Source organism: Cibotium barometz, chromosome 9 (genome assembly GCF_041138505.1).
Source record: "Cibotium barometz isolate CiBa-2024 chromosome 9, ASM4113850v1, whole genome shotgun sequence".
Classification (NCBI taxonomy): Eukaryota; Viridiplantae; Streptophyta; class Polypodiopsida; order Cyatheales; family Cibotiaceae; genus Cibotium; species Cibotium barometz.
In genome coordinates this window covers 14,912,214-14,984,302 of record NC_141054.1, presented here as the reverse complement: position 1 = coordinate 14,984,302, position 72,089 = coordinate 14,912,214, and the positions used below count along the sequence as shown (strand labels likewise).

The 72,089-nt window shown below is 39.5% G+C and overlaps 1 protein-coding gene across 1 annotated transcript; it reads left to right on the top strand.

Moving 5' to 3' along the window:
* Nucleotides 1–42,900: 42,900 nt before the first annotated feature.
* Nucleotides 42,901–51,125, top strand: LOC147635290 (uncharacterized). Its single transcript, XM_086802248.1, has 3 exons — nt 42,901–43,017; nt 47,736–47,951; nt 50,297–51,125. Exons 1-3 carry the CDS (start codon nt 42,901–42,903, stop codon nt 51,020–51,022), a joined length of 1,059 nt encoding a protein of 352 aa, XP_086658374.1. The 3' UTR covers nt 51,023–51,125.
* The last annotated feature ends 20,964 nt before the right edge of the window (nt 51,126–72,089 follow it).

Below are 72,089 nucleotides of genomic sequence, written 5' to 3'. Positions count from 1 at the left end.
GGGATGTTCACACCAGAGACTTCCATGCTAACAGTAATGAGTGTCATGAAAAGGCACTATAAAAGTTACAATTATTATGAGAAAAGATGGCCATGACCAAGCTTAACTACTTACTTTAAGTTTTGGTGCCCAAGTGTGAATAAGGGCTGATGTATATAAGATATAATCCCCCTTTTGTGCTAATTGAGCTCTTGTCTTCTCCTTTGCTAGAGAAACTTGCTTGCTCTTGTCTTGTATATAAGATGATATAATCCTACGCTGATTGATCTCTTGTCTCCTCTTTGCTTGTGCTCTTGTGTACGTGGGAGATGCTCACCAAGGGAGCTTGGTGGAGGGATCTTTTCTTGGTTGTCCTCCCTCTCTACTTGAACAATCTCTCTAACTATTGCCACCACCATCTCCGCCCAGGCTCCTCTTTACTCTCTCTCTACCCTTATCTTGGCTCTCTCTCTCTCTACCCTTCTCTTGGCTCTCTCTCTCTCTCTCTATCCCTCTCTCTCTCTATCCTTCTCTTTGCTAACTCTCACTCTATCTTTCTCTTAGCTCTCCTTCTCTCTCTCTATCTTTCTCTTTGCTAACTCTTCAGTCCTTCTCTTTCCTCACTCTCACCTCCCTCTCTCTCTTCACCCTTCTCTTTTCTCTCACTCCCTCTCTCTCTCTCTCTCTCTCTATCCTTCTCTTTACTCTCTCTCTCTATCCTCCCCCCTCTCTCTCTATATCCTTCTCTTAGCTCTCGCTCTCTCTCTCTCTCTCTCTCTCTATCCTTCTCTTACCTCCTATCCTCCTTCCCTCTCTCGCTCTCTATATCCTCCTCTCTCTCTCTCTCTATCCATCTCTTTCCTCATTCTCTCTATCCTTCTGTTTACTCTCTCTCTCTCTCTCTCTCTCTCTCTCTCTCTCTCTCTCTCTCTCTCTCTCTATCCTCCCTCTCTCTCTCTCTCTCTCTCTCTCTCTCTCTCTCTTTACTAGCTCTCGCTCTATCCTTCTCTTGGCTCTCCTTCTCTCTCTCTCCATCCCTCCCTCCCTCCCTCCCTCCCTCTCTCTCTCTCTCTCTCTCTCTCTCTCTCTCTCTCTCTCTCTCTCTCACACACACACACACACACACACTCTTTTAGTCCTTTTTTTGCTCACTCTCTCTATCCTCCCTCTCTCTCTCCCTCTCTAACCTTCTTGCTCACGCTTTCAGTCTCTTTCTTTGTTCACTCTTTTTATCCTCCCTCTCTCTCTTTCTCTCTCACTCTCTCTTTCTCTCTCACTCACTCTTTCTGTCCTTCTCTTTGATCACTCCCTCTCTATTTCCTTGTCATTTCTCAACATGGCATACTTAAATCATATTTTGCGTACATATCCTCGAGTCTACAAACGCTTCACTACGTTTTTCATGCACCCAATACAGAAAATGTCGATTCTTTATTGGTTTGTACGACATGTTGTACATAAACATCGTTGCAGGGGAATGATGTCTTATTGGCAAAACCCCAACATGCGTTGCTCTCACCCTCTTTCTCTCTTTTTTAATATGAAAAATAAGATCATGACACAATCATAAACAATTGCTAAACCTAGTCATCACTTGAATATTCACATATAAATATGTTCACTGCACTACAATGAAATCTTCATCAAGACACCCTCCACTACATCCTCTTCAAGATCAATACAAACAATGTTCATGCCTAATTTTTGTGCTACCATAGCACAATCTCCACATCTAGCATAAAGCTCTACTAACACTTGCCCTTGCTTTACATGACACCTTAACAGACTATCCCAAAAGTCATATCCACGTTGAGATCCACCATCAAAGAAAAAATCTCTCTTAATTCCACTAATAAATGTAAGGCCCTTATTTTGGAGCACAAAAATGTTGACTCCATACCTCACGATGCTGTCCCGTCTAGGTGTTTTCCCCAGTTCATCATGTTGCAAGGATCAATGATATAATCAGGTTGCTCCAGCAGTGTCAGTTTAGTTAGATGGTTGGGTACAATCGGTACCGAGGAAGTTGCTGCTATTGGCTTACTATTGTCAGCGCAGAGCAGAGAACCTATAAAGTGATGTCCTTGCTTAAAGAGGGCAGTCTAAGGACTAGGGAGAATCTGCATTTCAATTGAAGGTTTACATTTCAATTGAAGGTTTTGAGTCAGCAGATTCGGTATCAAAATTTTGAGGCAAAATTTAGTTTGGTCCAGACAGTAGAGTGGTAGGAGGGAGGTCAGCTGAGGATCCATGAGGGTCCTGGGGATGTGAATGTGAAGTCAGCTTCTGATGGAGGACAACTGAGGAACTTGGAGCATAGGTTTCTATGTGGGGACAAGAGGAAGGATTTTGGAGACAGAATCCGAGCTGTTTGAATCAGCTGGGAGTTGTTTTGGCTAGTTGATGTCTGCTGAGGTCAAGAGAGGCTTCTAAGCGATAGATCAGAGGTGCTAAAGGTGAGAGGTGACGTGGGAGGAAATCTGGAGGAGGCACCTACACCAGATAAGGAGGATGGGAGGGTATTGAGGAGTCCCTTCTTGAGTCAACTGGAGGGCTGGGGACAACAACTAGGTTGATTGGTGCCCCTAGAGCAGGGACTTTAACATCCCCTAGTTCTGATCCCATAGTGTTCTTTTCTTGTGTGCTTGTTGGTGTTGTATAGAGGCCATCACTAAGAGACCACACAAATTCCTCAAAAGAGTCACAGGAAAGGAAGCCTACAGCTACCTGGATGGATTCACTGGATACAATCAAGTATTGATTGATCCCAAAGATAAACACAAAACAACCTTTGCTAAATGAATGGGAAACTTATGCATGTCATGCCTTTTGGGTTGACTAATGCCCCTGGCACCTTCTAGCATCTGATTTGCACGGTCTACAAGGTGTATCTTTGAAAATTCCTTGAGGTTGTTATGGACTATGACCTCTGTGTCAATTCCACGTGGAAAGCACACCTCGAATGTTTATGGAAGGTGCTAGAAAGATGTAGGCTCTATCATATTTCCTTGAATCCTCTCAAATGCCAATTTTGGGTTAGGAATGGAGTTATCCTAGGCCATATTGTCTCCAAACAAGGAATCTCCAATGATGATAACAAGGTGTAGCTCATCCTTGACCTGTTGCACCTTGTTATTAAGGGAGTCCAACGATTCATGGGACACTTTGGGTATTATTGGCGTTTCATTTTCATTTATGCCAATATAGCTCACCCCCTTTATGGACTCCTGATCCTCTTTGAGTGGACACAGAAATGCCAACAGGCATATACCACCCTAAATAAAGCCTTGGCAAGTGCTCCTATTTTGAGGTCCCCCAATTGGGACATCATATTTCATGTCCACATTGATGCCTCCTCCTTTGCAATTGGGTGTATGCTGGCCCACACCCAATGAACATAAGATGGATTTTCCCATCAACTTTGCCAGTTGTTGCTGTCAACTCAATGAGGCAGAACGAAATTATACCACCACTGAGAGGGAAGGGTTAGCTATGGTTTACACGCTCAAGAAGTTTTGCCATTACCTTCTAGTGACCAAATTTATCTTCTTTGTAGATCATGAAGCTTTTCTCTACCAAGTAAACAAACCCTACACAGTCGGAAGAATCACCCACCAATGGTTACTGATCTTTCTTAAGTTTGACTTCATTGTGGGAGTGCAAAAGGACTCACAACATGTCTTGGCTGACCATATGTCATGCATTCCCAACCGCGAGGCGCCGGTGGTGGGAGTCGATGTCGATTTACCAAATGTTGCCTTATTCCAACTATGCTTAATTTCGGAATGGGGAGAGGAGGTTACACACTTCGTAGCCAATGGCCTACCAGTTGACCCACTCCTCAACAAAGACCGTACACAATGCCTCATTAAATAGGCACCCCCTCTACCAATTGATTGCAGGCCAACTCTATAGGTAGGGGAAAGACAAAATTATAAGATGACAATGTGTCCGAGAAGAAGAATATGTCTTCCTTTTAGAACAGGCTAACTTTGCCTGTGCTGGGGGGCAGGGGGCACTTCGCAGCAGCAAATATCACTGCACGCAAAGTCCTCATAGCAAGGCTATGGTGGCCCACCTCAATGGCCAACGAGCAACAACACTTTAAGGATAACATGTCCCTTAACCCCGTTGTGTCCTTACAACAATTTGAAAATGGGGCATTGATTTCATTGGACACATTAGTCCTGCAGCTTGATATAGTATGCCCCTGAACCTTCTTGTGTCCTCGTTTGCAACCGTTTGAAAAATGGGGCATTGATTTCATTGGACCCATTAGTCCCATGGCATTGATTTCATTGGACCCATTAGTCCCGTGGCATTGATTTCATTGGACCCATTAGTCTCATGGCTTGATACACTCAAGCTTGATACATCATTGCAGCTAATGGACTATTGTACAAAATGGGTCGAAGCAAGGGCTACCCGTCCTCGCAAGGTTGATGCACGATCTACTATATGAGTCATTGATGATCACTTGCTTAGGATGCCCCCTCAAGATCATGAGTGACAATGGCACGCATTTCATTAATGAGGTAATACAATTCCTCTTACAAGAATTCCTCGTCACTCACACAGGAAATATTCCCCATACTACCCCCAAGCCAATGGCCAAGCAAAGAACGCACTAATAAAGTTCTCTATACCATTTTAACCAAAATAGTGGAAGCCAGCACAACGATTGGGAACAAAAGTTGCCTATGGCACTCTAGGCCTATCGAACATCCTACAAGGTTGCCACCAATGCAACACCCTTCAGTTTGACCTATGGTATTGAAGCATTATGCCTATGGAGTTCTTGATCCCGAGTTTGCAAATTGTAGTAAAGGAAAAACTCACGGGCACAATGTCCTCGACTGTCGCCTATTCGAGCTTGAAAAGCTTTATGAAACATGCCTCCTCGTGCTGTCTATAGTATGATTGTTGTGAAAAACTGAGGCATAAACAGTGGGGCTTGATGACTAGCTTAAGGACAAACAAATGAATGAGGGTGACCCCGCAAGGTGTAGTGCACATAGAGACACTCGATGGCGTCAAGATGGTGAGATATTTAAATGGTAGAAAATTGAAATGATACTATGGCCCATTAACTGAAACCACCCTCAGGGCCATTCATGACAAAAAACAACAAAAAACCGAACAAAAACCGAACAAAAAGAGATGAAACAAGCAACCCAACAAGAGGCTAAAGAGTGGCAAGCCAAACTTTGGGGGAAAAATATTATGGTCAATATGGCCCAAGTTGTAGACCTGAAAGAAAAAGACCAGCAAGTGAAACCTGCTCGATTATGGTTAGGAATGAGTACCCCGACAAGCTTCACCCAAAAATTGGCTCTTGTCAATCTAGGGGCTAATTACAACTTAATGTCTTATGACACATGGCTTTTCCTTGGGAGGACCCCATTAAAAGAAACCCCTACCACGGTGACAACAGTGGCCTCTCAAGAAGTTCAATATTTAGGCACAATCACAACCTTATTCCACATTGGAAATAATCTCTTGGAAATGAAGTTTTATGTAATTCTTGTAGGAACTATGCGTGACGAAATTCTTCTCGGATGGGGATGGATGGGACACAACCACTGCAACATCGACTAGGACGCAAGGACTACCATCCTACAACTGGCCTCTGGCCAAGTTACAGTCCTAATGACAGACGAAGAACCCGTTCCCTCCGATCACTCATGCTGCCCTGATGACCCCCCTCCTCCCCTCACCACCACTATTATTCCGCCCGCTACCGATCAACACTGATCCATACCGCTCAAAAAGAGGTCCCTCCCAACTCTGGACACCCAGTTTCCTTGTGTATCCTCCCCACCACCCAACTCTGCAGCCCCCAACTTAAAACTCTCCAATGCCACCACCGCTTGACCCCCCCCAAAACTAACAACACTAACCCTACTAACAAATCTAACCGATGCACATAGGGCACATACTCTTGCTAGTGGATACCTAAGAAGCTTCTCATGGCCCAAGGGTATTATGAAGGTACCACTACTCTGTGGATCCCCCTGCCGATCCACTCTCCATACTCATACACTGGCAACATCAGCTCCTTTTCCCTCTCAAAGGCAACCCATTTGGCAACCCCAAGACCACAGTGATCACCAACCCAAATGCTCCCCAAGGCCAAACCATCCTCGCCCACACCCTAAGCCTTGCCCAATAACAAATTACAAGTGGATCCCCAAACCTCTACTTCAAGCTCAAAATTACTATCAAGGTAATCACCAAATTTGGGTCCCTAAATCACCAAGGTACCAACTTCCTACTCTTGTCATTTTGCAATTACCAATGGAAGCCCAAAGTGGCCTCCACCCCACTACTATTGCACAAGAAAAAGGGAAACAAAAACTTCATGAAGCACCCTTACCCCTCCAACCACCAAAGCCCATGGTCCCTAACTATGATATACTTTTGACTTCGACTGCTCCCCCACCCCTCATTATCTGGCTACCTTAGAGTACCCAACACAGCCCTTGGTCTCTCCACCCTTAGCTACTCCCTCCTTGAAAGCCTCTAAACTCCCAAGGGATAAGCCAACCTTGCTAGAATCCAATTGGAATCGTCTTCTCACTTTGGAGAACTGTGCATGGAGTCAATACAAAACCCACAATGGGGTGCTAGCTACATAGCCCAGGGGTACAAAACCTGTTTGCACAGTGCCCAAAAAAAAACCAACTGCCACCACAGCCGTACCACAAAGAAGCCATGGCTATACCATTCTACATCCACTGTGCCACGGTCGTACCATTTCATAACTCAAATGCCATGGCCGTACCATTGTCTACCTAGGAGGTTTCCAGGGACATACCAATCTAAAGCCCTGGCCGTAGCATTCTCACCCATCGAAAGCGTACACCCGTTCCATCCACTGTGCCACTTCCATGCCAATTCCAAAGCCACGGCCATACCAAATCTAATGCCATAGCCATACCACTGAAGCGTATACCCATACCCTGGAGATGCCACAACATCCGCACACCAAACCACGACCGTGTTCTCCCTACAAACCTATAAAAAGGGGTCCACCACTTCATTTTCCTTACTCTTTGCTCTCTTCCTAGTCAAACTCTTACAATTTTTTTTTTCTTGAGCTTACACCTTCCTGCCTCTTTTATCCTCCACCCAATGGCCAAACACTCTGACTCCTCCCTCCTAGAGGTCCTCACCCACACTCCACAGAAGAAGAAGTGCCCAACTGGGGGATGCTTTAAGGAGTATGTAAAGAGAATGTGGGGGAGAGAGAGAGCTTGAGTTCCTTGTTGCAAGCAAAACACACACACACAAGAGAGTGCAATACACAAGAGAGATTTGGGTGGCTGAATTTTTCTTCTTTCTTCTTCTCTTCTCTACAACCATATAACTAAAAGATAAGAATACATACATAAAGGGAAAGTACTCTCCTACAACAACATACAAAATGGTCGGTCTATAGTGTGAACTCGACTAAAGTACTCTCCTACAACAACATACAAAATGGTCGGTCTATAGTGTGAACTCAACTATATGAGCCGGCCCTATAACCATGCCATAACTATAGTACTCCGAAGTGGCTGTCAAATAGCTTGTCATCCACTAGCAACATATTGACCATGATCTCACCAACCATGCGAGTGGCATAAGTGTGGAAGCTGTCACACCTAGGTGGGTCATCAATGTCCACCGTAGCACTAGTTGAACTCGATATCTCAAAAATTCTCCCTCGAGCTCAATTCCACACACTGAACTCCAAGTAAGCTCCTAAGGCTAGAACCTTCTCCCCACAAAGTTATAGTGTACCTCAATGTGTCTCATTCTAGCATGGTATACTGGGTTACTGGAAAACTGGATGCTACTCATGTTGTCATCACAATAAATGATAACTTTCCTATCCTCCACAGGATCACCCATATCACCAAGTAGCTTCTAAAACCAAGCTACCTCACAAGCTGTCACCATAGCAACACCACCATTGTACTCTTCCTCTGTACTCGACAAGGAAAATGTTGGCTACTTCTCTTACTGTTCCAACTCACAGCAGCACTCCCAAATGAGAACATAAAACCACTGGTATATCTCATGTCTGCAACACTACCAGCCCAATCAACATATGTGTACCCATGTAGTTGTATCTCTATACCAGTCTCATAGAAAAGTCCATGATCAACTGTGGACTTTTTGTACTTGAGAATCCGTCTAGCTGCATCCAAGTGTGGCTTCCAAGGGACCTACATAAACTAACTCACAAGTATAATAGCATAACTCAAGTTTGGCCTAGTAATGGTGGTCATGTAGATCAAGCTACCCACTATGTGCCTGTATGTAATGGGGTCCTCCAAAACCTCACATGTATCTGTGGAAAGCTTTACGTTCTGTTCCAATGGCACTGAAATAGGTTATAGCTTGTCATACCATACTTGGACAACATGTCCAAGCCATATTACCTCTGTAAAATAACAAAATGCCATGAGGTGATCTCACCACCTCTATGCCCAAGAAATACCACAGCTCACCCAAATCCTTCATCTCAAACTTTTTCTTCAAAAGCCTCCTAACATCATGTATGTCAACATCATTATTACTAGTGATAATCAAGTCATCCACCACATAGATGACTAATAGCATGATCCCTCTATTTGTCTTTTTCACATAAAGTGAAAAATCTAGATTGGATACCTGAAATCCAATGGTAACAAGATACTCCCCAATCTTGTTTGACCATGCTCTCTGGGTGCCTGCTTCAAGCCATACAAGGCTCTACGTAAATTGCACACAAATTATGGGTGTGCATCACTCTCATATCGTGGTGGTTGTATCATGTAAATTTCTTCTTGGAAATCACCATGCAAGGAATTCTTTACATCCATCTGATGTAAATGGCATCTTCCCATTTCTTATTTTTAAGTGCCTGCTTAAAACAATTGGGCTCCAATTCTTATATTGCTTTAACCATGTAAGCATAATGATGGGTTGTATATCCATCATATCTCAACCTATCAATAGAGGGTACTAACCCTCGTAGACCTGTGTCCAAGTACCTGGATCACTACTAGGTGTCCTCAAGATAGTCCTTGTTCTCCTTACACCAGGAGTAACCACAGATGGAATGCTAAGCTCCTCATCAAGGCTCTGCTCAGAGCCAATAGAATCACCATCCACATATGATTGACCTGCTGATAGATCAGGCACAAAATGTTGATATACCTTTTCCTTCCCTTTGCGTGATACATGTGTACCTACATCTGACCTCCACCTACCTAACTATGGGCTAACATTGGATCCATTGCTAGAGGACTCTCCAGGTCCACTAAGCACTTGTGATTGCTTCTCTACATGTGGTGCAACTTCTTACATCTGCATCTTCTGTTTCCTTCACTGTTGGTGCATACCAGGTCCTCATCTCCTCAACAAAGACAATATCTCTACTTACTCGCATCTCACAAGTGGTAGGGTTATAACATTTATAACCTTTCTACTCCATAGCATTACCAAATAAAGATGCATTTTTCTACCTTTGGTTCCAACTTTGTTCTCACTTCATCAGGAACATGCACATATGCAATACACCCAAACACTTTCAAGTGAGACACATCTAGTTTTATGCTTGTAAACTTATGTTCAAGTGAGACACATCTAGTTTTATGCTTGTAAACTTATGTTCAAGCATCATGAATGGCTGCAATGGGTGTCTTGTTCATAATGTACACGTCAATTGCTACTGCTTCTACCCAAAAATAATATGGCATATTCTTTTCAGCCATCAAGGCACATGCCACTTCTGCAATGTGCCTATTTTTTCTTTCTGTGTAACACCATTCTATTGTGAACTATACCTACATGTAAACTGTTTCTTGATTCCCTGCTTGCTCAAGAAATTGCTGTGAACTCATTGGAGAAATATTCTCCCCCACCATCTAGTCTCATGAATTTTATTTGCATACCTTTTTCCTTCTCGATGACCAAGGCTTTAAATCTCTGAAAGTGAGAAAACACGTCACTTTTCTCCTTCATGAAGTAAACCCACGCTTTCCTAGTGTGGTCATCAGGTGGGGAACATGCTCACATAGAACTCACAAACCCGATAGATTCCCTGGACAAGAACGCTATGTCTTCCCTACTGATTAAGACACCTACTGGCTTAAATACGTAGGGGCAGTTGAAACAAATGAACACTTTAACAAAATATGAAAAAGAATTTCCACCAATAACTCACTTCTGGTCCACACGACCACCCCAGACCAATAGAATCTGTTAACCCCCAATCGGAACCACAAAATCTTTGCCGCTCCACACGCAAAGCATGTAACAAGAAGTTAGTGCTTGTAGAGAAAGAAGCCAAAAATTTGATAGAAGAGGAAAATGCTAAAGCGGAAGAGACTAAACAAGTCCTTCATAACCTTTAAGATGGCAGCAGATAGATTTGTACAATATGACTTGGCCCAAAGGTCTCAGAATGGAGAGCCAAGGACCTCGTAGGATAGTCCAGCCAAGGTGAAGGAAGTTAACCCGGCAGGCCCGAGTGAAGACCCGAGGCCAATTTACATTGGGGATAACCTCTTGATCAAGGAAGAAACCAAACTCATCACTCTAATCACTAAATTCGAGGACTGCTTTGCCTAGAAGTACATAGATATAAAGGATGTACCTCCTGAAGTAGTCAAACACACCATTCCTATGGTTGATGGAGTGAGACTGATCAACCAAAGAGCTTACCCTATGAATCCAAAGTACTCCAAGATGGTCTAGGAAGAAATTAATCAACTTATAAATGCCAAATTCATCTATGAAATGGAGCACACAGAATGGGTATCACCCATAGTGATAGTGCCCAAAAAGAATGGAAAGGTACAAGTGTGTGTGGACCTTAAATAGGTCAATGTCGCCACTATTTGAGATCACTATCCCTTGATCTTCACAGAGCACATTGTGAGAAGAAAAAAGAACCCCTCCTAAATATGATGTGTAGATGGGAGGAAAATACATGGCATGGTGTAAGGTAGGTCCATGAAGACAAAAGCAATGTGGTGGCTAAAAGGATAAATGCAGGTGCACCGAATGAAAATAGAAATGGCATGGGTGATCCAAGTGAGACAAGCGGCGTAAATTTCTAGAAGAAAGGAGAATGGCAATGCGAGTTCAAGAAGAAGGATTGATTTCTTTAAAAGGGGGCTCCGAGAGAAGAGAGCAAGCAACTACCAGAGAGAGAAGGTGAGTAGACTACAGTAGAGCGAGTCTTCTATAGGTTTGTGTTAGTCGTCGTCGCGCGCGAAGATGCAAGCAGGAGTACCTACATTTTTTTTCAAGTTTGCAGGGAAGAGGAGCAGAAAAATGTGAGGGAATTTGATTGAATCACAGTGGGGGAAGGCTTGAAAACCATAGGATCAGCAAGGTGGCGTGTGCCCTTGAACTTTGTGTAGGACCCCTATTAGATACTTGATCCACTATAGACCTACTTAACTGAAACTGCTAAATGCCAACTTAGAGTTGTTTTCGTTGAAGTTTTAAGTCGTGGGTGGAGATGTTGCAGAGTGAAGAGAGTTTCTGAGATATATTTGTGGAGGACCCTAGAGTTTCTATGTTATCTTTTGATATTTGTGGGCCCAAGTCTGAGGGATGTTGACCATTTATTTTTGTTTCTATGAAGAATAGTGCGCATGGAGTTATTGAGATTTTGTGTTATGATGCTATACTTGTGATGTTTTGATTGAGATTTGTGAGAGAGAACGTTTGTGTGAGTGTGTCTGATGATTGGTGGACAAACTGAGTCAATTTTGACACAGTCAGAATGAGTTTAGGAGGCACAGGGTCTATTCTATGTCATTTGAGTTTTAGTATGGTCCGTTGGTGGTATATTGGCCTTGCTTTAGCTTGTCTGAGCTTGGGTGAGGTATATGTGAGTCCTAGCTGACTGATAGAGCTGTGTTAGAAGTCAACAATTAGTAGTCGAGTAGGTTTGAGATCTGAGAGTGCTTTTGTGGTAGTTGGGAATCACCTGTAGTAGTCAGTCAGGTGCCCAAAATGTTGGTTCCATGTATGGATAGTGTGTTCTAGGAGTTTGGAAGATTCTGCTCATGTAGAGGATAGGGTACTTGCATCAGTAGCATCAATTTAGTTAGGAATCACTTGTAGTAGTCAGTCAGGTGCCCAAAATGTTGGTTCCATGTATGGATAGTGTGTTCTAGGAGTTTGGAAGATTCTGCTCATGTAGAGGATAGGGTACTTGCATCAGTAGCATCAATTTAGTTAGATGGTTGGGTACAGCCAGTACCAAGGTAGCTGCTGCTACTGTGAGCTTACTATTGTCAGTATAGCAGAGAACCTATAAAGTGATATCCTTGCTTAAAGAGGGCAGTTTGAGGACTAGGGAGATATTTGGACACTTGAGGAAGGTTTACATTTTAATTGAAGGTTGAGTTAGGAGATTCACTGTCAGAATTCTGAGGTAAAATTCAGTCTAGTCCACAGTGAGCAGAGGGGTCAGAGAGGGAGGTCAACTGATGATCCAGGAGTGTCTTGGGAATGTGAATGTGAAGTCAACTGATGTTGGAGGACAACTAAGGACCCTAGAGGATAGGTTTCTACCTACTGGGGATAAGAGGAAGGATTTCAGAGATAGAATTTGGAGCTGTCTGAGTCACGTGAGAGTTTACCTGCTGTGGGAGGACATCTGGAGGAGGTAGCTACACCACATAGGGAGGATGGGAGGGTATTGAGGAGTCCCTGTGAGTCAGTTTAGATGGCTAGGGACAACAGCTAGGTTGATTGGTTCCCTTGGAGCTGGGATTTCAACATCCCCTAGTTTTGATCCCATAGTGTTCTCTTCTTGTGTGCCTGTTGGTGGTGTATAGAGGCCATCACCTCTACAGACCACACTTTGTTCTGGTGCCCCCACTAAGGATCAAAGAGTCCCTCGCCTGCCGGAAGGCACGGGTGATTCCGCTAGGAAGGGGAAAATCTTCTAACTAGGAGATTACTCTAACGAGTCAAGTCTTGACTAAATTAAACTGATATGACCGAACCTGAAGTCACATGGTCAGATCAAGAAGAGACTTGCACTTGGTCCATGGAATCACCACTTTTTTCCTCATTTTCAAGGCACAGTCGACGATCCCTTCCCACAGAACAAGGTCTTCTCAGGATTTAAACTAATTAACATAACTAATCGTATCTAGTTGTTTCTCAGGAATCCTCCGATCCAGCCATTTGGTTAGCCAACCACCCGACCACTGAATTGGTGGGATTTTGCCCGGGTACCGAGGAAAAGAGTTCCCAAGCCCCCTAGCATGATTCATGCAAAAATCAAATAGCCATACCACGTACACACCCAATATGAAACTGCCATTTATAACAAATTCGACTGGCTTTAAGACAATCCTTGAATAAAATCATAATATTTCCGATCATCATTTTCCAAAATTCCAAGTCCATTGTATTACAAAAAATGCATCCTCTGGACTCTCCGTTGAAGACCAACTAGCCAACCAACGAGATCCAGTATCAAATTCTTGTTCCCAAAAACCTTTCCTTTTTGTCCATCAGATATCTTCCTCGACGTACGCCTAGGTGTCCTAGCAACCGCGAGCCTGTGCATCGCCTCGTCAGAACCCTCTAGGATCCTCCTTAGGTGTCCTAGCATTTCACTCAGGGACCGCTTCGTCGGTCCTCGCGCCCATCGTACCGAAAGTGCACCATTTTAACTGTACACCGAGGCTGGTCACTCAAGACCTCGGCAGCCTTTGCCGCGGGCGACGTCCCTTGACGACTCCCCGCCGCCAGCTGTTCCAACGAACCTCCTCTTAGAAAAACATAAGCCAAATGCTTCCTCTAGCATTCTAGCGTAAAACAATCCTTTGAATGAAAAACAGAGTTTCCAATGCAAGTGAGATTCGAGTTTGAGATCGGTTCCAAAGACCCTTTTTTCAATAATTCCCAGTTTCATAATGAGGATCCTTGATCTCTCATGAGGGTAATCTACCTGTCATTTTATCCATTTATCCAACTAGATTCTTGGTGAGATTGGTGTCAGGGAAAAACTAGATTAGTTTCGGTAGCCTATTCTTTGGGTTTAGTAACTAGATTTGGTCACGAAGTTTTTGTCTGATTCAGTTTAAGAGAAGAACAATTAAGTTTACTATCCGACCTTACGTAGTCTAACTAAATTCATTCAGTTTAGTTCTACCAAGATTCGTTTCAACTAAACATCTAGTTTTTGGGTAAATATCCATTTAGTGATTTTACCAATTCAAATATCCAAGATATTCTTTTTCTCCTATAAATTCTCAACCTTAATTCATTAGGTAGAATTATGATGAAAATTCATCTTTTGACATTAGAATTTAATTCAAATCCATCTTTTCTCAAATATCATGGAAATTCATCTTTTAACTAATACCTATTTTTTTAATAAACTTGAAATCCTTCTTTTTCTCATTTCAATGAGTGCAATCCAATTGTCATGGGAATTCGTCTTTTCCATAAATTAAGTCTATTAAAATTCTTCTTAAAATTACATAAAAATAACCATTAATTTCTTTAAGCTAAAAATTCCACTTTTGATATGATTAGAATGACCACTAATTGGATCATTATCCAATTATGGATTGATTCATAATTTCTCTATGAAATAAATATCATAAAAGCATTAAAAAGCCATTATTTTGGCCTCCAATTAGACAAGCATAGAAATTACTTTTGGATTAGAGAAATGCTTCATGAGAAGCTTCATTTGGATTGAGAATAGGTCATAGGAATGACCTTTCTTTGGGGGGGAGAGAGAGAAATGCTTAAAAACCATTAAAATTAAGCATAAATAGAAATTTATGTGTTTCTTTATTACAATTCATAAAAGCACTTCAATAGTAATCAAAAACCATTCAAATTAAAGCTTCTCAAGCTTGAGAGAGGTTGAGAAGAGAAGCATTTGGAGTTTTAATAAGAAAAAGACAATAATCCACACTTTACCTTCTAATTTACTTGATTCTTTTTATCATAGTAGTAGAGGCCCCCAACCAATCAATTGGTTTGGTATGTTGTAGGAGTCACCAAGGAAGATTGAAGAGAGAGAGAAGCTCCAATCTCTTCAATTTTGTAGAGGTTTTTAGAGGATAATAGAAATTAAGCTTATTTTAGAGTAATTTCGGCATAGTTTAATTCACAGATAATAATACAAAGCAATGATGGTCTATTTTTAGGAGAGGGAGACCACTAACTGAGTCCAACTGAGTTCTAGAATTTTCCAGCTTCAGTTTGACTGAATTTGGACAAGATTTGGACCAGTTTGGCTCCCTTTTTGATTTGGTTTGATTTAAGAGAGAGGAGAGATAAAAATATCCTATTATTTTTGAGTTTTAAACTCATCCAAGCATGTGAAGTAGGCGACTCCTTGAAGGTCTCCCTTTTCCTTACACATGTGTCAAAAATGAATGATTACTCTAAAATATCTCATTTTTTTATTAATACTTCATAATTTTTAACTAGTAAACCTAGTACTTGGTCAACTCTTCATCTTATGTGGGCATTTACTCATTTTTGGGTATTTTCTTTTATTCTTTGGATTTATCTTGTCCCAACACTTGGATTAATCTTATTGGTTCCATAGGAACCTTAATTGGACCATAATCAATTTTTTTTCGAAAATCTGGACCCTTAGGCTAAGGTCTTCTCTGAATCAATTTTTTCAAAAATCTGGACCCTTAGGCTAAGGTCTTCTGAATCAATTTTAATTAATTCTAATTGCACCTTGGAAAATCTATTTTGATTTTCTATTTTAGGAAAATATTTTTTTGATATTTGTAGAATTTATTTATCCAAAAATATCCCAATTTTGATTTACCACTCTCTAGAAATTTTTATCTCACTAGGCAAAACAAGGAAAAATGATATTTTCTTGTATTCAAAAGCATAGAATGATTACAAGGGATTGAAGTAGAGGCTTATTTGATATTCAGGCTGAGGAGGAATCTTACATCCTCTCCCACTTAAAAAACGCGAGAGATGTCCTCATCTCGCAAAGTGGGGGTAATCCTTTGCCAACTCTTCTTCTTTCTCCCAGGTGGCGTCTTCTAGAGGGAAGAACTTCCACTTTACTAAGAATTCTCTGAGGACTCTGCTCCTGAGAATTTTCTCCCGAACATCAAGGATTTCCTCAAGTTAGAGTACCATCTGCTCTGCTGGCCTTGAGTCAGAGAGATCAATTTCTCATCATCATCAAGCACGTGACTCAGACTAGGTACATATTTCTTAAGCAAGCTGACATGGAATACATCATGTACCTTGAGATGGGGAGGCAGAAGAAGTTTGTAGGCTAGATCGCCCACTTTCTTTATGACAGCATATGGCCCACAGTATCTGCGAGAGAGAGAGCTTCTTGTACTTCCCTAAGGATAAGGAACTTCTTTTTGGTCGTACTCAAATGAAGACCATATTTGATTCTTCAAACTCTCTCTCTGATCTCTTTTTATCTGCATACTGCTTTTGCCTGTCTTGGGCTACCTTTATATCTTTACGGATTGATTGCATCTACTGGTCCATGTCATCAAGCATTTGTCTGGACATTTTGACTCTGATCAATGGGTCAGACCAAGTCAATGGTGTAAGGCAATCTTGTCCATACAAAGCTTTGAAAGGTCTCATCCCAATGCTCCGATGATAAGAAGCATTGTAAGCAAATTCGACCAGATGCAAATGACTTAACCACTTCTTGGGTTCCTTGCTGCAGTGCATGACCAAAGGATATCTTCAATTACTTGATTCACCCTTTCTGTCTGGCCATCTATTTTGGGGTGATAGGTTGTGCTGAGATCCAAGAAAGTTCCTACTGCTTCAAAGAACGCAGTCCATAATTTCGATGTGAATTTGGGATCTCGGTCACTTACTATCCTCCTAGGTAAACCATGCAATCTTCTGAAGATCTCCTTAAGGAAAACTCTCGCAACATCCACTGTAGAGTATGTTTCTTTCACTGGAATCAAATGGGCAACTTTGGTTAGCCCATCAACTACCACAAAAATGGAGTTGTAACCTGATTGCACTGAAGGTAATCCAGTGACAAAGTCCATACTGATGCATTCCCACTTCATCTGGGGAATGTCTAGAGGCTGCAGTTTCCCTGGCATCTTGACTCTCTCTGCCTTGACTCTTTGGCACATCAAGCATTTCCTTACATGATCAAGTACATCCTTTTTCAGTCATGGCCAAAAGAAGTTTTTATAAACCCTGGATGTCCAGCTATCAGGCTATCATGGGCTTCTCTCAAAATTCTTCCCTTTATTCCCTCATCATTGGGGATACATAGCCGATTATTATAATACATGCATCCTTCATCCAGTTTGTATCCAAGAACTCGACTCATTTCCTAAGGAGTCTTGCTTTCCTGCATCAAAAGGGTAGCAATAGGGGCAAAGAATTTGTCCTGCAAGATTTTCTCCTTTGCTTCATTGATCAATGAATTTGACACCAGTGTTATTGCAAGCAAGGAGGCTTTTCTGCTGAGCGCATCTGCAACAACCACATTTTCTTTCCCTGACCAATACTTTATTTCAAAATCAAATTCCTGTAGGGTTTACATCCATCTCCTTTGACACATGTTGAGATCCCTTTGGGTGAAGATCCACTTCAGGACTTTGATGATATGTCATCAAGGTGAGCCTTTGTCCCAAAAGATAATGTCTCTGCATACACTACTGAGAGTAACTCCAAGACATGGACGACATAATTCCTCTCATGTGTTCTGAGTTTTCTCGATTAATAGGCCACTGCATGACCTTCTTGCATTAGAGCACCGCCTAAGGCAAAATCACTAGCATCAGTAAACTACCTCAAAGTGTTTGGTAAAATTTGGTAATTTAAGAATAGGGTTAGTTATTAAGGCTATCTTCAGCTTGTCAAAGGCACTTTGACACATTGCATTCCACTGAAAAAGTGTACTTTTCTTGAGAAGGTTAGTTAAAGGGGATGCTATCTGAGCATATCTAGGTATAAAGATCCTATACCATCCGGTTAACCCTAGGAATCCTCTGACTTCCTTTACTGACTTGGGTTCTGGCCATTCAACTACTGCTTGGATCTTTGCGGGGTCAGGAGAAATCCCATTCTTTGACACTATGAATCCCAAGTATTCCACCTGGTCAACACAGAAGGAACACTTGCTCTTCTTTGCAAAGAGTTGGTGTTTTCTTAGGATTTTCATGACTTTGCGCACATGGTCTTCATGATCTGCAGCATTCTTTGAGTATACTAAGATATCATCAAAGAAGACAAGAACAAAATCATCCAAGTATTCTCTGAGAATATCTTGCATAAGACGATTGAATGTTGCCGGGGCATTAGTCAATCCAAACGGCATGACTGTGAACTCACAATGCCCATAGCGAGTATTGAATGCTATCTTTGGGATGTCCTACTCCTTGATTCTGATCTGGTAGTACCCAGATTTGAGATCTATCTTTGTAAACATTTGGGTACCACTTAACCGATCCAGAAGTTCATCAATCATAGGAATAGGATACTTATTCTTAATTGTTAATTGATTCAGTCCTCAGAGTCTTAACGTTCCATCTTTCTTCTTTTGAAAGAGAACAGGTGCACCCCAAGGTGAGACACTGGGTCAGACAAATCCCTGCTCTAATAGTTGTCTTAACTGTTCCTTAAGTTCTATGGCTTTAGGATTGGCATTTTGTATGCACGCTGGGCTACTGGGGCTAAGCTCCGGGGGTTAATTTGATCTCATGATCTACTTCACGAGATGCAAGCATCTCAGTCAGCTCTTCAGGAAATACATCTGCATACTCACTTAACCATTCTGGTTCTTTAGCTTTACATTTTATGTCTGATGGATTCATTTTAACAACATACACAGCTTGCCTTTTTCTAAGCCCTTTTAATAATTTGGAAGCCTTGACTAATTGTAGCACTGGGGATCCGGAAATTCCAATTCCTTGAACTTTATTCCCATGAAGGTTAAGGAAAGAGATGGTTCCTTTGTGTGACAATGAATGTCAGCCTGATTCTTTTGGAGCCAATCCATTCCAAGGATTCCGTCATATATTCCCAGGGGTAGGACTCTGAACTGGCACTTTGTTACATTCCCATTTAAACTAAACTGAATAAGGTCAGTCTCAAGGTGAGTGAAAAGAATCTTCCCACTGGCTAATTCCACTTGCATAGGTTTCCCTGATTTTTTATTTAGGACTAATTTACGTAGACATCCTGGGGAAATAAAAGAATGAGTATTGCCTGAATCAATCAAAAGCTTGAATTTCTTACCCTGGTACTCTCTTGGAGTCTGGAGGACTGAGAATTGACGGTTATTCCCCTGATGCTCTATTGCTGCATAGATATGTCCTTTCTCTTCCTCTACTTCCTCAGCTATGGTGATTGCTCTGGCTACTGCAGTCTAAGGTGGAACTCTCTCTCTTTGGTTATTCCAATTCTGGGAGGGAGTTCGGAGATTGCTTTGCATGGAGGCTACAGGCTGAGCTGGCACTCTTATGGGGTTATCCTGATTTTGGCGCTGGGGACCCTAATTGGGATTAATAAGAAGGAGTCTGTCTCGAAACCCTAGGACCGTGGCTTCCTTGGCCCATAGAAGGAGATGGGCAATCCTTGAGCTGGTTCCCAAGTCCTTGACATCCCCGAAGCATTTGTTCTCACTTCGAAGGTCTTCCCTTTGCATTCTTGAGAGAGCTGGAGTTCCTGAGAATGTACTTCGGGAGAAAGGTCTTCCTTCATTTCTGAAGCTTCCCGTCTCCACATTTTAGTTAGGACCTTGGTGTCTCTTTGGAGGCAGAAAGTTGGAAGAACTTCTCGGTGTCTAAAATCTCTTTTGAAGGATGAGAGAGCTGCTTTGGCGGGACTTTTACGATGAAGGCTTTGGCAAAGTCCTTCGCCATTCTGACGGCTTCTGCCATGGACACTAGCTTGGCATTTTTGACCAGTGTGTCCAAGGGTTTGTTCATTCCCCGAATGAACCTGGCCATGAGTTTCTCTTTATCTAGAGGTGGTGAATATTTGAGTAGAAGAGCAAAGGCCTGATGATATTCCTCGATGGTTTTGCTCCCCTGCTTTAGCTCTAAGAATCTGTTCATTTTGATTTCCAAAAATCCAGGGGGACAAAATCTCTTTCTCAAATAGGTTTTAAGGTCATTCCAGGACTGAGAATTTCTGTCCAGACGGTTGGTGTCACAATGGTTCCTCCATGCCACCCTGGCTGTTTCCACTATTTTCAGCCTGGCTAGAGCCATTTTGCTCCGCTCGTTGTAGCCTGTGACGTCAAAATATTCTTCCAAGGCTTCCAACCATTTCTCCATAGCCTCGCCCAGGTTCTCCCCTTCTCCCTTGAAGGGTCCTGGCTGAGTCCTATGAAGAGCCTTGTGAACATCAGGGTCAAGCTCATCATCTTCAGAGAGAGGGTCTAGCTGACGGCCACAGTTTCCTCGTCTCATGATTCTACCAAAAATTATATATTATTAAATTTTTATTTTGATATCGTCCACAAGATCCTAAGACTTAAGAGGTTCGGAAAACAATTTCTTAAACAAGACAATGATCTTATTGGAGATCTATGACATATGACCGATAATAAATTTTTCTTTATCAATTCATCCATAAACAATCACTTATACAATAGGGAATTTTTCTCCAGAAAACATTTCTTTATTTAAACAAGACAATGATCTTATTGGAGATCTGTGACATATGACCGATAACAAATTTTTCTTTATCAATTCGTCCATAAACAATCACTTATACAACAAGGAATTTTTCTCCAGAAAACATTTCTTTATATAAAAGTTGCAATATGTACATAGAGCAGCTCGGCTCCAGAATTCAAAATCTCCTCACTCGGGAGACGCATAAGACGACAGTACTGTGGGCCATAGCCATGCCCTGATACAAATGTTCACTTATTGTGACAAGGGGGCTATTTTCTTCTCCTTAGGAATAAAGTAACTCAGGAGTCTATAGACTTGGCATGAAGGTCTAAAATTTCGAGGCGTTGAATGATATAGAATGACACCATGCACCATTTTCAGCTTTAACAGAATCATTGCCAAATGAGAGATTTTGCCTCAGCATTGCACGCCAATTGTAAGAGGCGTGGACATACTGTCCTCCTGCAAACCACTTACGCTGTCGTCTCTCCGCTGGGTCAGGGAAATATAAATCCTCAAAATGGCGTGCGAGTCTTGCTCCGCTTGTTCGAGTTGAAGCGGAAGAGATAAGATGCTCAAAGGCAAACGCAGTCATATCTTGAGACTGGGGGGTGAGGTCGGGAATACCAGATAAATAGAGAACTTCCATCTATAAAAATAATTTCTTTGATTAAAAATTCTTCATTAAACAAGCTTACGGAATGAAAATACATTATGAAAAATGCTTTTTTTTTGAGTTTTTATTATCAATTTCTGATAAGAATTTGTTTATCCTTATTAGCTTTCAACAATGCTCTGATACGAGCTGCTGTGAGGTCCCGCCCGCCCGCTCCGGGGCTCCTGCCGGTGCGGCGGAAGTGGCGTCAACCTCCTGCGCAGGGTGGGGGTCCTGCACACTCAGGGTCTCGCCCGCGGATGTCCGGGGACGAGAGGCTAGCCCGGGGGGCGGTCCCTCCGAGACCGGGCCCGGAAGACTCCCCTCACTCGAAAGGCACAGGCGATTTTGCCAGGAAAGGAAAAATCTTCTAACTAATAGGAGATTACTCTAACGAGTCAAGTCCTGACTAAATTAAACTGATCTGACCGAACCTGAAGTCACATGGTTAGATCAAGAAGAGACTTGCACTTGGTTCATGGAATCACCGCTTTTTTTCTCATTTTCGAGGCACAGCCGATGATCCCTTCCCACAGAACAAGGTTTTCTCAGGATTTAAACTGATTAACGTAACTAATCGTATCTAGTTGTTTCTTAGGAATCCTCCGATCCAGCCATCCGGCCCATGGGTAGCCAACCACCTGACCACTGAATTGGTGGGATTCCTTTATAAACTTTTGATTGGGTTTTTGCCCGGGTACCGAGGAAAAGAGTTCCAAGGTCCCCTAGTAGCTGGCGATTCATGCAAAAATCAAATAGACATACCACGTACACACCCAATATGAAACTGCCATTTATAACAGATTCGACTGGCTTTATGACAATCCTTAAATAAAACCATACTTAAAAACCATTAAAATTAAGCATAAATAGAAATTTATGTGTTTCTTTATTACAATTCATAAAAGAACTTCAATAGTAATCAAAAACCAGTCAAATTAAAGCTTATCAAGCTTGAGAGAGGTTGAGAAGAGAAGCATTTGGAGTTTTAATAAGAAAAAGATAATAATCCACACTTTACCTTCTAATTTACTTGATTCTTTGATCACAATAGAGGCCCCCAACCAATCAATTGGTTTGGTATGTTGTGGGAGTCACCAAGGAAGATTGAAGAGAGAAGCTCCAATCTCTTCAATTTTGTAGAGGTTTTTAGAGGATAATAGAAATTAAGCTTAGTTTAGAGTAATTTCGACATAGTTTAATTCACAAATAATAATACAAAGCAATGATGGTCTATTTTTAGGAGAGGGAGGCCACTAACTGAGTCCAACTGAGTTCTAGAATTTTCTAGCTTTAGTTTGGCTGAATTTGGACAAGATTTGGACCAGTTTGGCTCCCTTTTTGATTTGGTTTGATTTAGGAGAGAGGAGAGATAAAAATATCCTATTATTTTTTAGTTTTAAACTCATCCAAGCATGTGAAGTAGGCGCCTCCTTGAAGGTCTCCCTTTTCCTTATACATGTGTTAAAAATGAATGATTACTCTAAAATATCTCATTTTTTAATTAATACTTCATAATTTTTAACTAGTAAACCTAGTACTAGGTCAACTCTTCATCTTATGTGGGCATTTACTCATTTTTGGGTATTTTCTTTTATTCTTTGGATTTATCTTGTCCCAACACTTGGATTAATCTTATTGGTCCATAGGAACCTTAATTGGACCATAATCAAAAAAATTTCAAAAATCTGGACTCTTAGGCTAAGGTCTTCTGAATCAATTTTAATTAATTCCAAATGCACCTTAGAAAATCTATTTTGATTTTCTGTTTCAATGAAACATTTTTTTGATATTTGTAAAATTTATTTATCCAAAAATATCCCAATTTTGATTTACCACACTCGAAATTTTTATCTCACTAGGCAAAACAAGGAAAAATGATATTTTCTTGTATTCAGAAACATAGAATGATTACAAGCGATTGAAGTAGAGACTTATTTGATATTCAGGCTGAGGAGGAATCTTACATCCTTTGTGCATTGTTGATACTTTTCTAGATGATATCGATGCTACGCGTTTTAAAGTGGATGATGGGGATGCTACTGAGATCATGGAGGTGGCTTATGTGAAAGACCAGCCAAATGGCTGTGATGAGTTGAATGAGGACGATTGCATACAAGTTGTTGACTGTTGGGAGTAGACCCAAGGTGGGGGTGTAGTAGAGATTGAGCAGGATGATGATGTTGATGTAGCTACCATTTTGCAAGGAAAAGAGAGAAGTGAGAAGGCTTGTGCAACCATGTTGGGAGATGATCGCGATGTTCATGTGAATGTTATTGGAGATGGCCTGGTTGGGAAACCTTGTGATGAGAAGAGCATGTTTGGAGGAGAGAAGAATGTTGTTCTTGTGAATATATATGGTTTTGGGAGATGGAATGAATGCCGGATAAAGGCTGGGAAGAGGATACGGGCTGAATGATGGTACTAGGGTGTCAATGGATGGAGGGAATGAGAGGAGGAATAGGAAGAAATCTGGATGGATTGAACCCTTGTTCATGTGAATGTTATTGGAGATGGCCTGGTTGGGCAACCTTGTGATTGATGATGTGAGAAGAGCATGTTTGGAGGACAGAAGAATGTTGTTCTTGTGAATACATATGGTTTTGGGAGATGGAATGAATGCCGGATAAAGGCTGGGAAGAGGATATGGGTTGAATGATGGTACCAGGGTGTCAATGGATGGAGGGAACGAGAGGAGGAATAGGAAGAAATTTGGATGGATTGAACCCTTTGATAAGGACAAAGTGCTGAGGTGGTTTGTAAATTGTCTGTAAATTTTTTATCCAAGTGGCTAGATCAATTCAATTGCATGGTTTGGATTACACCTTTATTGTTGTAAATAGTGTTGTGTGGAGATGCGGCTTGGAGCACACAAAAGACATTGAAAACATGAATGTTTTCACTCTTGGGGGGTTGGCTATATCTGAAGAGGAGAAAAAAGAGCCCCTCCTAAATATGATGTGTAGATGGGAAGAAAATACATAAGATGGTGTAAGGTAGGCCCATGAAGAAAAAAGCAACATGGCGGCTAAAAGTATAAATGCAGGTATGCCAAATGAAAATAGAAACGACATGGGCAATCCAAGTGAGACGGGCGGTGTAAGTTTTTGGAACAAAGGAGAATGGCGATGTGGGTTCAAGAAGCAGGATTGAGTTCTTTAAAAGGGGCCTCCGAGAGAAGAGAGCAAGCAACTACTAGAGTGAGAAGGTAAGTAGATTGTAGTAGAGAAAGTCTTCTGCAGGTTTGTGTTCATCGGAGCGAAGATGCAACGTGGAGTACCTGTGTTTTTTTTTCAAGTTTGTAAGGAAGAGGAGCAGAACAATGTGAGGGGATTTGATTGAATTAGAGTGGGGGGAAGGCCTAAAAACCAAAGGATCAGCAAGGGGGCATGTGCCCTTGAACGATACTTGATCCATTATAGACCTACTCAATTGAAACTGCTAAGTGCCAGCTGAGAGTTGTTTTCGTTGAAGTTTTAAGTTGTGGGTGAGATATTGCAGTGAAGAGAAGTTGCTGAGATCTATCTATGGAGGACCCTAGAGTTTTTGTGTTATCTTCTAATATTTGTGAGCCCAGGTCTCCGGGATGTTGAGACCATCTTTTTTTGTTTCTATGAAGAATAGTGCACATGGACCTTGTAGCAAAAAGTGATGCTCAATGGTCTATGGTTAGTGTTGCTTACCTCTTGTCCAAAGGCCTTTCCAATTTGTGTTGTACATCACATTCACCAAAGTATATCTAAGGAAAATCTAGAGCACTCGGCGTGAGCTATAATGGTTTCCACTTGATATACATTATCGATGATAATAATAGGGCCATTGTCATCTAAGATGGTCTCACAAATCTGAAGCAATGCATGCTCCTCTCCATCTACATGGCATCAGAATGACATACACAAAAAATATAAGCATGACATACATGAAACATATACACAACAACACATAAGGTCTTAATGAAGGGAAAATCATCTCATCACTCACTTGTACAGAGATTCCATGGTGGGACAATGTCATTGGGGTAGCCATAAACAGAACCTCCTGTGGACAACTGTGGACAACCTCACTACAATACAATCACATGTTGTGCTTATATTGACACCTTTAATAGTAAAGTTCATGTCTCCCTTGTTGACCTTCTACAACATATCAAAAACATGTTCTAGATCCAATGGACACTCCTAGTTTAGAAGTGCACAGCCTATCTTCATAGGATCCCCAACCAATGCCATCATCTTTGTAGAATGATGTCCTACCACACCATGTTGAGTAGAGTTATACATCAATTATTATTACAAGATATAAAAGACACAACTTTACAATATTTTCACATGTGGTCATAATTGATTATTACACTTGTTAACACCGAGGCTTCTATAACAGTAGAGGTACTAGCACTTTGATGTTCGCTCAGAGCGTCGAGGACTACTGTCATGGTACGATGAGACATTCCTACAAAGCATACATTTTGTAAGTGCATGCACCACACAAATTCTTCACATTATCATTACCAATGAATAAAATCATACCTAGAAAATTCATTTGGATTAGAGTCAGGTCACCTAGGCTAGGTGGATTAATAGGTTGCAATGGTGCATTTGGCGCTTCATCTCTTGCTAAGCTTATATGAATCCATAGCTTAATCTATGTTAGTATCCAAACAATGTAACAATAATACCAATGAACCACCTCAAGCAAAAGAGTGCCCTGCGTGTGTTGCTACATGACCAACTTCTTCAACATTTGGCGTTGCCTCAATCTTGTGAGTGCTATTATCAAAATCGCTTTCGTCATATTCTGATGGAGAGGTATCAGAGTCGTCCTCTTCCTATAGTGACTTTCCTTTTTCCTTTCCCTTTGTTTCATCCTTTTTTGGCACTTTTTCCCCTTCATCATCATCATCCTCTTCATCTTCATCATACCCTACATCTTTCATAAGACCTTTGCCCTTGCCTTGAACATGTGATTTGTCACGTAGACTTCTAGGCTTCACAATAGAATTCATGATTTGAAAAGATATAAGAAACAATATTTAAAATAAAGTGAAATGTCTAATTGTATAGTTCATACCATGGTTGATTACTTCGCTTTACAAGTCTGAGTATACATCTCCTTCTCTCTCTTGGGAAATTTTCCACTTGGAAAGTCAAGGAACAATGGGCATCTCTTGTATATCCCTGCATCCCAAAGGTCTCAAAGTTGTTGCTGTGTATACATAGTGCTCTCATGTTTTAGATTACGCCAATCTTTTAAGATTGCAGGCACATCTACAAATAGATCTCTCCGCGTGGCACTTACAAATCCATCTACACATTATTATTTCCATTCAATTTACAAATATAAGAGTACAACTAAGTAGTAAGTATGCTTTGTAGAATGTTATGCACACTTGAACATGGCACGGTCTACACATTATTATTTCCATTCAATTTACAAATATAAGAGTACAACTAAGTAGTAAGTATGCTTTGTAGAATGTTATGCACACCTGAACATGGCATGGTTGGTAGCCTTGATGAGACGACATCAAGGTTTGAAGCTACCACACCTTGTTTCTTTAGGGATCCCACCATTTTCTCAAACAGGTTCCCAAAATACAAACTTTTAAGATCGACGAGGTCCTCCAGGAATGTATGTGGAAAAATTACCTTGTACTTTTTTGATATTTTTGCAAGGACGGCTACACCCTGCACTCCAATCTCATGCCATATGACTTCTCTTTGAAGCTAATCCTTGAATAAACTTGCATTTGCTGCATTACCATCCCTTTTTATTAATCACACATACGATGATATTCTTTAGCATAGACTCCATGGGGTGATAGAAGGATATTGTTCTCATCACATTGAATTGGCATTCTCTTATGCTAGAAAGTTGTGCCTAAACTACCCACTCTTTCCAAGCACATCTTTACTTGGGGTTAAAATTAATTGCTTAAGTAAGAACTATAGTCTTTACTTAAAATAAAAAGGGATGGCAGGAAGATTATAGCTTAAATTGGGATCACAGAAGACATATAAAGGTTACGCAATCATTATATAAAAGTTAGTTATGGAATAATCATTATATATGAGCATTAATTATATAGTATAATTAGTTTGCAATGAGCAGGAGAAGGACTCAAAGAGAAAGGTTTATCTCGCAAAGGAGGGAACAATAGATGAGATTTTGAAGATGTTAAAGAACTAGACTACACAATTCATCAAGCACAATTTTATATATGGATGGCAAGAAATCAATTCAAAGAATACTTAAAGAATTTCCTGAAAGATGTTATTGTGTCTGTATTGGATTTTCCTGAAATTTACACATTCAAAGAGTAGAACGAGATCCAGTCACCATTTTGGTACACATCACTTACTGTTGCCATGCAACCAAAGCCGCTATTCAAGGCTAGAGTGGAGATGGGGATGTAGAGGAAACCTTGATGAAAGAGATGCACTTTCACATTTCAAGTGATAAAAACCATGACATACTCTTTGGGCAACATTGTTTTTTGCTGCATCCAAAGTGGTTGCAAGAATCAGGCTTGACATTCAATAAGCATTGAGTGTGGTTAGATGGGTGTGCAGAACAGTTCAAGGCAAAAATCATCTTGTTTTGTTTCAAGGAAAAAAGACCATCTTATTTTGTTGCAAGGTACTATGGTCTCACTAATGTAGAGATGACTTGGAATTACTTTGGCTCTGGTCATGTAAAAGGTAAACATGATGGGGCAAGGGTGGTTGTGAAAAGGACTCTTACACATGAGAAAATTAAGATAAATGGAGTGAGGTTGAAAAATGCAGTTGCTGATGCAATGGCTTTCTTGAAGGATACATATAGTGGCACAACACTCATAAACAGCCTTCGAAAGAAGGAAGTTTTACGATTCTTTTGGGAGATAAAATTGGGCAACGTTGACCGGTCCAGAAGCTAGGACTGTGTAACAATTCAAGGCTCTAGATAATTGCACAACATATGTGGTTTCAATAAAGTTGATAGTACTCAATTAAGAATAAGGTCACTATCTTGCTTTTGTGATGCTTGTGTGAAAGGTGTTTTTAGGATTTGTGTGAACAAGATGTATGTGAAGAAGTGGAGAGACATAGTTTTGAAGCCAACCGAGTGTGCAGGAGAGAGTGCATCTTAAATTACTACAAATGAACCCATTTTTTCAGGTTCTGAATGTGATGACTCTCTAAGCAAGAAACTTGTACCGAGTGATAACTTTGTTGTACCTGAAGCTGAGAACAATGGAGTTGATTTCTATGTTCTTAGATGTTGTAGCCTTAGAAAAATGGCTGAATGCAATGAAAGGTATGGATAGAAGACAGTGTGTCCTTGCGGTTTCTACTATGTTACAGGGTGTAATTACAAAAAGCTAGATGATCAACATTATTGTCTACTGGATGATAAACCAGTTTGCCATAGTACTATCTCATTTAGTAAAATCCATTAAGTTTCCAATGGAAAAGATAGACGAGGAGTTTAACAAATACTACTTATCCTCTGAGGTTCATGATGCTATTCTCAACAATATGCCATATGAAGTTGCCGATGTTGAATGACACATCAGGTTACTTATAACCAAGTCTTTTTTATGCTTTATTCAATCCTTTAAAATCTATTATGTGTCTACTCTCTTGCACTTCATTCTTTTTCCCATAATGTTCTTAAATATAGAGAGTACATCTTCTCAGTCTTGCAATTATCTTACACATTAGTTTAACTAGGTTTAGGGGTTGTTTTGTAAATGCTATTATCAAGCATGTTTGTGTGTGTATAAAGCATGCAGCCTAAAAAGACTTTAAATGTAAAGCACACAATCAGTGTGCTGTAAAGCATGCAACCTAAAAAGACTCTGAATGTATAAAGCATGCAACCTAAAAAGACTCTAAATGTAAAGCACATAGACAGTGTGCTATAAAGCACACAGATCTCTGTTATCTGTGCATTCATGAAGTTTGTATACTAAACCACATTTTATTGTATATATGGACATCATAGCACAATACCTATACTTGATTGTGTGCTTCAAAGCACAACAGTGTGCTGTAAAGCTCACACAGATAGTGTGCTATCAAGCACCTAGATGTTATCTAAACCACAAGAATTTGTATTTATGGATTGTGTTATTTGAACCACATGGTATTGTATGTGTTGCCATCACTATCATAAGTTGACTGTGTGCTATCAAGAAAAGATTATGTTTGCTATAAAGTACAAATATTGTCTGCTATAAAGCACACAGTCTGTGCTATAAAGAACAGAGTGTATATCCTATAAAGCTGTCAAATATTTTATAGGTTTAGAGGAGACCTGAAACACTTTGTAGATGTATACAAAATCATTTAATTAAACAATTGGCATGTATAAGAAGTTTAAGATACCTAAAGCTGACATATTGACCATTTCATATAAATATGAGTATTTGCCTTTACAAAAAGAAGTATATGTCTTTACAAAAAAAAGAAGTATATGTATTTATACAAAAGTAGTTTTTATCTTGTCAAAAAGTATAAATAGCTAAGTTCTAGCCAAACAAAATAATTGGTCCAGTAAGATGCAATTCTAGCATTTAGCTTCTAGGGGGGCTACCAATGGGGCTTTGCAAATCTACCGCTGCTTTTTATGCATGCACATATGTTGACACCTCATCACGGGGGTTGTAAATTAGGTTGCGTCTAACATACTCCATTGAGTTCTCAGCATTGTTCCAACCACTCAACCACTCTAGCAGGGTCCTTATCAAGTATCGTGGATCTTGCCTCTCATCATTGGAATCAAAGTCCTCGAGGCATATACAAGAATCCCAATCATTCCTCAAGGACTTGTAGCAAGGTGTTGTTGCAGTTGTATTTTGGATGCTTTCACCATATAACAGTCAAATTCTTCAAGAACACCAGCTTTGTCCACCAAAAGAACTGGGCACTTCGAGGACCTCCTTGAAGTAGGCAGCCACATTCTACAGTCGATCGGTTTGATAGTTAGTAGTGATGTGTCTCCCCAGATCCAATTTTCTATCAGTGTTGTAAGATTCCTCCCCACCAGCTTTTGAGGTGTGCAGGTGTAAGAACCTCCCCTTCTAATCTTATAATTATTCCCCTCTCAAAAATAAAAGAAAGATCCTGTTTTACCATGTTTTGTCTTGGAGAGAGAAAATGTCTAGAGGGAGGTAATTAAAAATTGAGATATTTTTGGATATAAAAATCCTCCTAGTGTCTAAAATAATTTCCCGTGAAACAAAAATTCAAAAAGAACTTTTCAATGTGCAATTAGAATTAATTGAAAATAGGTATAAAGGACCTTAGCGTAAGGGTCCAGATTTTCAAAAAAAATTAGATTATGGTCCAATTAAGGTTCCTATGGACCAATAAGATTAATCCAAATGTAGGGAGGAGATAAATCGAAGAATAAAAGAAAAACCCCCCAAAAATGAGTAAATGCTCACATAAGATTAAGAGTGGACTAAGGACCAAAGAAAACAATAAAAAAACTGAATTTTGACACCTCAGTGTGGGGATCTTCCCTCATGAAGTAGGCACCTTTTTCTCATCATTAGCCCCAATTTTTAATCAATAAAATGAGATATTTTATCTCTCCTCTCTCCTATTTAAGAACTAGATCCAAAAAGTAAGCTAAACACACCCAAAAATGGTCAAAATTTGACCAAACTGATCTGGAAAATTTTAGAACCAGTTTGCTTGGTTAGGGGCTCACTTTTTCCTATAAATAGAAGCCTCCCCCTTTGTAAAAGCTTAATGGTGTTTATGCACTACTACTCTGCTCTCCTGTCCTAAGCCATCTACATTGAATTTTTTAATAATTCAATTAGTTTTGGCCTAATCCTCTCCAAAGTGAATTGGTGGGCCACTCTTGCTTTAAATAAGAATAGAACCCTCAATCCCTCAATTGGTTTTGGCCTAATCCTCTCCAAAGTGAATTGGTGGGCCACTCTTGCTTTAAATAAGAGTAGAACCCTCAATCCCTCAAGCCAAAGGAGAGCTTACAAGCTCTATGTAAGTTAGTTTTCTTACTTGTTTAATTTTAAATCTATGGTTTTCTTGATTTTCATGTTTTACAGTTGATTGAATTAAATTCAAATGCTATGCCTTTGAGGAAAAGGCCACCCCTCTCTTCTTTACATTCCAGCATTTCTTAATCCTAGAAAGATTAACTAAAGGATTAATTAAACTCTTTTTATTGTTTACTCTCTTGAATTTAGAAAATTGTGTAGATTAGAGTTCTATAAATCTAATTTAGGTTAATTTAAGTTAAATAAAGAATGATAAAAATGAGAAATGATTTAAGTTAAATAAAGAATGATAAAAATGAGAAATGGTCAGCCATACAAAGGAGGTTATGGCAAAATTTTCCAAAATTTTGTGGAAAAGAAAGTTTATTTTTAAGTTATTCCAAAAGAGTAATTCCCACCATTTTTTGCATCTAAAAGAAATATTCTAATTACTCCATGTACATATTCACCTATGAATATGCATGGATGTCACCGATATTAATTATTAAAATTGATTTTTATGCATAGAAAGATGCATAAAGGATTTATTTTTATTTCAAAAGTGTTACTCATTAAAATTGATTTTTATGCATAGAAAGATGCATAAAGGAATTATTTTTATTTCAAAAGTGTTATTCTCATTAAAGTTGATTTTTATGCATAGAAAGATGCATAAAGGAATTATTTTTATTTCAAAAGTGTTATTCTCATCATTAAAGTTGATTTTTATGCATAGAAAGATGCATAAAGGAATTATTTTTATTTCAAAAGTGTTATTCTCATTAAATTTGATTTTATGTATAAATAGATGCATAAATAGATTTTTTTAATAAAAGAGTTATTCTCACTGAAGTTGATTTTTATGCATAAATAGATGCATAAAGAATTTTTATATCAAAATTAGAATTCTCTTAAATTCTATGTTTAAATTCTATGAATAGATGTGATGAGATGTGAATGTGAATGTGATAGATGTGAATGAATGGATGGATGGGAGATGTGATGTGAATAGATGTGATAAGATGTGATGTGAATCAAATAGATGTGAATGAATGGATGGATGTGATATGAATAGAGGTGATAAGATGTGAATAGATGTGATGTGAATTAGATAAATGTGAATGAATGGATGGATGGATGTGATGTGAATAGAGTTGATGAGATGTGAGGTGAATAGATGTGATGATATGTGCTGTGAATCAGATAAATGTGAATGAATGGATGGATGGATGTGATGTGATGATATGTGCTGTGAAATAGATAAATGTGAATGGATGGATGGATGGATGTGATGTGAATAGAGGTGATGAGATATGAGGTGAATAGATGTGATGAGATGTGATGTGAATCAGATAAATGTGAATGAATGGATGGATGGATATGATGTGAATAGATGTGATAAGATGTGAGGTGGATATATGTGATGAGATGTGATGTGAATCAGATAGATGTGAATGAATGGATGAGATGTGATGTCATGTGAATTAGGATGTAAATGAATGATATATGGGATGTGAGTGGATGATATGTGATGAAAATGGATGTGACTGTGTATGTGAAGAATGGATGTGAATGTGTATGATGTGGATGTGTATGTGAAGAATGGATGTGGATGTATGTGAAAGAATGGATGTGGATGTGTATGTTAAAGAATGTGATGTGACATGAATATATGTGGATGTGAAGTGATAGATATAAACGTATGGATGGATGCGAGTAGTCGTACATGTGAACGATTGGATGGATGTGGATGAATGAGATGAGATGTGTATGAATGAGATATGATGTGGATAGAAGTGATGTGATATAATGTGGATAGAATACATGTGATGGGATGGTTATGAGAATGAATGTGATGGATGTGAATAGATGTGATGTGATGTGATGTGAATGAATGAGATGTGATGTTATGTGAATCAGGATGTGAGTGAATGAGATGTGATGTAAATTGGGATAGATGTGATATGTGATGTGAATGAATATGATGTGATGAGATAGAAAAAGATGTGATGTGAATGGGAATACATATGAAATAAATGAGGATTGATGTGGAAAGACGGGAGTTCGTTATAGAAACTGTATTTATGACCTATTTTTAAATGACTATTTTATGTCAAAAATGCTAGCATTTTGACCGTCTTGTGAATGAGGTCATGGAGACCTATCTGATAAAGTTGCAACAGTTGGGACAGAGAGTCAACGGAGGACGTCTCGCGTAGCAAGGTCGGCCGAGGTCTTGACCAGCCTCGGTTCGATTTAAATGGTGAGCTTCCGATATACGGTGGATAAGGGACCAAGGAAGCGGCCTATGAGTGAAGCGCTAGGTGACCTGCAAAGGATCCTAGGTAGAGGGTGCTGAGCATACAGTGCTCGGGCGGCTCTGGGTCGCCGAAGATATCCACATGTGCATCGGGGAAGATATTGGAACAAGGAGTAAGAGTTGTTTTTGAATTCGGGCATGGATCAGGTTGATTGACCTTGCTGGTCCTCAACAGATGAGTCCATGGCTCTTTTATATGGATCTATTGATTGATCTTGCCGATCTTCAACGAAGATTCCATTTTGATTTTTATAAGTGAAAATATTGCTGGTTACTATGAGCTAAGAACTATCGAAAAGGCCCCTGAGTGGACAGGTGGTGAGCATTCTGGTTTGCCAATGATGCCATAGGTACATGGATGAAGGAAAAATTAGAAATTAGGATTCAATCGGATATTTTGGAGGATTATGATCAATGATACTATAGTTTCATTAAAAGATTGTTTTAAAGACACCTGAATCTGTGATAAAGGCAATTTCATATTGGGTGTGGTGGTGTGACCAGTTTTAAGTTATATCCGGCTAGGGGGCATGGGAACTCTTTTCCCTGGTACCCGGGAAACCTAACCAAATTCTTAAATGGATCCCATCACTACAGTGGTTGGGCGGTTGTCTATGGGCGGTTGTCTAACCCACGGGACTAGATGGGGTTAGGCTGGACTGATGGATCCCTAAAATGAGACTCAATTCTATTATGGATCCCTAAATTGAGACTCAATTCTGTTATGGTACGATAGATGAAGTAAATCCCGGATAAAAATTGTTCTATGGAAAAGAATCAATGGCTGTGCCTCTCAGGAAAAAAGTGTTGGTCTCTATGATCCAAGTGCAATCTTTTCCTTGATCTGACTATGGGACTTACGGGTTCGGACAGATCAGTTCAGTTAGTTAAGGCTTTTGACTACGTTAGAGTAAAATTATCCTAGAGGAATCGCCCGTGCTTTTCGAGCGAGGGAAGTTTTTTCGGGTTCGGTTTTGGAAGAACCGATGGATTAGTCTCTTGTCCGGATATCCATGGGCGAGGCCCCAAGTGAGGGACCCTACCCCGTGCAAGAAGTGTTACTTCCACTGCTAGCACCCCTAAATTCGTTGCACGGAGGGGACAGGGATCTTTCAAGTGTTATCAGATCGTGGTTGGGGGGAGTAAAGGTGAAAAATATTTAGTTTAAGAAGAGAAGAATTTTTTCTTAAAAAATATTCACGGCTTAAAAAGGAGATGTCATAACAAATGGCACATAAAGCAACAAAAATCACTTCCAAAGGTTGGAGCTTTATGGTTTTTCTATAACTAATTGGTGTACTCACTTTCTAGGCCCTCAAAAGGTGTCAAAACAAGGCTTAAATGCCTAACCAAAGTCTCTAACTAAAGCCTAAACAAAAGGCTTAGTTATAAATCTAGTCTAGACTTTTCCAACTAGCCTCTACAAGCTCAAAAAAAGCATGTAAAGCTGAAAATGAAAAAGTGTGCAGGCTGGGTGCTCATAAGCTCTGCAAATCCAAAAATTACATCTAAATGAACATCTGATCTGTTGGTGGATACGTCCGGAATGGTCTCTTGCACAAAATCAAGCAAGTTGAATTTGCAACGGTTGTTGTAAACCTGCATAAATCTATGGTTTATATAATTCCCATCTTTCTCTATTCATAAAGGCTTCAAAGTTAAGAGGAGATTCATGTGTGGACCTTTTCAAGTTAAAAACTCTTCAAAATTTACCCAAATTCATCCAAATTTGGCCCAGCTTCAAACTGAAGAAATTTCAAGCATCCCACATCTCTTTTACGCAAATTTTTTTCAAAATTAGTCATTGCTCTTCAAAAGCTCAAATTCTCTTTCGGTACTCAATATTGACATTTGGTGTAGATTGAGAGAAAATAATTGGAACCCTTTTGTTGAGTATTCCTATGAGGATGGATATTTTTTGTTCCATAAAAGGTTATGCATTACTCGACCCTTTAGACATTCTATTCTAGAGGAGTTACATCAACCACCTTATGCGGGGCATCGAGGTGTTTCATCTACATTTCATACCATATCTAATGAATTCTATTTGCCTAAAATGAAACCTGATGTAGTTATTTTGTTTCTTAATGTGATGTTTGTCAAAAAGTGAAAAGTTACAAGGGTAAGAAATTCCGTTTGCTTATGCCTCTTCCAATTCCTAACGCTCCTTGGGAACAGATTTCTATGGATTTTATCACTAGTTTTCCCATGACTGCAAGCCATAATGATATAATTTGGATTATTGTTGCTAGATTTAGCAAACAGGCATATTTTCTTCCTTGCAAAAAGACTCTTACTGCACATCAAGCTACACATTTGTTTGTTAAATAGATTTTCACATATCATGGCTTACCACAAGTGAGTGTTTCTAATCAAGATTCTAAGTTTTACAATGATTTTGGGACTACATTGTTTGATAATCTAGGCACTAAATTGGATTTTTCCATTGCATTTCATCTTGAATCTAATGGTCAAACTGAAGTAACAAATAGCATAATATTGAATTTACTTCATGCATATGTTTCATCACAACCTAAATAATGGGATAAGTATATCCATATTTTACAATTTGCATACAATAACACACTACATTCATCCACTGGAAAAGCACGTTTTGCATTTGTGTATAGCAAAGTTTCACCTACTCCTAATGGTCAAACTGAAGTGACAAATAGCATAATATTGGATTTACTTCATGCATATGGTTCACAACCTAAACAATGGGATAAGTATGTCCATTTTGAATATAATGGTCAAACTGAGCATAATATTAGATTTACTTCATGCATATGTTGCATCACAACCTAAACAATGGGATAAGTGTGTCCATTTTGAATCTAATGGTCAAACTGAGCATAATATTAGATTTACTTCATGCATATGTTGCATCACAACCTAAACAATGGGACAAGTATATCTATATTCTACAATTTGCATACAATAACACACTACATTCATCCACTGGAAAAACACGTTTTGCATTTGTGTATAGCAAAGTTTCACCTACTCCTATCATTTGTTTGTCACACACTATTGAAGCTATAAATCAATTCACCACTGATTTTACTTCCATTCATGATAATGTTCGTAATGCTATTTTCAAAGCATAAGAGCAATACACTAAACATGCTAATAAGAAAAGAAAGCACATGGTTTTTCAAGTAGATTAATATGTTTTTCTTCATATTGAAAAGAGACATCTTAAAAGTGTTGAAACTAACCCTGTCATTAAGTTAGCTCCTTGTTTTTATGGTCCTTTTCAAATTACTCAGAATCATGACCTAGCATATTGTCTTTCACTTCCTTCTCATTGGAGAATTCACAATTCTTTCCATATCAATCTTTTGAGACCTTGTAAGGGACCACTTCCTACACATCCTGTGTATGAGGAAGCACCTATTCTTATTGACCAAGTAGTGGAGCTGCAACCTAAAGCTATTATTGACCACCCATGAGACCACTACTACTCGCACAGGTGCATTGTGTAATAGTTACCTTTTGATCTTTAAAAATCATCCCAAAGAGATTTCTCAATGGATGCTTGAGTGGTTTTTCTACACCTATCAAACCTCATCCAATCTTACTTTCAAACACATGCCAATTGATATGACACAACTGAAGAAAGCCACTCTCACAGGAAAGAGGAATGCTATGGTTTTTCCATCCATCCCTCTGTGGTTAATTGGGGATGCCTAATTACCACTATGTTCATAGCATGGCACTTGGGCGATTCTGCATATTCCATGTGTAGAACATATATGGATTTAGGGATGGCTGGAACTAAGTGTTAGATTTAATGCATATGTGTTGTTGTGTAATTTTAGCATGTGTTATTACTAATTTATTATGTGTTTGAATGGTGAGATTGACGAGTTTTGTGCTCATAAGCCGGTATGGTTGGGACATGATGGCGGTGATTTAGCATGAGTAATTATTGAGAAGGTTTTCCTTTTAGTATTTTGACATTGGCGGGATAGCCAATGATTTTGGTATTTTGGCCGTGGTATTTACTACGAGATATTTTTATATTTTGTTAACTTCCCACTTTTGTTATACACGGGCGTGGACCTATTAATTTGGTTGCACGTGAACTAGCCCTTAGGGGTTTATATGTATATTTCCTTAGTGATTTGGATAGGAAGGATTTATTTAAGCTTTTGTGTATTTAAGCAACTCCAATTTTTTTGTAAAGGGTAAGCCCATGTATTTTTTCTTAGTGATTTGGATAGGAAGGATTTATTTATGCTTTTGTTGAAAGAAACTCCTATTTTTTGTAAAGGGTAAGCCCATGTATTTTTCCTTAATGATTTGGATAGGAAGGATCTATTTCAGCTTTTGTTAAAAGCAACTCCTATTTTTTGTAAAGGGCAAGCCCATGCAAAAACGTGCAAGTATTTTTGGCATTTGGAATATTTTTGTTAATAAAAGCATAAATACCCAAGAAGTGGGAGTATGCTGACGCTTCTTGGGGGAGGGGGGGTAGATTGCACCCAATACTCTCTTATGTAACTATTTTTAATTTTTGTTTTATGCTATCTTCCTCAAGATAATTGTTAAAGTCTATGTAACTTGATCGGTTTAATAGTTTAGTAGTGATGTGTCTTCCCAAGATCCAATTTCTTGTCAAGGATTGTCAAGTGTTGGTAGACAATTGCCGACATGAAATATGCATATGAAATTGCTCAAATAACTCCATAAACCATCTTATTGTTTCATGAATAAGCATGATTACCTTTCTTGTGTCTACGTGAGAGAGATGATAGTGGTTATGATATAAAAAGATGCAATCAAATGGGTGCCTTTGACTAAGGGTTCACACCATAAATGTAAATGTAATAAGGTCAATGATATCATTATTAATGTCTAGGATAATGTGCATGTGCATCCACTAACATTCCCAAGGTCAAAGCATTGATCATCAGCTTTGGAGCACATTTTTTGGGTATCTCCTAGATATACGCTCTTTTGGATTCTAGATTTTACAATTGTAAGGAGTAGTTGGTGCTTGAGTAGTTGAAACCTAATAAGGAACTTTGAAACACAACAAGCTTCTTATGGAGCTAAGTACAGATCACCATTCACAATCAAAGTTGAAGACAAAGTTGATGCTAGACATCCATACTTTTGCAGATGACTCGTCGATAGTGGGCCAAGCTTCAAGGACAAAGAAGAAAAAGCATACAAGAGTAAACTTCAAGGCTTTCCAATATGTCTTGGGCTTCCTGTGTGGAACATGACTTTTTACATACATGCATTACCACATTACCACTATAGGGGGGACTATTAGAATTTTTCACATTCATGGTAGTGAAAATGTGTAACGGGTTAGTAAATTAAAAGATATTAGGTGGTTGTGTAAACTAGAACTTGTTTGTGTGTGACTAGGGCTTAACTAAAACGGTTCTAGTGTGTGTGTAGGTTCATTTACGTGTGGGAAAAACCCCTTATAAGGATCTTATGGAAGAAATGACGTGTAAAGGTGACACCTCTTAGGGACACTTGGCATCATGCCTTGATATGTGGCATGTGTGGTGGTAACATATACATACACTTATAAAGGAAGTTTCTCCTATAAAACAAATCAATATCATACAAGTATGCTTTCCATAACTCTTGTTTCTTCCTCCTTAATCCTGTCATTAATCCCTTGTTTTAATGTGCATATTATCTTGATGGCCATTAACTTGAGTCACACTCAACACAGCGAGTCATGAAAAATGACAACAAAATCATGTAAACGATAACTCAAGTTCATTTTTTGAAAAAAAAACCCAAAAATGTATCCTTTTTTAAATTTATGGAGACAAAAGACACACTTTCATGTCAAACCTTTTAAAAAAACCACTACTTTTGTGAAAAAAGAATGCATAAAATATTACTTACATTTTACTCTAAACCCAAAAACGTCCAATTGAAAAAAGAATTACAAAGGAGAAGAAACTCTTCCAATAAACTAGGAGAGTCATTAAACCTTTTGCTTAAAAATATCAATTATTTTCTGGTGCAAGTGTCTAATTTTTTTTATAACTAAAATCCATACACAATAATTTCTATATCATGCAAATTAAGCATGTCCACACCTCGACAAATTCCACTTTTCGTTCCTTTTTTGCTTTGTTTAAGCATCTCTAGATCATACTTTCCCTTGAGCACGGATAAGTTTTGTACCAATACACATTTTTACACTGCGTGTTGTACGTAGCGTGTTATCCACAAATTGATAGGTGGTAAAATTGATGTTACTTTTAGACCCAATATAATTTGATGAAACTCTTTTACATGGGGCTAGTGCATTGTCTAAGAAAATAAATTTTCTTTGTATACAAAGTTGATCCAATGGTTGAATTTAAGCATATTTTAATATTAAGACAGGTAGGTATATAGAGTCCATGGCCATAGAAGAGGTTTATTGAAAGCAAAGATGTCTCTAGATTTGGATAGAAATCTGACGATCTAAACGGTCAAATTTTAGATGATAGTGAGTACTACAATTCACTTTACTTTATTTTGATCTAATAGTTTGATTTAGAGTTATAGTCTTTGCAAAAACACAGTTTTTAGTTTATAACAATTAGATTTTGAGCCGTGAAAATGACAACAATTGTCATTTTAGAAAATTGATGAAAATTTGGATTCTAGAATCCACTTTGTTGTGGATTCTAAAATCCAAAATTGACAGACTGACGTTGTGAACGAAATTTTCGTCCCCAAAAAGTGAAATTTTGGTCCATAATGAATGAAAATTTTACTTTCATAGGGTGAAAAATTTAGTCCGTTCGATGGAAAAAATTCTATCGAAAATTTTCGTAGACGGAAAAAATTTCCATCGATGAGAATTTGGATTCCAAAATCCACTTGGATTCTAGAATCCAAATCTCCGTCGACAATGGATTGAAATTTTCGTCGATGAGAATTTGGATTCCAAAATTCACTTGGAAGAATTCTGATGCTTTACACCTTAAGGTCTCATGGCATGAAACAATACCTATGCAAAAAGAAACAAATCAATTAACTAATAGCTTAATGTAGGCATGGATAATCAAAAACCAGCAAGTCATTAGGCCAATGCCTCAATTTATAGAGTTTACATCCAAGCATCTAATCCCACCGATTTCTCCTTGATTCACTCCACCTCTTTTGCTTGATTCTCTCCACCTCTCCCAGAATATCTCTACACCTCCTAAATCTTCTCATGCTACCCTTTATTCTCTCCCAATAGATTCTTCTCACCTTTTCACAGGTTCTCTCACATTTACAGATTCTCTTTTGTAGCCTCTAGCAGCCTCTAGCCAAGAGCTTGTTCCCGCACACACCCTATTCACTTGTATATTTCAACACACCCAATATTGTGTCTTCTAATTATTATCTATCGTTTTTTTTCCTATGCTTGGTGCAAGGTTTAATTTTTTGTTCATAGTATTTGGATTCTACTATTTTATTAGTTAACTTGGACAGGAAAAACCTTCATGTATAAGATCATTTTGACAATGATATCAGCACACAGTCGAATTCAAGAAAGAATTTGAGCAAATTTATAGTGGAAGCATAAAAGAAAAAGAAAAAATTAAATTTATAGTGGAAGAATAAGATGTCTTTAGCAATTTGGAAGCTTCAACAAATTTAAAAATCTCTTTTATGTGAAGGGAAAAAGGTAGCAGCTTTTACAAAAAGTAAATTATATCTACATCAAGGTAAGGCGAAAGGCTAAGAAAGAGTTAAGGCTCAGATTCTTTACCAATTGGACAAAAGAAACTCTAGTAGTTATTATCCAAAGGATAGAGGGAATGTGGATTTACATGTATTCAAAACCACCCTTTTTTTGAAAAGTGATTTTCACCAAATCTTAACCTCTTCCAAATCAGCCACACCATAGATGAAACCACCAAGCAAAGGAGATCATGCTCCCATTCTTAGAAGAAAGACATCAAAAGCAACTTTTACCTCTATGACCAGCAAGCAAAGAACTACTAATTCCACAATACATTGGGGCACGCAAAATCTTGCTTGGTTAATAGCAAGTTAAGCTTCTTGTATATGAAGATTTGTGGGTCCATTTCACCATTTAAAAAAATAGTCCAAATTCATCTACCTTGAGCGAGATTGACAACTCAGGCCAGGCTATTAATCTTCTATGCAAATTACGAGTGATAGATAAGAAATATTTATTTCTTATTTATTATTATTATCTTAATTTATAAAATCTTTTTCTCTTTTTATTTCTTTAAAAATCTCATCATGTTAGACCATTTGTAACTAACCACTGTCCACCAAGAGCAATTGAAGCGGCAGCTCACTTGTTGAGTGAGAGGAGACAAAGGGAAGCTTTAGAAAGACAAGTTTCACGCAAAAAGCAAAGATGAGCATCTTCGGATCTAATTTGTTAGACTCTGAGGAAGATCACATTCGTAGGACACTTCGGGCGACCATTAAACCTCAAGAGTCCACCAAGAAGGAGCGCAAGATTAGTAAGAATATATTTACTTTCTAGGATTATGATGGCAATTCAGTTTGGGCTACCATTAAACTTTAGGAGTCCACCAAGAAGGAGAGTATGGTGGCAAAAAGGATGCATAGGAGTACTTGTATGGTTGAGCCAACTTGATGATTATTTTTATGGGGAGAAATTATTAAAGAAGGACAAAGTCAAGTGTGTTAGTAACCATTTCATTTGGAGTGTAGCTCTTTGGTGGAATCTCACTAGACAAAGTAGGCACGTAAACCTAAGTCTTGGGATGTTTTTCAGAGATTGCCCAATAAAGATTTTCTACTACCATCTTACAAAAGCAAAGCCATGCACTAGTGGGATATCTTTAGGTAGCTAGCAAAGAAGAACATATCTGCTTATGTAGATAGATTTTGGCAAACTTTATTGCAACTCCAAGCTTTAGAGAAAGTACGAAAGAAAAAGCAAAGAAGAAAGTTTGTAGCAGAGTTAAAGCCAAACATTAGAGCTGAAGTGAATATGTTCCACACTCATTTTCTTAAGCACTGTCATATCTTTGGCTATCAATTGTGAGAAGAAACATGCTATTCCTAAGGAGTTTAAAGCACCAATACCATCTTCATCTAGAAACCCTAGATATCAACCCTTTTCTAGACCATTTGAAAGACCCAAATTTGGTAGTCGCAACCAACCATGCAGATGAACACTAATAAAACAAATGCAACTACAAAAGGGAATAAATCAAATACATGTACAAAGACTAACAATGAGCCTCATAATCCTCGTTCAGTGAAGTGTTGTTGGTGCAACAAATAGGGTCACTATGCTCACGAGTATTTAGAGAAGAATAAAAGCAAAAATTTTGTGGTAGCCATGCACATGATTGAAGACAAAGATGATGACAGTTATGCCAAGAAAGAGGGTAATTTCGCTAATGAACAAACCGACTATGAAGGTAAATTCAAGACTCAAGTTCATTCTCCTTTGAAAGTAAAAGGAACCAAAAAAGGAAAAGAAATTATTGTTTTACATGATGGTGAGAGCATGCATGATTCCATATCTAAAAGATTTATTAGAATATTTGGTCTTGGATCCACCTCATCATAGTTTAAGGTCAAAACCACATTCACAAGCATGAAGTATAATTCTACGAGGACAACTCAGATTTCCTAGTAGCACCTTTACATGGAGTAGATATGATCTTAGATATGTCTTGGCATCATCAGTACAATCCACAAATCGATTATGATACTCATGAAATGTGGATTCAAAAAGATGGTAAGTCCATTTGTCTAAAAAGCCAAAAGAATAGAGAAATGTTTTCTTTGCTTAGTCATATGCTAGCAAATAGAGCTTTGAGAAAAGTAAGAGAATACCTATATGGTGTTAGTTACCTCAGTTACTACCTCAAAGATACCACCAACTAACCCTTCGTACCATCCATTTCTTTCCAAGTTCTCAGACTATTTATGCCTACTAGCTCTAGACCTGAGGATCACAAGATTAAGATATTGCCAGGTAATTCTCCTCCTTGCAAAGCACCTTGATTGAGCAAAAAGCAAGTAGAAGAGATTTTAGCAAGAGGATTGATATGACCTAGTAGTTCACCTTATGGAGCACATGGGCTCTTTGTGAAAAAGAAGAATGATACATATCGTATATGCATCAACTACCATGCATTGAACAAGATCAAAGTGAAAAAAAAAAATCCTATTCCTAGAGTTGATGATTTACTAGAAAAATTGAGGGGAGCTAGGATATTAGTTAAATTAACCTTAAATCTAAATATCATCAAGTTAGAATGGATGAGGAAGATGTGTACAAGATAGCTTTTAGGATACAAACCGGTCATTATTATGAGTTATTGGTTATGCCCTTTTTGGATTGACTAATGCTCCAGTGGCTTTTAGTCTTGGACTGACTAATGCTTCACCGGCTTTTAGCCGTATGATAAATGGATCTTCCTCAAACATCAAAACTTTGTGGTTGTTTTCTTTGATGATGTATTAGTCTTTAGCAAAAATGTTAAAGAGTATGAAAAACATTTGAAATTAGTATTCTCTCTTCTTCTGAATGAAAACCAACTCTTCCTTAACCCTAACAAGAGTAGTATCTTTCAAGATCGAATAATTGAGTACTTAGGCAACATTGAGAGTAGTATCTTTCGAGAACAAATTGAGTTCTTAGGCAACATCGAGAATAGTATCTTTCAAGATTGGATTGAGTACTTGGGCCACATTGTTTCTAGAGGGAATCCTAATAAAGTTGAGAGTATTATTACTTGGCCTCAACCTTGTAACATCTGAAGGAAAACCAACTCTTCTTTAGCCCTAAGAAGAGTAGTCTGATCAGATTGAGTACTTGGTCTCAACCTTGTAACATCTGAAGGAAAACCAACTCTTCTTTAGCCCTAAGAAGAGTAGTCTGATTAGATTGAGTAGTCTGATCAGATTGAGTACTTGGCCTCAACCTTGTAACATCTGAAGGAAAACCAACTCTTCTTTAGCCCTAAGAAGAGTAGTGTGATCAGATTGAGTACTTGGGCCACATTATTTCTAGAAGGAATCCTAAGAAAGTTGGGATTATTATTACTTGGTCTCAACCTTGTAACATCTGAAGGAAAACCAACTCTTCTTTAGCCCTAAGAAGAGTAGTCTGATCAGATGTTCTCGATAATTCTTGGGTTTGTGTACTTACTATAAGAAGATTGTACATAATTTTACATATATTGTATATTCACTTACTGAACTTCTAAAGAAGACTTAAATCTTATGTTAATCTGAGCGATAAGAGAAATCTTTTCAAGCTTTGAAAGAAGCTCTCACAAATGCACTAGTGTTGCGACTACTTGACTTTGATAGACTTTTCTTTGTGGTTGTAAACAATGCTTGGCATTAGGGCAAATCTTATTCAAGATAGGCACCCTATAGCCTATAAGAGCCACAAGTTAAAGCCAGTAGAGAGCCATTATAGTACTTATGATAACGAATTGATTACTATAGTGTATGCTCTAAATATTTGGAAACACTATTTGATGGGATTACAATTTTCAATTAAGACAAAGTAACAGAGTATAAAGCACTTACGCTCTCATCTCCTCATCTCAGATAGACATATCAAATGGGCATCATTTATTCATAGTTTTCAGCCCATGACATAGTATCAACCCAAAAAAGAAAATGTGGTGGTTTGCGCTCTTAGTAGGAGGCCTAGTATTAACTATATTTGTGCCATTGAGAGTGAACCATTTGAAGTTATGAAAGAGACTTTTGCAAATTAGGTTTCTTTAAGGTTTGGATGAGTATGCGAAATAATGGTTGGAACCCTAAAGGTAACTATTCTCATCATGAAGCTTATCTCTTTTATGGAAAAAAATTGTGCTAATGCAACCATTTTAATATATGGTCATGGAAGAGATGCATCAACCTCCGTATATGGGGGACATAAAGGTGTTTCCTCCACTCTTCAAGCTATAGCAAAGGATTTTACTAGCCTAAAATATTGTTCAATTTGTAGTCGAATGCATGGTATACCAAAAGATTAAGAGTTATGAGGGCAAGACTCAAGTTTTTTATTGTTTTACCCATACATATTGAGTCTTAGGAACAAATATTTATGTATTTTATTACAAACTTACCTACCACGGCTGGTCAAAATGATATAATTTAGACTATTGTGGACCGCCTACGTAAGCAAGCCTATTTTATTCCATGCAAGAAGACTTTATCATCTCAACATGCCACAAATATGTTAATTAAACACATTTTTGTACATCAAGGCTTACTAAAACTGATTGTATCTAATAGAGATTCTAACTTTTATAGTCATTTTTGGAGAACTTTGTTTGAGAATTTAGGCACTAAGTTGGATTTCACGACTACGTTTCATCCAAAAGTTAATGGTTAAACTAAAGTGACCATACTATATTTACTTAGAGCCTATACATCATCTCAATTAAAACTTTGTTCACCTTCTACAGTTTGCTTCCAATAACAACACACAACACTAGATGAGCACCATTTGAGATTATTTTTGGAAAAGGCTTTTACATAAGATCCAAGCAGCATACAATTTCACTATTGACGTTGATTCTACTTTTCAAGAGGAACATGCGGCTATTCATTCCACATGGGAACGTCATGTAAATAAACAAACAAGAAATGTAAAGACACATCTTTTAAAGAAGGTGACTATGTACTTTTAAGGATTGAAAAGAGATGCTTATAAAGCATAGAAAAACATTTAGTTGTGAAATTGACATCGAGGTTTTATGGACCATTCAAGATAATTAAAAAGATTCAAAACCTTACTTACCGTTTAGATTTGCCATCACACTGGAAAATTCATAACTCTTTTCACATTAGTCTTCTTAGACATTTCTGAGGACCTTTACCTTCCCATCTAGTTTATGAAGAGCCTCAGTTTATTATTCATAAACAAGAAGAACTTATTCTAGATTCAATCATTGATCTCATCAATAGACTACCACAAGAATAGGAAATGTATATACCAAGTATCTCTTATGACTTTCATGAACCATCCACCAATTGAAGATGCTAGGTGGATGCCTGAGCGCTTTTTCTATCAAATATCCCGATCTTATCTACTCATATCAACACACACAAATGAGGTTAGTTACAATCCAAGCAAGAGGAAATGTTGGGCTTGCGTTGAAACACTTAATGGACTTTGCTAACCACTAGGTTGTGGATTAACCACCTTACTGAGGCCAATGCTCATAGAAGATATTTCTTACAATAGAACATACTACAAAAGTTTTTAGGTTTATTTTGAAAATGTGCAGATTCTTAAGCTACATGGTAAATACACAAACTTATTTTTTCTCGCATATTTTGAAATTGAGAAATATTTTTACAAGTATGAAAATAGAATCTTATAGGTCCAGTAAATTTTTTACAAGTATAAAAATAGAATCTTGTAGATCCACTGTATATAGTTTGCAAGGTATCAATGGGACACCCATAGTGGTATATCCTCAGGACTAAGTACCACGGGGTCTTAAAGACCCTTGTCAAATAACATCAATGGATGGCATTGATCAAAATCGCGATGCCTTTTTTTGACCGTTGGATAAAGTAAACTAGGCCGAGTAAACTAGGTTACTAAGCGATCATAGTTTATTTCCTAGTTTACTAAACGGGCATAGTTTACTTCTTAGTTTACTAAGCGATCATAGTTTACTTCCTAGTTTACTAAGCGGACATAGTTTATTTCTTAGTTTACTCAACAAATCATAGTTTACTTCCTAGTTTACATCATGGAATGAGGGTGAATTTGGGTTTAGGACTTATAAAATTTTGGAGCAAGATGTTATGTGCAAAAGAGGATATGAGCTCGAGACTTTGGGTCACCATTGTAAACAAGCAACAAAAGCATGTGGTTTCGAGCCATTATATTCTATGTTTTTCACTCCTAGTTTACTCGACCTAGCTTATTTGCTAATTTACTTTATTCTACGAAAAAAAAACGTCAAGATTTTGATCAATACCATTCATTGATGTCACCTCGAAGGGTCTTCTAAGACCAGTGGCACTTAGTCGTGAGGGTCTTTTATTGATGTCACCTCCGAGGGTCTACCATTCATTGATGTCACCTCCGAGGGTCTTTTAAGACCAGTGGCACTTAGTCGTGAGGGTCTTAAAATGGTAGTGCTTAGGATAAGCAAAATGGCTCTTAGGAGTTACTAGCTCAACAGGACAGAAGAACGAGGCCGAAATGCAACTGGCTTTTCCGTCCGCTCCACATTATGCTCCTCCACTGCAGATGTAGCCGTCTCTTCGCGCTACACTCTGCCTCTCGTCTCACAGTCTCAAAAGCGAGGGCAGCGCGATTGTGCACCTCATGTTCAACCCAAAACTGCATATCTTCTCTGCAGGTGGACTGCCCCTCTGTTCAGAACCCTGGTAAGCATCTTCACTCTTCCTCTCTGTAATTCTCTTTTTTTCATGGTTTCTCTTGCATCAACACACAAATAATTGCGTAGCCTTTTGGAACCCTAGCCTCTGAAAGGTATTGTAATTTGTGCTGCCATGGGGTGACATGGGTGACGGTGGATGGACGACCAACTGATAATGGCTTCTTGCTGATTCCTACCCTTAATATTTCTACTGCTATAGCATAAGAGCATGGCTTTTGTGACCATTTGTGAACCTGGTAGTTTCTGTTGCCTCTGTCCGGTTCGATTGGGCACTTTCGTCTGGTATGTTGGTTCTTCTGTCCAGCTCCATCTACTACTGCTGCTGGCTACACATTGTGGGCTGCAGAGGTTTGTTGGAGGGCTGTGTTTTTCTACCACAGGGCTGGAGGGACTGAGCGATGAGAAAAAGAGGAGTGGAAGGGGGAGAGCGGGGGGGGGGGGGGGTAGGCTTTCCCCCTTTCTGTCTGGTCAGACCAGTCTGAGTGCTGGTTGGCCTGGTACAGGGGTCTTTTGGCCCCTTTTAAGGTTCTGAGGTCTCCTGACCAGCCCCCCCACACCGGGTCACTTGGACGGCTCTAGGTTGCCACCACGACCAATCTAAAACAGCCCCAAATCTGGCTGCTTCTGTCTGCCTCCAAACACACAGCTCAGTGCCTCCAAACACAACTCAGCAGCCTTTTCTTGACCTCCAGCTACCATCTGAGCTTGCTCCCGGCTTCCTCTTGCTCGCAGATTCATGGCCTGTTCATTCTTATATGTGGGCATTGCTTGAGCATGCACTTAACCTAAGAGGTGCAAACCCTAGCCCATCCTCAGAGGCACTCAATGACCTTGTCCCTTCAAGGGAGGGTTCACAGGGGTTCGCTAACCCCAAAACCTCCCAGCATATGTGTGTGTGTGTGTGTGAGAGAGAGAGAGAGAGAGAGAGAAAGAGGGAGAGAATCATATCATGTTAACGTATGCGGAAGGCCAAAATGACCTACGAGATCAACTACACAATATGAAAGATCATAAAGTTCTTAATCAAAATCTGTCCATCAAAATAAAACCTTCAAAAACTATCTAGTGAAACTACGATGCCAGGCATCATACAAAACCTTCACCTCAGCTAAAAAGAATCTCTAATTTTGAGGTTATTTTTTGGTTTTGGTTTTGTTTCATGGTAATTCTCGATGAGGGCTCTACTGCCACAATACATTGCCCACTTGCTTTCTTTGTGAGCTGCTTAAACTTTGGCTAATTCTGCAGGTTTCTTCTTTACACTGTCCCCCTATTTGCCTAGCTTATAGACGTAATGATGGGAAGAGAATTCCCACTTGAGGTTGTCCAAAAATAGTAACCCTCCTAGATTTCAAGAGTGTGATCCTTTGTATTCTTGGGTAATCCTTCATTCTTAAAGCTTGTACTTTCCAAATATTTAGGCATCGTGGAGTCCACTAGACCCCTTTCGTAGTGGGAAATGTCTAGGTTAGTGACATGATGACATCCTCCCTAGCTTCTTAAAAGTTGTTTGCAACTTTAAGCTTCAAGTCATATATCCAAGATATAATCATGCCCCATCAAGTGGGCGAGACGAGACAGTCTCAAAAAGAGAGGGCTCCATTTTATAGAGTAAAAAATGGAAAGTGAAGGCTATAATGACAAGTGGAGAGCGGAGGTGATAAGTGTGAGGCCACTTGTCTCACTTTTATCCAATGTCTTGCCACATGTCCCAATTCAAGAGATGGTTCCCCTCATAAAATATCTCAACTCGTAGACATCCTGTCAAAGGTGCTTTAGCAAGTCCCCCCATTTGCCTAGCTTACGAACGCAAAGATGCGAATGGAATTTCCATTCAAGGTTGTCCAAACATAGTTTCAGCCCGAAGGCCTCTAACAGCTCTGTAACATACCCCTGCTGAGAAATGAAGCCCATAGCACTCCCACATCAGCTCAGAACAACCCTGCATCTTCACCTTCCTCGTCTATGGCTCATAGAACAAGTCAACCAGCCTTGAGAGGCTGTTTTCAGCAGACGACCAGCCCTCAATAGCCACAAAAGGAAGCGTCCAGCGACAGTACACATCCCCGGTCAGTAGAGAACCTGTCCAAAATGAATCGACCAGAGAGAGAGAGAGCATTCTCATATGTTTACACAAGTTCACCCACATGTATGTGTGATTTTCAATGTCCATTCCTGGTCTGCATTCTTTGGGTTGATTTTTATCTGGTGCAGGTTTGGTAGTCTCAGTAGTACAATGATATTGATCTGCTTGTGGTTGAAGGTAGAATTACTCTTGTGCAAGATGGCACCCTTGCAGCAAATGAAATCAACACGTATGATGTGAAGCAGGGGACCGATGATTGGCATGAACTGAGACAAGGCCGGCTTACTGCAAGCTCCTTCTCAACAGCCTTAGGGTTTTGGGGTATCAACAGGCGAGTTGAACTCTGGGAAGAGAAAGTCGGTCTTAGAGAGCGCTTTGCTGGAAACGCAGCCACGGAATGGGGGAGCAGCCAAGAAGCTTTTGCCCTTCAAAGATACCAAGAATTAACCGGAAATGTTGTGCAGTCATTGGGCTTCAAAATCTATAAAGAAGGGGATGATGTGCAGGGCTGGCTGGGGGCATCTCCTGATGGTCTGATAGATGAAGGCTTAGGCGGTTTGTATGAGAAAGGTGGCATCCTAGAGGTGAAGTGCCCACATAATAAAGGCAAACCAGAGCTGTGCACGCCATGGGTGGCCGTTCCTTACTACTACATGCCTCAAGTGCAAGGGCTACTAGAAATTTTGGATAGAGATTGGCTGGACTTATTTGTGTGGACGTTGAATGGAAGCACTATCTTTCGGGTGGACCGGAATGCGCAGTACTGGGCATTGATTTTTGGTGTGTTGAGTGATTTTTGGTGGGGGAGTGTCGTCCCAGGTAAACAAACTCTTTTGTTGCAGAAGAATGTGGATGTGAACATTTATCGGCCAGTGGGACTACACAGTCTGACTTCAGCTGTCATGTGCGAAAGCAGACAGCTTGCAAATAAGGCCCCATTGATATGGAAAGATCCCGTGAGTAATGTTTGATCACTTGCCCATAAAACACATGGTTCTTCATTTGTACGTGACATGAGTCATCACCCCAGCCGTAAATGCCATTCTGTTCTTGAAATACAGTGTTTTTCCTTGATACAGGCATGCTTTTCTTTAGATTGAAGTAGTATTCGGGGATGTTAAGCCACACCCACACACACAGCACACACTCCCCATGCACGCCCACGCGAATGAATCACGTTTTTGGACGCCAGAAGGTGGTGATGGTCTGAAGCTTGGTGAGCAGACTTCCATGAACACTAGCTTGAGTGTGGGTACTAATGTGGACTTTCAATTAGAATTTACACAATGGTGCCATTGAGAAAGCTAATTGCACTAAAGGATTCTAGCTAAGGCTTGACTATTTTAGAATTTACACGAGGGTGCTATTCAGAAAGCTGATTGCACTAAAAATTCTTCCTAGGCTTGACTCTACGTGACTTAATATAAACAATCTACACGAAGAACAAAGTGGAGATCAGGAGCTAAACGTAAGAGGTGGTTGTGTTCCAAGCTTGAAACATTACAAACATTGAACCTCATGTGTGGCCAATATGTGTCGAGTGTTTTAAAGCCCAGTTGCTGGTTGCACTCCTAAAGCGACAAATCTTGTCGTTAGAGTGGAAGCTACATTCCCATTTCTCCTGGGTATCACAAAGCTCACTGTAATTAAAGCTTGGTTCAACTTCCAAATGATGCTTGGGATAAGAAGCTTTTTGGGCTATGTTCACCAGATGAGCAACTCTTTGCATATGGTCTATCCTTGTGTTTTCATTAAGGAAACCAGCTGTTGGTGGATTTTTGGTAAAAGGAAAGCTTGTTATGATCTCAAAGAGAGCTCTTATCATGGGACCAGTTTATAATAGCCTTCTATGGCTGAGTGTGCATGCTCATTTCATTGGGGCCTCGTCCGCGAATAGGGTTGCATGAGCATTCTAGGTAGATAAATGTCCTTTCTATGTTTCATTTCTAGACTTTTTACTCTCAAGATGAAAAAAGCAAGTGCTAATGCTCACTTAAGGAGGGCCACATGAATATGTTGTATTACTTGCCTATTACAATGACCTGTTGGAGATGAGAGCTTACTCTGTGATGATTTTTCTTTTTGTGACCTATCCGAGATGGGAGCTTATAATGTGGATGATTTTTTTTCACCCATATGGACATGTGGAGAATAGAGACAAGAGATCAAGTCTTACACTCTAAGAGAAGGCTATTTTGTGTTAAAGAAAAGACATCCATTGTTGCCCCACACATAGCTGGAAGGTTTCATGCATCTCCTCGTGTAGGACTTCAAGATATTAGTTTTATCTTTGTCCTTGCATGTTTTGGAGTGTCTAGTGCCAAAGATTGAAGCTTGATTGGCATAAGATACTTGGTTTGCTTGTCCCTCTTAGGTATATGGATAAGTATTGGAAATGACTTCATCATGGATCTACTTAAAACTCATCTTGGTAATGTTGTGTAATTTAGATTTCATTTGTAAGCAATATCACTTCAAGAGACAATTAAAGAATAGTAATATGGTGCTGGCGTGTGTGCAACCATCATGGAATGCCCAAGTAAAAAATAGACCCCAAGACAAACACTTTAGTTTGGAGTGAGTAAATTGAGTTTCTCATTTGTATATCATCCTTACAAGAATGCTAAAAAAACAAGATGGCAATTAGACTTGATGAAGTTTGTTTTGGAGGAAAAAAACACCATTGTTGGAGTTTGCAAACAATAGCATAGTCCATCATTTTACAACAAAGTTTACATTTGAGATCATCTATAGAAGGGTGAGGATGTCTTCATTGCAAATATTTTCGTGGGTGCATATATATCAAGGCATTAAATAATCAATGCCCACTACCATGGGCATTAATTATTTTATGCTCACAACTTAGGTGAGGCTAAGGTTATGAACCTTAGGCAAAGCCTCCCAATGCCTCGTCTTTCTCACTCCCTTCTCCGAAATCGGTGGCCCAACTATCTTTTTATTTAATATACCAAAAGTATTTTGGTGCCTTATTTGGGATGGTTGACTTTATATGAAAAATTAAATTGCCTTATTTGGGATGGTTGACTTTATATGGAAAATTAAATTTATATCAAATTTGGAGGCTTTTATTGTATTACAAGTTCTATAATGTTGCCATATGTTTTTTTAAAATAAATTTGAGTGAAGAGTGGGCAATACTTAGAGTTTGTTTGTGTATTTTACAACGTTTTTTTTTGGGGCAAATTGTTGTAACAAACAGTCATATAGATTAGTTTGGGAACCTCTGCAGCTATTTGGCCGATGCCTTTTCAATCTCAATGCCATGTAACAAAAAATGAGTACTATTCATTGGAGTTATTGGAGTTTTGTAGAGGATCTTGTTTGACTTCTCTGCCTCCTCTTTGTCTTGCCAAGAGGGTAAAGAGAGACAGACTACTCTTCTTAACTCTAATCTTGTCTAATCCTCATTTAAGTGTGTATAATACTCTTGCTATCCTCCCTTAATACCTTAGTGATCGCTTCAACTCTCTAGTAAAATCTTGGAAAACTACAGTGATATTTGTCATAATTTTTTTGGGTGAGGAGAAAGATTTATGGACTAGAATCAAGGGAGTGGATAACTGTCGAGTCTAGTATCTCTTGATACCCTTGAAGAGAGGAGGAGAAGACCAATCATGAGTGAACAAGATCCTCTTAAACACTCCGCACCTTCTTGTATAATTTGCTTCTCTCTCACTCCAATGGTGTTGAGTGTGAAAGTGCATTAAATTGAGGCTTCCAAGTTGTCCAAGACAGATGTGTGAACAATTTTGAGAATAAGTTTTTTTTAATGCAAAATGGATAGGTAGACAAAAGGCCTAAGCTAAGCCAAGTGATTATAAACGAACAAGAAAGAATGTGGATGAGATGCACTATGCTACCCTTCAAGGGTAAAGAGCACTAATTTTGAGGCCGAACAAGAGAGGAGAAATGTAGCACTACAGTCATTTAATTCAAAATTTTTAAAGAGTAGCAAGAGTACTATGGAGTGGCATCAAGGGAGTGGCCATTGTTGAGTTTAATATCTCTTGACACCCTTGAAGACAGGAGGAGGAGAAGACCAATCAAGAGTGATCAGGTCCTCTTCAAAACTTTTCTCGTATAAGTCACTTCATGGTAAGAGAGCAGATAGTGTCAACACTCTCTTAGGTAACCTAACTAAGAAGTTTGAAATCACATCAATGCAAGAAAATAGAGGATATGGTGCTAACTTAAGGTCAGATAGCCTATAGCCAAGAAGTCGACAATCACAACAATGCAACCAACCCCATTCCAACTAAGAATGGCAGACCAGAGGGCGAGTCTGGCCAGTCGGCATTGTCTAAGGGAGAAGATATTGAGATAACAAGATGCGTGTTCCCTGTGGTATTCATTATCTTGAAGATGGCAAAAATACCAGGAGCTTACCCCATTTTGTTGGGAAGGCCATGGTTTAGGGAGTAGAAAGATCAAACATAACTAGGAAATGGACTTGATTATCATCAAGAAAGGCAAAAGGAAAGTTGGAGTGTCAATGGCAGCCAAGGACAAGCTAAATCCAACTAGACGACCTCTATATGCAGAAGGAACGATGCAAGACGCCTTGCTTGAAGCAGATGAGAACCAAGAGGTTATTTTCTTTTGTTGTGTTTTCATACTTTTGTTGCGGATTTGGCTTTATCAACTTTGTATATAAAAAATCAAGAAAAATATCTTTTAGGAAGAATACACAAAATATGTATTTTTAAACTATAAAATTATATATATATATATATATTTGAGAATAAATTTAAAGAGTTATATTTGAAAAGAAGAAGTCTATGTAATATATTATTTGAAAAGAAGAAGTCTATGTAATATATTATTTAATATAAATATTTTATTTAATATATATATATAATTTTTAATTAAAAATTTTTATTTAAATTTTTTTAAAAACATATAGAAAATGTAATGTATATTTAATAAATTAACAAATATATAGTTTTTAAAAATTCATATAGGTGAAAATATATTTTCTTATTAATGTATATATTTATTTAAATAATTTAGTATCATAATAGTATTTTACATACATATGCATGGATTATCTATAAATTAAATATATATATTTTTACATGTATGTGAAACCATGAATGGATGCACCCATACATGGGGGGTGATAATGTGGCATGGCCGACTCTACTGACATGGCATACATGTGTGACACATGGTAGTAACTCAAGGTGAGGTGGCAGCTCTCCCTTCTTGATGATGTGTTCGTCCATGTGATGTGGCATCTTATGAGGTGGCATTCCATGTCATTGATAGGGAGGCGACATGCCAAGTCATCACTGATGAGGTAGCAAGCCATGTCATCAATGTTGAGGTGGCACATTGAGGTGGAATGAATGCCATGTGTAAGTGACATGTCAGACACATGGCCACCTTAGGGGTTTCCACCTAGGTTTGGTACATTACCTAACCTACTTTACATCAAGCCTAGTTAGACTTGGGTTTAGGGTTGAAAGGGAAGAAACTACTCAAGTAGAGCTATTTTCATGAAAATAGACCTTTTCTTACTCAAATTAAACCAACGTTTTTTCCATAGATTTGCCTTGATTAGCACTACTTACTAGTATAAAATTATTACATAAATGCATAAACTCTTTAAATAATTAATTTACTAATTATGTTCAATGCTTTAAGACTTCAAAGTAAATTTCCACTGGAGAAAACTTGGAAGGTGATCTAAAGTGAGGACTCTAATTGTACAAGCACCCTTTAGTCTCAAAGCTTGTTTTGATCTTAGACATAAATTAATAGAAATCTCTCTCTCTCTCTCTCTCTCTCTCTCTCTCTCTCTCTCTCTCTCTCTCTCTCTCTCTGTGTCTTTCTCTCTCATCCTAGCATAAATATAGAAAAGACATGGAGCCAAAGGATATGCACAGACACATGGGATTGATTATATGAGGGAACATTTTTCCTAGTTGCAAAGATGGAAACTGTGCGAGTTGTGATTGCGGTGGCTACAGCTAAAGGCTGGTTTTTACATCGGATGGATGTAAAAAATGTGTTCTTACATGTTGACTTGCAAGAAGAGGTGTATATGGATCAGCCACCACGTTTTGAGTATACAAGTCACCCAGAGTCTGTATGTAAGCTTTGTAAGGCTTTGTATGGGGGATGAAGCAAGCTCCACGAGCAAGGCATGACAAGATTGTTGAGTATCTTGTCACTATTTGTTTTCATATGGCAGATGCAGATTACTCTTTGTATGTGCGCAAGAGTGATAAGGGTTTAGTGATCATCACCATTTATGTAGATGATCTTATTGTTGGGGGTGACAACTCAAAGAAAGGAAAGAGTTTCAATGGCAGCCAAGCACAAGCTAAATCCAACTAGCCAACCTCTATATGTAGAAGAATTAAACTACTTGGAAGGAGTAGAGGACGATGAGGAAGAGTAGATCCCGAGGGAGAACCCACACTTGCTCTCATTATTTGGTGTGGAGGAATGAATATCCTGGTGCCATCCAAAAAATCTTGATCCCACACTTGCTCTCATTATTTGATGTGGAGGAATGAATATCTTGGTACCATCCAAAAAATCTTGATCCCATGCTTTCTCTCATTATTTGAAATGGATGTAGAATGGATATCCTATTATGATCCAAAAATCTTTGATAAGACAACCAAAAAAGCTACCTACTCAAGCAATATCTGAAGGAGAAACAAAAGGCACTGGAGGAAGGCATGAGGAGCTATTAGAGCATGACATAACCATGCTCACATTTAAACATGAGGAAAAGGAAAAAAAGGCATATTGGAAAATGCACTAATAGAGGTCAATCTAGGTGATGATTAGGAGCCACGCATGGTCACAGAGTGCTTAACTGAGTCAAAATGAGAAGGAAGAACTGTAGAAATTGCTAACTTCATATATGGATGTGTTTGCATGGATTTATACTGACATAAAAGGAATTGACCAAAAAATAAGATCTATCTAAAGAAAGATTCTTATCAGGCAAAGACAGATACATGATGAATCCAAACAATGTGAAGCAAGTCAAGGAAGAAATAGACAAGTTGCTATGAGTTGGATTCATCTATCATGTGGACAAAGTAGAATGGCTATCACCAATAGTCATTTTTCCCAAAAAAGAATGGGAAGCTCGGAGTCTTCCTTTTACAGATTCCTTGTTGGATTCTCATTTCTCTAGATATATTCAACAGGTATAATCAAGTCTGTGAGGACAAGAAAAAATAGCCTTTATGAGAGAGAGGGGAGCATTTGCTTTAAATGTGATGACATTCAGATGTGACAATGGGGAGCATTTTCCTTTTTGATAGAGTGGGGAGCATTTGCTTCAAATGTGATAACATTCAGATGATGTGATTCGGGCTGAAGAATGCACCACATAAATCTTCTGTGAGTATTTGACCACCTTCATGAGGATTTTTGTGGATGATTTCAATGTACTTGGAAGGTAGACCACCTTCATCACCTGATGCTATTCCTAGAGAAATGTAAATAGAGCATGCTCAGCTTGACTAAGTGTACATTTGCAATCACTAGTGGATCCACGCTAGGACACATAGTGGATCCATGCTAGGACCCATAGTGTCACAACAGAAGGATTGGCAGTGGATCCAGCCCAAGATGAAAGTCGTTGTGAAGCTACAAGCACGAAAGAATGCCAAAGAATTAGCTTCATTCCTTGGCAGATCAAGTGGCATAGTAGATTCCTAAGGTTTTTGGATGATGTGGCAACACCTTTGTATTGCTTGATCATGAAGGACACATAGAATGTTTGGTCTAGAGGGTGTTAGTACAAGCATTTCAAAATCTAAAGAAAATGTTGGCTTCTACACCCATGCTTCAACAACCCAACTTTGACCTAATATTCCATGTCTTTGTGGATGCTCCATATGTGGCAATAGGAACTACCCTGATGCAAGAGGCACAAGAAGGATGGTTCTTGCCAGTATATACTATGCAGGCAGAAGGATGGTTCTTGCCAGTATATACTATGCAGGCAGAAGGATATCTATAGTGGAAAGAAATTCCTCCACCACCATAGATATGGAATCATTGGGAATGACCTACTCCATTAAGAAGTTTAGGCATTATCTGTTGGGATACATTTTTGAGTTCTATGTAAATCAAAAGGCACTAACATATATGGTAAATAATCTTGACCTCATAAGGAAGTTAGCAAGATTTAAATGAGCTTGACCTCATGCATATGTAAATAAGATCTCACAAGAAAGTTACCAAGATGGATGTTGTTGTTTGCAAGACTTTATTTTCACCATCAGACATATCCCTCGTTAATCAACATGTAGCATTGGATTTCTTGTCTAGTGACTAGAGTCCAAAGAAGCAACAAGAGGGGTTTAAGATGACTTTCCAGATGCACAATTGTTTGTAATGGATGGTGAAAAGCTAGACTAATATGGTGAGATATTGCATTGACCTATCCTTTCCAAAATACATGTCAAGGGACAAGAGAAAGATGTCTGAAGTAAGTCATTCATGATGCTAATTGAACAACACTACAAGATGGGTATTAATCAAATATAGAGAAAATGGGTATTGATCGAATACTGAGAAGATGTGTCCCAGAGCATGAGCAACAAGTTGTGTTGTTAAAAGCACACCAAGGAGTCAATGGAGGATATTTTTCAAGGAACACAGGATATGAAGTGTTCCAGCTAGGACTGTGGTAGGGCCAACAACAATTAAGGATGCTAACACCTTTCCAAAGGAATGTGACATATGCCAAATGACATGACAACCAAATGCTTCACAACTAAGGATGCTGACACCTTTCCAAAGGAATGTGACATATGCTAAATGACATATGCTAAATGACATGACAACCAAATGCTTCACATAGAATACCACACAATCCAATATTGCCTCTAGAGCCATTCAAAAAATGGGGATTGGACTTTGTAGGTCCATTCAAACCAGCAGTCCAAAGGACATGCAACAAGTATATCTTGGTGGCTACTACACTAATTGAGTGGAAGAAAATGTAATAAAAGACTGAAATGCATCATCTATAGCCAAATTCTTGTATGAAGTAATCATGAAATCATTCAGATATGTGATCAAACTTGTGGCCAAGGGGGACTCATGTTTTGAATGAGCTGATCAAGACTTTCACATAACATCACATGGTAATACACAAGAAGTGAACAATGTACTACCTACATGACAATGGTCAAAGCAGAGTCTACTAATTAGATCTTGAAGGAATTCTGGTAAAGATTACGAACGAAATATATTAGGACACAAAGTTACACTCTGCATTATAGACATTCAAAATATATTTACAATAACACCACATGACTAACAACCTTTAGTATGATCCTTCAGTATGGTGTATGGGTTGGAGGAATTAGTGCACATAGAATTCTTAGTGCAAAGTCCTAAGATTGCTGTAGAGAGCAAAGAGGAGGGTAACTTCGAAAGAATATCAGAAGCACATGATTTAGGATCTCTTGAAGTTGGATAAAAGAAGTTTGTTAACTACATGGACAGCATAAGTGGTTCAAAAGATAAGAAAGCTTCAGGTGGACAAAACTCTAAGTTTAATATCTTTGAAGAAGGTCATGTGGTGCTGCTATTCAACTCCAAGTTGGACCACACCCACGAAATCTTAAGATGAGATTGCCATACAAATTTTTTAGGAAGCTGGGAATATGAACATTTGAGTTAGCAAGTCTTGATGATGAAAGCCTATGCAAAATTGGTGAATGGATACATGCTAAAGCTCGTATTACTACAAACCTTTACCAAACCTTTGTAAGCTATCTCCTTTGATCAAGAGATCCTTATGTGACCAAGCCTCTTGTGCCAAAGCTCAATCTCTAACATAGATGAGCTTCTTATATATGCACATGTCTCTAACATAGGCATATCATCCAAAATAAACATCCAACTTTTTCATCTCTTACTAAAACCTTAAGTGGGTTATAATCTTGCACAACACAACCAAATTTTTCTCCACAATCTGTCCAATTGACACCAAGTTCTTTATAATGCATGGAAAATAAATAACATTTTACTTAAACATTGAACTCCTCCTTTAGGAATCTCCAAAGGTATACTTCCAATATGAGTAGAAGAATGTGGTGTATCATCTCTCCAGTGGATACACTCGCCTTATTAGTGACTTCTTGTTTTGATGTAAACAAGTCTTCTCTGCCAGTCATGGGATTTTGTACATGCAGAATCTATGTACCATTTGTCTTTTCTTAAAGATTCTACCATCAATTGATGACACATAGCAAACTAGTTATGTTTATCTTCTTCTTTTCTCTATCCTTTTGTCGAGATATAATTCCCTTGCTTTAAAGTGCCATTCCTAATGTCTCTTTACTTCGAATAGCAATATCAACCCCAATGTCCCATCTTGCCACAATAGTTGCAAGCATCTTTGTTATGTTATCCTCTTCCACCATTATAGCCTCCTGGATTTAAGGATTTTCTTCCACCTTGTCATTTTTGAGTGTTCCTTTGACTCCCCCTATCTATGAAGTCGTCATGGCTATTATTACCTCGACCTCTTCGAAAGTTACCACCTATTTGGCCGGCCTTGATATCCTCATCCTTAGCCTCTTCCTTTGGCTTTTACATCACTAATGTATAGAGCGTTTTCATCACTCTAGTCTACTTTTGATGAGCTTCCCCCAAGTATTTGTTCCTCAAGAATCATCTTTGCCACCACAAGTCCCTTAAAGTTCAGCATACCAATCTCGAGGCAAGATAGATGTTTTGAACATATTGAAGTCTCTTCCAAGACCTCTAATGCATATCTCTACCATCTCTTTATCTTCAAATGGCTCACCAATCATGGCTAATTGGTCACATATATCTTTTATCTTTGTAACAAAGTCAAACACTGACAAGTTCTTCTCAATCGTATATAACTCTCCTCTACGTTGCATCTTGTGAGACTTTGACACACTTTGAGAGTGTCTCCCACATATCAGTAGTTAACTTTAACAAGACTCAAGAAATTTTATTGTTTATGGTTTTTATGATTGATGAAAAAGCAAAAAACAACAACACCCTACTTTTTCACGTGAAAAAATTGAGATGTCGAAAACAACAAAATCAACAAATCTAATGAATGTTTTGTTTCCCTCCAAGCTTCCCAAGTACTCACACAACCCAATTCCTAAATAAAAAATAGAAAAAAATCAAACATTTACCACACTTTTCACCATTCTATAACAAACTTATCCACACAGATCTCTACTCATCAAAACTTCACCAAAGTTACAAATGTTGATTTAAAACATGCAAAGAAGGAGTTGAGTGCTCAAAGAAGAAGGAAGAAACAAGAATGCTTCCCAATGGCACCATTATGGCCCATTTATACCTCCTTCAAGAACTCTCTCTCATTCAATCAAGAGTGAAAATAGGCAACAACCATTGTGGAGATACTTACCTTGCTTGCAAGCTTAAGATCTCTATGACCTCCAAGCTTCACCAGTGGTAGCTAACTACAATCTCCCAAACCTCCCTCTTGCTATTAACAAAGGTTTGATACACCTCCTTGTAGTAGTGACACACCTCTCACTCTCTTTAGATTCTCTTACACAAAGTATAAAGAGAGGCACATGTACTAAGAGTAAGCAAGTATCTCCTCTCAACTCTCTCTCTCTCTCTCTCTCTCTCTCTCTCTCTCTTTCTCACATACACAAGTGTGATTTTTGAGGGAGCTTTTCTTGGGTGTCCTCTCTCTCTCTCTCTCTCTCTCTCTCTCTCTCTCTCTCTCTCTCTCTACTTGAAAAATCTCTCTCTAACTATTGCCACCACCATCTCCGCCCACCATTGCCCAGCCCTAGTCTACCCCACACCACCCTATCTCTCCTTCTCCCACCCTCTTCCCTCCCCCCCTCTCTCTCTTCCGTCCCTCTCTCTCTCTCTCTCTCTCTCTCTCTCATTGGCTCTCTTTGCTAACTCTTTATATCCCCCCTGTCACTCTCTCTATCCTTCTCTTTTCTCACTCTCTATGTCTTCCCTATCTCACTCTCTCTATCCTTCTCTTTCCTAACTCTCTCTATCCTTTGCTCTCTTTGGCATCTCTCTATATCCTCCCCAATATCTCTCTCCTTCAATTCCCTCTCCCTCCATCCCTTGCACTCTCCCACCCTCTCTCTCCCTCTCTCTCTCTCTCTCTTTCACTCTGCCACCCTCCCTCCCACCCTCCCTCTCCTCTCCTCTCCACCCTCTTCCCTCTCTCTCTCTCTCTCTCTCTCTCTCTCCTTTTCCCACCATCGCCTGACGACCCAAACTACCCTCTCCCTCCTTCTCCCACCCTCTTCCCTCCCTTTCACTCTCCCACCCTCCCTCCCTCTCCTTCTCTCACCCTCCCTCCCTCCCCTCTCCCTCTCCTTCTCTCACCCTCCTCTCCCTCCCTCCCTCTCCTCTCCCTTCCCCCCCCCCCTCTCTCTCTCTCTCTCTCTCTCTCTCCCCCTTTCACTCTCCCAACCTCTCTCCTCTCCACCCTCTCTCTCTCTCTCTCTCTCTCTCTCTCTCTCTCTCTCCCTCCCTCCCTCCCCCCCCCCTCTCTCTCTCTCTCTCTCTCTCTCTCTCCCCTTATCCCACCCTCCCTATGCATAATCTCTTTTTCCACCTCCGTTTCTCTCTATCTCCCTCATTTTCACATGCATTTGCCTAGCATTGCATGTGAGTTTATTTTCTACATTTGAATTTTTGCGTTTGCATGGCATGGGCTACTCTTTATTATCCAATTGCTTAATGTATGTGCCATTACAATACATTGCATTGTATGGCATGGCATTGCATCTTGATGTTATTACATGTGCATATCATTGCATGGTACTCCATGCCCTTTGCATAGTGTTGCATGTCATTGTATGCCTTTATTATCCAATTGCATGTCAATGCATGTATGGCACTTATCCAATTGCATGTCAATGCATGTATGTGCCATTACAATACATTGCATTGCACGACATGTATTGCATAATGGGAGAGAACAATTAGGGTTTCATGTGGGAGACATACACAGAGAGAAGGGAGAGAGAGTTGTGGGGATAAGTCAACTCATAGAATGAGTGTGTGACTTCCCTATCACACATGTATATTGCACTAGTACACATAGTGCACTTAGTACATTAAAAGTACTAAGTGTACTATGTACTATAACTTATGGGCTTGTACACACTATAACAGTGGGCATAATGCCTTTACCCCAACAACCTCCCACTTAAAGGCAAAGTGCCCTCCTTAAATGAAGGAAAGGAAAAATCAGCATGTACATGATAATATACAAGGCCATATCAAGGCTGAAACTGGCCTCATCCCAACAAGTGTCTGCAGCAATGAGCAAACCGCTCTGGAGGCAAACTCTTTGTCAATAGATCAGCCGGGTTGTCATCCGTATGAATCTTAACAAGCTGAATTTGCTTGTTCTCTATCACCTCTCTGATGAAGTGATACTTCACATCCACATGCTTCGTCTTTGCATGAAAGACAGGGTTCTTTGCCAACTGGATGGCACTTTGACTGTCACAATGCAACAATGGAATATCCCCTGTATAACCCAAATCAACCACTAACCGAGATAGCCATAATGCCTCCTTGCAAGCCTCTGTGTGGCTGCAATATACTTGGCCTCTGTAGTAGATAAGGCAGTGCACTTCTGCATCCTGGATATCCATGACACAGCACCTCCTGTGAATGTAAACACATAACCGGTAGTAGACTTCCGGTTATCTGGATGACCGGCATAATCCGAATCCGTGTAACCATGCACTAATGCATCGTGTCTGCCAAAGCAAATGCACATATCTTGTGTGCCCTTCAGGTATCTCATGACACCTTTCACTGCTTCCCAATGCTTCTTGCCAGGGTTGGCCATGTATCTAGAAACCACTCCCACTGCAAATGCAATGTCCGGTTTAGTAGCAACCATGGCATACATGAGACTGCCACAAGCTGAAGCATACGAAATCTTGGCCATATCAGCCCTGTCACTATCCGACTGTGGGCTGTCCATAGCATTGAGTTTCACATATGGAGGCAAAGGAGTACTAGTCTTCTTCCCCCCGTCCATATTGAACCTCTGCAAAACTTTGCCAATGTATTCCTTCTGAGACAAATACAACACATGCTGATTTCTGTCCCGAAGTATCCGCATACCCAAAATGTGATTTGCATCACCCAAATCCTTCATATCAAAGGTCTGATGTGCAGCCTCTTCTTTAAGGCATCCATCTCTTTACGAGATTTCTCGGCAATTAACATATCATCCACATACAAGATGAGGATCAATAGACTGCCATCCAAAGCCTTTTTGGTGTATAAGCAGTGATCTATGTCACTTCTCCTGAAATCTTGGGATTTCATGAATGTATCAAATTTATGATACCATTCCCTTGGTGCCTGTTTGAGCCCATAAAGACTCTTTTTCAGCTTGCATACAAGCTTCTCCTTTCCATTCACTGCATAACCCTCTGGCTGTTGCATGTATATCTCCTCATGGAGATCACCGTGAAGAAAAGCAGTCTTCACATCCATCTGAATCAAATCCAGATCATCATGAGCAACCAAAGCTAATATAGCTCTAAGTGTGGTCATTTTGACCACTGGAGAGAAGATATCATCAAAGTCCACACCATACTCCTGCTTGAAGCCCTTAGCCACTAACCTGGCTTTGTATCATCTGGTGCAACTTTGAGCCTGTAAACCCACTTGCATGGCAAAACCTTCTTGCCTGCAGGCAAATGCACCAACTTCCATGTTCCATTTTTATGCAGAGAATCCATCTCTGACTTCATAGCACGCTCCCATAGAGCCTTGTCTGCCCTCTGTAAAGCCTCCTTATAACATGAGGGCTCCCCACAGTCAATGAGCATCAACAAGTAGTCAACCCCTGGAACAAACCTGTCATCAGGGGCTCTAGAGGGTCTTGTGGACCTCCATACCCAATGACCATCATTTGCAGGTTGTTGTCCAGCCTGCATATCACCTATTGGTGGCTCCTGTTCCATGCCATAAGGTTGAAATATCATGCCCGGTATCTCCTCTAACTGTGGCATATCCATAGGGATATCTTCTGCCATCTCTGGCTGTCCATTTGGACCATTTTCGGCACCATTTAAGGGCTGGTTTTGCTGCTGTAATGGCTAATTTACAGCCCTTGGATGTTGTCCATGATGTCCATCATCATCAAAGATGACTCTGCCAGGCTCCTGTTGCCTTGCAGGCTCCTTATACATGCATGTTTCATAAAAAATGACATCATTGCTGCGTATAATCTTTCTATTCACTAGATCCCAAAGTCTATACCCCATTTCACCTCTATCACCATATCCTAGGAATATGCATTTGTGAGACTTAGGATCAAGTTTTGGTGCGCATTTCCTTGCGTATGTGCACGTACGCAACGCAACCAAAAACTCTCAAGTGCTTGTAGGACGGAGGCTTCCCTGTCCATACTTCCTCTGGCACTTTCCCACCAAGCCTCGTGTTAGGTGACCTGTTTATAAGATGAACGGCTGTCATAACAGCTTCAGCCCAAAAACCATGAGGTAACGCAGCATGTGACAACATAGGACGGACCTTTTCCTGAATGGTCCTGCTCATCCTCTCTGCTGTCCCGTTTTGTGGAGGATCATACGGAGTAGAGAGCTCCCTCTTGATGCGTTTAGCATCACAAAAGTTTTGAAACTGTTTGGACATATACTCTCCACCACATTGTCGGAACGCAAAGCCTTCAGTGTTTTGCCAGTTTGATTCTCAACATGAGCAACAAACTTCTGAAACACTGAGAATGTAGAAGAGGATAAACCCACACCTTGCGTGTGGCATCATCAATAAAGGATACAAAATATTTTGCCCCTCCCAAAGAAAGCTGAGGCATCTCACATACATCTGTATATGCACAAGCTCTAACTGAGCATCTTTTTGTCCAAGAGCTTTCTTGTGGGGGCATTGGAGTTGCCTACCATATATACAATGATCACAAAACTGAAAACTTGAAAACTTTAGAGAAGGCAAGTAACCAAAATGAGACAATTGCTCCATTCCTTTGACACTCATGTGTCCCAACCGGCTATGCCACATAGAGATTTCCGGCAGCTCGGTTGCATTTACATTAGCATGGTGACAAACACCAGCATGCATGAAGTAAAGAGTGTCCACCTTAGAGCCTCTGGCAACAACCAGTGAGCCCTTACTAATCTTCCACTTTCCACGACCAAATGTGGTAACATAATCAGCATCATCAAGCTGTCCAGTAGAAAGCAGGTTCTTCTTGATCTCAGGCACATGCCTGACATCATGGAGCATAAGCTGTGAGCCATCTGAAAACACAAGCCTCACATCACCTCTGCCAAGAATCTTGCATGCATGGTTGTCACCCAAATAAACTACTCCTTCATTGCCAGCAGTATACACAAACAAGTCTCTGCAACCTGTGACATGAAAGGAGGCACCTGAATCAATGATCCATGAGTGCATACCATGATCATCTCCTATAAGAAGTGAATGGGCATCAAGTGAAGACGTGAATAGGACCTCATCCTCACTGTCACCTGCATGTGACACATTGACTTCTTCAATCTTGACTCCACTTTTGCCCTTTAACTTTGCATCTTTGGCTTCATCTTTGTCTTTGTCTTTTCCTTTGCCCTTTTCCTTTTGATCATTTTTCCATTTGTAGCATTGCTTTTTGATGTGTCCCTTCTTGCCACAATAATGGCATTCCAAGTCCTTTTTAGAGCGAGACTTGCTCCTTCCCCGTTCTTGGCTTTTACCCCTTTGCTGGGATCTCCCACGTGCATTCATTGCATTGGACTTTCCAACAGAGTTGTTCTTCCTGTTCATCTCTTCTTGAAGAAGAGCACCCTCAACATCTGCATATGACAGCATAGCATTCGAATTGCTAGTGGCTGTCCTGAATGTGTCCCAACTCTCTGGAAAAGTGCATAAGAGAAAGGTGGCTTTGAACTCATCATCCACTGCCAACTTTTGATTGATTACCTGGCTGACAATACCATTAAACTCATTTAGATGGGCTATCATAGACGCCCCTTCCTTCAACCAATACACTTTGCTTGAGGCACTTTGCTGGGCATACAAGTCCTGCAATCTTTGCCACATTCCCCAAGCTGTCTTCTCTTCAGGAATGCTGAAAAGTAAAGAGTCTGACATAGACAACATGATAGTAGATCTTGCCAGCTCATCCATATCTTCCCACTCTTCAGCAGTAAGGGAAGCGGGCATTACACCCCTTTCTTTGATGGGCTTGTGCTGCTTCTTCTGGAGCAACACATTATAGCACTGGGTTTGCCAAATGTCATAATTATGTGAGCCTTCAAGCTTCTTGATATGAAGCAATGAAGAGCTCTCACCTGTGGTGGTTGCCATAGCAATATGCAACCTGTCAATGCCTGACTCCCTGCAAAATGTGCAAACACTGCACCAAAAAGCACACAAAGTGCTCACAGTTGTTCTCCCAAAGTTTATCTCCCACTGCGGAAGCACAAATGCAACTCTACTCCCACTGTATGTGATAAAATCACCAAAATCTGGTTGCTGCAGATTTAGGACAGCACCTTAGATGTGCTCTGTTCCCCTTCAAAAGTACTGTACAACAGTACTAAGTGCTGATCAATGATGTACCAAACCTGTACCGGCAAGTACAGCAGCTGAAAATGAACCTTTTTCTCACTCAAATCAATGTACAGCCATGCCAAAACTTGTACAAAGTTGTACCAAATTTGTACCAGCAAGTACAACAGCAATAAATGCTCTCCTGGCTGTCCAAGTGAGTGAAAATTAGACTTTTACAGTCCCGACCTGCATACAACAGTCCCGAATAGAAATTGGGCAAAAGCCCCTTGACTGCAAGCTGATTTCTGAGGATTCAAGGCATAAAAGTCTTGCATGCTGCTTTGCCAAGCTCAACAAGCATAAAATCTTGAAAAGCCCCTTGATTTAAGATCAATTTCTGATCATACATGGTACATTAACGCACATGAAGGCATCCAGAGTCTTCACAATGCTTCCCCCTGGCCACATATACATTAAATACATAAAAGCCCCTTGATTTACAGGCACATTGAGTGCTTGATAGGCATCAACACATTGCCCAAAGCATTAAATGCGAGTGCTTGCATGCAAATCAACCTAATCGACACAAAAGCCCTTTGATTTGCACTGCAATTTCTTGCAATTTTGGCCCGAATGTGAGATTGCTCACATCATACAGCATGTGTGAATGCCCAATGGCATAATTACATCAAAAGCCCCAAATTTCGACATCCAATTTCCTGCAAATTGACTCTGATTGTGACCAGTGAGCGATTTTTGCCTTCTTCGCCTCGCCAGGAGACGTGGGTTCCCTTATTGGCTCGCATAAACTTTTCTGACGCGTTCCCCTCCGTCGGCTTTCACTTCACAGTCAATCACTAACTGACATGCCTTTAGCTACAAAGGTCTGTGTTGCAGCACAACGTCACCTCCGCCTCTCTCTGCTGAAGGAGAAATGGCTGCCCCCTCGACTCCTTCTCTTTCCGCCCACCTGCCTGCGAGACTGGTTCAATGCAGGGACACACAGTCGCTGCACACTGCACAAAACCTAACAAACCCACTCTCTACCACAGGGATCTCCTGTAGCCTAAGCTCTGATACCAGTTAATGGGAGAGAAGAATTAGGGTTTCATGTGGGAGACATACACAGAGAGAAGGGAGAGAGAGTTGTGGGGATAAGTCAACTCATAGAATGAGTGTGTGACTCCCCTATCACACATGTATATTGCACTAGGACACATAGTGCACTTAGTACATTAAAAGTACTAAGTGTACTATGTACTATAACTTATGGGCTTGTACACACTATAACAGTGGGCATAATGCCTTTACCCCAACATTGCATCTGGATGTTATTACATGTGCATGCCATTTCATGGTATTCCATGCTCTTTGCATAGTGTTGCATGTCATTGGCATAGTGTTGCATGTCATTGCATGCCTTTGCATAGTGTTGCATGTCATTGCATAGTGTTGCATGTCACTGCATGCCTTTGCATGTGATTTCATATCATTTAAAGCCTTTCCATGTGACGGCATATCATTGCATGTGAGTACAATTAACAGTAGAATGTGGATTTATCAAGGTTAATAAATTTTCAATTATGATTGAGATCATGGCCTAATTATTTGAGAGAGAGAGAGAGAGATAAGAACATGACGACATTATATCCTTAGGATCGAAACTTTACCGCTTCAATTACAGATAAAACTAAGTTCATTCACATACACCTTCCAAATACAACTCTTCTATCATAAATGGTATTCAAAACATAAAAGAAACCAAGAATTTGACATAATTAATCAAAACAACAAACTGAAAATTTGCCAAGGCAATTAATACAAAAGATAAGGCAATCTATAGTTGAGACCACTTTATTCCAAAAAAGGTTATTACATGGGCTACTATAATCTAACATTGTTTAAAATTAAAAACTACCTACTACGGATTCTACACCTATACACTTTTTTGGGCTACTCTATTCTTTAACTCCTCCCGTAGTAGGGGCTCCTTTGGCAATATACCCATAACTTCGCCAAGTGCCGGTGGCGCTTCCAATCTTCATGTTCCACATGATCAAATCTCTAGAATCATTAGGCTCATCTGCTAGCATCTCCGTCCAAAGATTGTGGGCCTCTGCCGTGATTCTAAGATGTTCTGTCGCATCTCCGCCCATTGTGTTGCATAAATCTTTGCAAAGCCTTTCCAAGGTTTTCTTCAAAGTATAGCTAGGGTCATTAGAAGAAGCCATTAGAGATGAACAAAGGTTAGTATGGTGGTGAGAGTTGTAAGGAAGAGAACAACAGTGAGGGGGAGAGAAATACAATGAGAGGGAGAGGGAGGCAACAAGAGGGAGAGGGAGGTAACAAGATTTGGAAGTGAGGATTAGAGTAAGAGGGAGGGGTCAAATTTATAGGTACACAAAGCAAAAAGCAAAAAGGTACTTTGCATAGTTATCCACTAAATTTAGAAAAGTAGATTCATGGCTTTTCCCTAAATTTAGAAAAGTAGATGCATGGCTTTTCCCTAAATTTAGAAAAGTGGATGCATGGCTATCCCCTTTATTTAAAAAAGTAGATGAATGAAATGAACATAATTAAGCCATTGACATATAACCATATTAATTGTCCTACTAAAACATTAAAAAAACAAAAAGTAAATAGTCCTTGCTAGAGAATTGAGACAGAAGATATTTTATTATTGCAACATGAAGGATCATTTCAAAACTATAGTACAATGTCATCAACAGTACTAGGTCCTTTTCACATTGTTCTCTTGCTGATGCTGCTTAACATTCTCATTAGGTCCTCTTTTTTTAGAGTGGGGTGATATATAAACATATTATGATTCGCATCATCCAACCCAAAGAAACAAAAATATACAAAATAAAGGTGCTTGCATGCACAATATGGTTGTCCATCACCTACCTTGATTTGCAAATCGGGACATGTGCATGATGGATTCTTTTCCATAGTAACCTGATATTTTTCATTCCATCCTCCTAGTGATTCCTCAGTCTCAATTACAAACACTTCTATCTGCCCAACCTTAATGACCAAATGCTTAAAGATCGTAGTTGTGCTTAAAATTGCTGAATTTATTCTCTTTGGCTGGCCATATCTGATATGTCACTTCTGTATCTTGTTGACCGTTGGCCTACATCATTTGCTTCCTGACATTGCCGCTTTTGCAACACAAACCCACCAGTCTCCAATGCATCCATAGTCAGGTTGTACCTCATCCCACTGGCCAAATAATCTGGGATCTAGTAGGTGATTGACAGATAGCGTTAGATACTCTCCAAGTATGATCCACGCTGGTGTTACAAAACCACATGAACTGATGTCTTTGCCCCCCATACCATTCTCTCATACCATAGAAAGAAGGAGCTAGAACACCTTGCTTGTAGTTCTTGATGCTCTTATTTCACTTGCCGTCTTGGCCACCTAACCATCCTTGGCAAGTTACCTTGCTGTGTAGAGATGCTCGACGTATAGCTTAGATTGAATCATGTATGTCACTCTCCATAATTTCTTGCACCTCTGCTTTAATTGTCTCTCCCTTTGCATTGTGTTGATCACCTGTATCCAAAGGAATAGTGGATGGAAACCTTAATCTCCTACCTTGTTTCTTGCATGGCTGGTTTTTTATGATATACGCTAGACAATGTGATGAGTTATCTTCCTCAAGATTTATAACTGTGGGTTTTCAACGCCAGCTAACAGTAATGTTATCACTAAAAATGTTTGGTTGGACGTGCATTGGTGTGCCACTCACTGCTTCCCCCACCAATCTGCTAGTGCTTGACAGACTTGCTTTTGATGTTCTGGCCTTCTCCATTAACTTTGTTATTGTAGGGCGGCCTACTCCGTGATATTTACCTTGCATGAATGCATGCTTCTTTGTGGATTGCAAGATGGCATTAGCGAGGTCTAAAACAACTACATCATATAAAGAGATGATTCCCCTAAAACCCTCTCCTGCTAACCAACTTGCATGTTTGTTTCTGCTAGATGGGTGGTCGGCATGTGCAGCACACTAGCATCGTCGACATCCTACAATAGGAGATTAAGTTAATTGTAAGCTCCAACCACATTCTATAACTAGATAGTTAAGTTGACAAATCAAATTCAAAATACAAGCTATTCTTTTCGAAAACCAAGAAAGTAATACTTACCCCTACAAGATGTTTCCTCCAATGGGGATATCTAGTATGCCACCAACTAAGCCAACAATCCATGGCTAGTAAGTTTGCATCAGTGACTTTACTGTTCATCCACCATGATCTAATGTGTTTGTATTTTAAAAGTGCCTCTTCTTGACTCAATGTACAACGCCACTGAGACGACATAGTGGCTTGTGCTCTTCCTGAAAATTCTTAACTACATATTGTACTGTATGGATGTTCAAGCTTTTCTCCCAATGAAAAATACACAAACGTTCACGAACTTCCAATATATTCTTTGGTCCATTATTATAGACTATCCTAACTG

What these genes read in the sequence shown, in the direction of transcription:
- LOC147635290 (XM_086802248.1), top strand. Translation starts at nt 42,901, where the DNA reads ATGCACATGATTGAAGACAAAGATGATGACAGTTATGCCAAGAAAGAG. An exon ending in AAGTTCATTCTCCTTTGAAA is followed by an intron (nt 43,018 to 47,735) that starts GTAAAAGGAACC and finishes AGGAGTTACTAG; the next exon opens with CTCAACAGGACAGAAGAACG. An exon ending in CCCCTCTGTTCAGAACCCTG is followed by an intron (nt 47,952 to 50,296) that starts GTAAGCATCTTC and finishes GATGTGAAGCAG; the next exon opens with GGGACCGATGATTGGCATGA.